This window comes from Camelus ferus, chromosome X, assembly GCF_009834535.1.
Source record: "Camelus ferus isolate YT-003-E chromosome X, BCGSAC_Cfer_1.0, whole genome shotgun sequence".
NCBI lineage: Eukaryota > Metazoa > Chordata > Mammalia > Artiodactyla > Camelidae > Camelus > Camelus ferus.
Window position 1 is genome coordinate 62,287,320 of NC_045732.1, and position 72,089 is coordinate 62,359,408.

General features: G+C 38.2%; 1 long non-coding RNA gene and 1 pseudogene across 1 annotated transcript; one reads left to right on the forward strand and one right to left on the reverse strand.

Annotated features, from left to right (window-relative positions):
* Positions 1-22,756: 22,756 nt before the first annotated feature.
* Positions 22,757-23,597, reverse strand: LOC102514521 (annotated as a pseudogene).
* A 2,166-nt stretch (positions 23,598-25,763) lies between these two features.
* Positions 25,764-49,656, forward strand: LOC116662041. The gene is made up of 3 exons (XR_004318019.1): positions 25,764-25,869; positions 48,626-48,776; positions 49,424-49,656. It is a non-coding gene; the product is annotated as an uncharacterized LOC116662041 (long non-coding RNA).
* Positions 49,657-72,089: the final 22,433 nt, after the last annotated feature.

Below are 72,089 nucleotides of genomic sequence, written 5' to 3' on the forward strand. Positions count from 1 at the left end.
GCTAGCCCATCATGAACAAGAAACTGCTGGCTGTGCTGTGAGTTTTGTTTTCTCTATGGAAACAGCACTGGACTGATTTGTGATGGTGTTTCTACTGCTTCCGATTGACTCTGTAACCTTGAACAAGTCTTGGCTTTTTTCTCTCAGACTTAGTTTTCATATTTTTAAAACGAGGACATTCCTTGTACTTTGCTGGTCGCCCTGAAAAATCATTCGTGCGGATCGTGGCTGGAGGTAGAGAAATCGGTTTGAGCATGGGAATTGGCAATAAAGACGCGGCGGGGGAGGGTGGGGGACTTGCGTGACTAATTCTAAGAGTACAGGTTGGTATCTTGTAGAAATATGAGGTCACTTTTTGCTTGAGAGCTAAAACCAGGCAGTGGTTAAGAACGCTGAGATATCAAACAAACTTGTTACATTTTTTTCAGAGCGAATTTTAAATCCTGTGTCTACCACCTCTTGGTTCTGGGGTGGTAGGTAAAAATCATTTAAGCTTTCTCATTCTCAGCTTCATCATCATCAGAAAGACCTCTTTTGTAAAGTGGAGGTCTAAGGTTGCTGGATTTAAAGCAGTCGGACATGCATGCAGCATTCATTAGGAGCTTTATCTGTTTACTGAAACTACCCTAAAAAGCTACGCACCTCTGTGGCTCCAAGTGGTAAGATTTGTTTCAGCCCCTTGTCTGAACAGGGGCCCACAGACGGATACTATTATTTTTAGGTATCTCATATTTTTCTGGTACTGAGGATTGTGTCAGAACCTTTCTTACCCATTGGTGGAGTCATTTGGAAACAAAATGTTCCTGGATTTTATCAAATTATGTACAGTAAAAGCATAAATCCCGGTGAATGATGAGTTAATATATTTTCTCACATTTGTTATAAGAAGGCACGTTAAGGATTTTTTTTTTTAAGTTGCTGGGGTATACTCCACAAGCTGTCAAGGAAATTTTTTTTAGAAGAATGGTACATCAGGATCTATACTGAACATAAGAAATTATCTTCATAGATGCATGAGTGATAGTTTTCCCGTTACAGGATTCATTTGCATAGAATACTTCGGCACACAGACCAATTTCCCCCCTGAAGATACTGCATCTCTTAGCATTTCTAGCCAGTGAAAACGGATGGAAAAATTAAGAGCAAGACCATCTTTCTGACATAAAGAAGACCATTGTTTAACCCCCCCATGCTTACTTTCTAAATATTATTCTGCTGTGCTAGCTTATCTCTTGGCCTTAAATAGAATTTTGCAAGCACCATTTATATCCTATCCTCATGTCTGTCCTTTACTACAAAACAAGTGGAAATTAAACATGCAATCCTTGGGTTCAGCAACTTCAGGATATATTTCTAAGACCCAAAGCAGGATGATGGTTCATACTACCAGGTTCTCCACCCATCCCACACTTACATGCCCATCCTCACAGGCAAACTTCTCCCTATAATTGAAACGTATTTAAATAATGCAGCTGATTGTAGATCCTGAAGGTGCCAGGATAGAAATTAAGCTTCTTTGGCAATTGCATTAGCTTTTTCAGATCACACAGATTATTACTTAAGTGTCTGGTTCATCAAAGATAATATGATATATATAAGGAAAGGAATGGGAGGGAAAAGGTGGCAGAGACAGTATTTGAACCAATTTTCAAATGTATCTCCTTTGAATGACTAATGCAACGTTCCAAGGTTGAATTTTGCCATGTCTTAAATGCTTTGCTCTAACAACATATTTACAACCTATACTCAGAATGAAAAGTTGAGTATGTGGAGGATATGAGACAGCAACAAATTTTTATTTCAAAACTTTTATGCAGGCTTTTAAGAACCAGCCTTAAAGTTAAATGCTAGCTCTTGCATATTCTAAGCAGAATAATAAGTAGGTTTTCATGTTCTTTGCTAAAAAGGAGAAATTCTGTGATTTTAGTCATCAAAGAGGAATCCTATGGTGAGATATTTAACTATAAGAGTCTGGGTACGGGCTTTTGCTTTTCCAGTATCTATATTGGTCGACTGAATAATGTTTCTTTGTTTTTTAAAGAAAACATAATCATAGTAAACAATATGTCTTTTTTTCTTGGATGAAAGACACTGATACCTGTCCTCTTTTTTACAAGCATCTATAGTCATCAAAATGCTCTCACTTACATTTAACACATATGTGAGCCTCCTAATAGTCCCTGTGTGATAGGTAACAGAGGATTCTTCCCCTTTTATAGATGCTCTGAGCCTCAGAGACACTGCAAATGACTTGCCCAAGGTCATGTGGTATTTCTGTGTACTGTTATTTGATTATAAGCCAGATGAACCCCACTCAGGTTGACTTAAGGAATGAATAAGTTGTTCACTGGCTCATATAATTTCAGGTCTGAGGGAGTCGAGGATGAGGAAGTAAGGGGGTGAACTGCCTTCACCTATGGCTAGATCCAGAGGCTGAATGATCTCATGTCTCTTTATCGGATCTCGGTCACTCAGCTCTGTTCTCTGCATTGTCTATGTTCTTAGACAGGCTTGATCCTGGCTGAAGAGAGGTGACAGCCATCAGTTTCACTCTTACATCCCATTCTCTCAACCAACAGGGGATTTCATTTTTCCCAGCTGAGTCTCATCAGCCTGGCATTAGCCAGAGATATGGAATATAGTGATTGGCCAGATCCTTGGAACTGCAGGGGAGGATGGGGGGAGTAGCCCCACCTCAAGCCCCCTGGGTGAATAACATGAAAGAATTAATTCTCTAAAAGGAAATTACCAAAAGAAGAGGGAATAAATGTTGGGCAGGCAACAGAATTACACATAGCTATTAAGCAGGACAGCAAGCAGCCAAAGTTAGTTCTACTGAAATGCAAAGCGTTTCCTCTTTACAGTCTATTTTGCTACCTCCACATCTGTGGCAGATATACTCAGCACATTGTTCGATATACTTCTAACTCAAAAATGATCATAATATCTATTAGTGCTACAATAGGAAATTGCGACACTGGATGGATATAAATAGTGATAATGAAAAGTACCAGCACGTGTAAAAAATTAACCTTAAGGATTTGGTGATTCCATATTTCATAGAGACCGCCAAGACGAAGGCTGAGATATCTCTTATTAGCAGCAACTTTCATTGATGCCCCTTCAGCTACATCAACCCCTCACCTCATTCTAATTCTGCATCAGTCCATGTCAAGAACTGTTTATGCTACGTTCTGAAGGTGATTAAAATAATGATCAGTATCCAGATCCTGTCACCAAGTAATTTGAAATTCAGTAGGGGTTAGAAGATGAGATTGGGGGTTAGGAAACCTTACAAATACCCACAATATGAGGTACATTATAAAAACAGACTTACCATATGACCCAGCAATCCCACTCCTGGGCATATATCCAGAAGGAACCCTAACTCAAAAAGACACCTGTACCCCAATGTTCATAGCAGCACTGTTTACAATAGCCAAGACATGGAAACAGCCTAAATGTCCATCAACAGATGACTGGATAAAGAAGATGTGGTATATTTATACAATGGAATACTATTCAGCCATAAAAATGACAACATAATGCCATTTGCAGCAACATGGATGTCCCTGGAGAATGTCATTCTAAGTGAAGTAAGCCAGAAAGAGAGAAAAATACCATATGAGATCACTCATACGTGAAATCAAAAAAAAAAAAAAAAAAAGAAGACAAATGAACTTAAATATAAAACAAAAACAGATTCACAGAAATAGAATACAAACTGGTCATTGCCAGTGGGGAGGGGGGTGGGAAGGGACAGACTGGGAATTTGAAATTGGCAGATACTGACAGGTATATATATAGAATAGATAAACAAGTTTATACTGTATAGCACAGGGAAATATATTCAAATCTTGTAGTAGCTCACGGTGAAAAAGAATATGAAAATGAATATATGTATATTCATGTATGACTGAAAAATTGTGCTGTACACCAGAAATTGACACAACACTGTAAACTGACTATAACTCAATTAAAAAAAAAAAGATCCGTGGTTGCCAAGGGTGCGTGGGGAGGGGCAAAGAATAAATAGGCAGAGCACAGAGCATTTTTGAGGCATTGAGGATATTCTGCATGGTATTACAATGAGGGATACACATCATTATACATTTATCCAAACCCATAACATGTACAATACCAAGAGTGAACCCTAAGGTAAACTGTGGATTCTGGGTGATTATGATGTGTCAATGCAGGGTCACCACTGGTAACAAATGTACCATTCTGGTGAATGATGCTAATAATGGGAGAAATTGTGCATGTGGGAGGGCAGGATGATATGGGAAATGTCTGTATCTCCCTCTCAATTTTGTTGTGAACCTAAAACCGCTCTAAAAAATAGTCTTCTAAAAAAAAATTTATATGAGTTTCCAAATGTTATGGAAATTAATAGAAAAGAGAGAAAAATCCCCCTTGTGGGAAGGGGCAGGAAAGACTTTAGGGAGGAGGTGCTGGCATTGGAAATAGGTCTTTAAAAAGGGGGTAAGCTTTTGATACAGATCAGAGTAGAGATGGAGTTAATGTCATGAGCAGAGGAATAAAGCTTAGAAAACACATAGAGAGGGGAGGGTATAGCTCAGTGGTAGAGTGCATGCTTAGCATGCATAAGGTCCTGAGTTCAATTCCCAGGACCTCCATTTAAAAAAATGTTTTTAAAAATTTTTTAGAAAGAAAGAAGCACATACCATGTTCAGGAAACAGTTCCTAGTGGAATTGGCAAGAGTGTGTGGCATGTGTATGGTATATTTGGAAACAAGCCTGGAAATGTTTGGAAACATTGTGAATTCCTTTCAGTGCTAGGCCACTGAGTCTATAGATTAATTCTGTAGGCACTAGGGAACCATTGAGTATTTCTGAGCAGGGGAGTAACATAATTGTATCTTGACTTTAGAAAGATGAATCTGGAAATGACTACAGAGTGGTATTTCCTGGCTTTCATTCCAAATTAGACTGAAATGCCCAGTTTCACATTTAATTTGGGAAGATGTTGTCCAAAATAAAAGACTCCTAAACCCCCAGTCGCCTGACACAAGGCTCCAGTTTTCTCACTTGGATCCTTCTTTTTCTGAATCTCAGCAACTTCTTGAATAACCTCCTGCTGATTTTCTACCATATTTCCTAAAGTGGTCAGATTTTTTCCAACTCACCGTAAGGTCACTATCCAAGCCTTGATATAGAAAATGTCCACTTCTAGTTGACTGCAAAATACAAATTGCAAATCCTAGGCAATTGTTAAGGTCCAGATAATGACTCAGCTCCTCTATGAAGCATTCCCACATCAGCTCAATCTACAGGTACACTTCTTTTTAAATCCTGCAACATTTATTAGCAGCATTTCTCTTTCGGAAATTACCATATACTGCATATGTAATTTGGTTGTTCTCAGTTGTAAATTCCTTGAAAATAGAGATATCAGACAAGGAGCTTCTGTTTTGGGGATTTTTTTTTTAATTGAAGTATTGCTGATTTACAATGTTGTGTTAGTTTCAAGTGTACAGCAGAGTGGTTCAGTTATACATATATATGTATGTATATGTATTCTTTTTCAGATGCTTTTCCATTATAGGTTATTACAAGATATTGAATGTAGTTCCCTGTGCTGTACTATAGGTCCTTGTTGTTTACCTATTTGATATACAGTTGTGTGTATCTGTTAATCCCAAACTCCTAATTTATCCCTCTTCTCCACCCCATTCTCCATTGGTAACCATAATTTGTTTTTGTGTCTGTGAGTCTATTTCTGGTTTGTGGATAAGTTCATTTGCATAACTTTTTTTAGATTCCACATGTAAGTGATATCATATGAATAACCAGCCTCTGTTAAATGAGCACTGACCATGTACAAGATGCCATTAGATACTGTGGGGACTATCAAAAACAGAACAAAGCAAACAACATAGTGCAAGCTTCCTTCCCTTAAAGAAGCTTTATTTTATTGAGACTATATATTACATTAGTGTGTGTTGTTAATTTTGACGGACTGAAAAATCAATGTCAACTGCCATGAACCCCCTAAATTTCTGCAACTTCACTTCACTTCACAGTTGCTCTGTCACTGTATCTCTGCTCCCACCCTTCTCCCCAGTCTCAGAGGAAAGAGAGTCTTCTTCCTTTAAAATCACTAGCACTTGTGATCTTGGCCACATTTCTTTCAAATATGCTCCAGGTTCTTGGCCTCTAAATTATCCCCTAATATTTCAAGCCTTTTTCAAACATTTTCAGTTGCCTCCTTTCACCTCTCCCACCACCCCTCCACTTCTCTTAGCTCACACCGAAATCCAACCTTCCACAGATCTCCACTAGTCTGAAAAGAACTTTGCTTGAACTTGCTACTTCTTCCACCCACCATTCTACTTTCTTAGGATTTTTTGTTGTTGTTGAAGTAGAGCTGATTTGCAATATTGTATTAGTTTTACAGGTACAGCACAGTGATTCAGTGTTTTTAGAGATTACACTCCATTTAAAGTTATTTAAATAATAATGTTATTTTAATAATAAAATAATGGCTATAACTCCCTGTGCTGTACAATCGATCCTAGTTGGTTGTCTATTTAATACATAGTAGTTTATGTCTCTTAACCTCATACCCTTAACGTGTCCCTCCCCCTCTCCCCTCTCCCTACTGGTAACCTCTAGTTTGTTTTCTGTATCTGTTGAGTCTGTTTCTGTTTTGCTATATACATTCATTTGTATCATTTTTTTAGATCCCACATTAAAGTGATATCATGTGATATTTGTCTTTCGCTATCTGACTTATTTCACTAGGCATAATATTCTCTAGGTCCATCCACATTGCTGCAAATGGCAGAATTTCATTCTTTTTTATGGCTGAGTATATTCCATTGTGTGTGTGTAAGTATACACATCCTCTTTATCCATTTATCTGTTGATGGCCACTGCATATCTTGGCTATCGTAAATAGAGTTGCTATGAACATTGGGAAGCATGTATCTTCTCAAATTAGTGTTTTCACTTTTTCTGGAGTGGAATTGCTGGATGCTACGGTAGTTCTAGTTTTAGTTTTTCAGGAACCTTCATACTGTTTTCCATAGTGACTGCATCAATTTACATTCCCACCAACAGTGTACAAGAGTTCCCTTTTCTCCACGTTCTCTCCAACGTTTGTTATTTGTAGACTTTTTGATGATAGCCATTCAGACAGGTGTGAGGTGATATCTCCTGGTTGTTTTGATTTGCATTTCTCTAATAATTAGCAGTGTTGAGCATCTTTTCAAGTGCCTGTTAGCCATCTGTATGTCTTCTTTGAAAAAAAGTCCACTCAGGTCTTCTGCCCATTTTTTAAACCCATCATTCTACTTTATCCTTCCAGTGACTAATAAATTTTCAGAAGTGTGGTTTCTGTTCACTCCCTATAGACTCATTTTTCTCAATGGAAGGTACATTTTCAAAGTGGCTTCCTACTCCCAAATATGTAGTCCTTTTTCTCCAACTTCATTTCTCCCTACAATCTTTTCAGCTTTTAACAGTGTTGGCCAGACTCTCTTGGGTGAAACATTCTTTTCCATGGACTTCCCTGACACCTTTCCTACTTCTCTGAGCACTCCTGTTTCTCTTGGCTGGCTCCTCTTTCTCCCATCATATCCTACTGGTGATGTGAATGAAAAACACTGCCTGCCATATCAGTAAACAAAAGATGCTGCAGGCATCAATCATCAGCCACTACCGCTGCCTGGTGAGCCGGAGGATAACGCAAGATGGAGACGAGCAGGCTGACTGCTGCCAAGCCCTCAGCCACTGCTGCCACCCCCAGTGGTGCCCCCTGAGGAGACTCAGGATGGGAAAGTACAGGATACTGCCCCTAGATAGTTCAGGTGCATATCAAAGGAGTGAGTTCAATTAGCCCAGACTCTTGCATCTTCCCACACATAGAAAAGCACTAAATTCCTTAACTTGAGACGTCTGATTTTCTTTCATAAATATATTTTGATGTTCTGACTACCTGGTCTTTGTTGCAAAAAGTCCTCTATATCCTGGCTCTTCCCCTACCTCTTCAGAGTAGTCCTTGAGAGTGATCTGAGAGGCTGCATCCCAGGCTTAAGTCCACCAAATAAAACATAACTCTCCAGTTTTAGGTTGTGTGGTCAATCAGCATTCCCTACGACTCAGCCCTCACTTTCTGTGTTGATACCCTCTTTTGAGAATTCATCTGTTTTGGGGCCTTGATTGTTTTCAACTCGAAATAATCCACATGTCAAAGAGACATTTTGGGGTGGTAAATTTTGCTCCCTTACACACTTATCATGATTTATAATTGTATGCAGTTTCCTTGTTTATTGTCTGTCTCTCCCTGTTAACTATAAGATAAGCATCTTGAGGGTGGTGTCATATCTCTTTTTCCCACTCCAGTCCCAGTGTATAGCTTGCTGCCAGGCACAAAACAGATGCCCATAAATGTCTGATGAACCAATAATGAGAATGGTTCTCAATTTTCAACTCCAACCCTGATTTCTTCCAGAGTTCCCATCTCTTATCTCCAGTTCCCTATTGGTCATTTACATGTGGATGTCCCTTCTCTTAATTTGTTATATATTCAAAATTACCTTATCTCAAAAAATTGCCCTCCTCTCCTCATGATGACCTTATATGTCAATGTTATCATAACTTCACCCAGGTTTGAAATCTAGAAGTCATCTTTAACTCTTTCTTCTCCACTGGCCTTTTAATCCTTCTGCTGGGATATCACTTGAAGATACCCCCTTCTTCATATTCCATAGTCACCACCCTGGTTCAGAATGTTATTACCTGTAGTCTAGTGCACTAAGTGATGTCCAGTTTTTTTTACCTTGTATCCTACCTAGCTTATTAATACAAGAGCACTCATCTTCAATATATGTATTTATATATTAGTACATGTAATCCAGTAATAATAATGCTATTCCTTGTAGCCAAGCAGGACCCTATGGGGTCTTCCTGGGACAGACCCATCCCCCATATCCTCTGCTGCAAGAACCCAGATAATAGTATCTGATGCATATTTCCTGAGTTTTTCAGATGCTAAAAACCCTCACCAAATGGAAGAAATTAACCACTTGATGATCATAAGCATGGAGACCCTAAGCCTTCTGGCACCTAAGGCTTGATAATGTTAACAGCCCTGTGACCTCACCATCAACCAACCAGAGAATTGTGCATGAGCTGATCACATACCCTGCAACTCCTCTCCCTTACCTTCTCTGTGAAACTTGCTGACCTCCTTCTCCCACACACATATACATCAGTACCACCACCACCACCACCACCTCCTCAACAAAATCAGGAAGTATTAGCCATTCCCTTATCTTTCTTCCTGAAGTATTTGGCATAGACATCTATTAGCAGGTAGAACACTGAATTATAGATATCTGCTTATGTTTATTTCTCCCTCTGGACCACAGGCCTCCAAGCACAACTAGCAGGAAAAAATGTCTAGGCACCCACCCACCCACACACACATATACTTATGTATGTATATGATTGTTTTACTGTGTATATTAGATTACTGTCCACATTATTGTATGTTATTATATATTACTGTATTATGTATTATACCACATATAACTGTAATAATACATACATTGTAAAATATGAAAACCAATATTGAAAAAGGATGAGCTAAAACAAAAAAAGTGATTAGAAGTTCTAACATGTTGTTTCCCCCTCCCAATGTATGATTTTGAACACACCCCAAAGGTGTATGCACTCCTTTTTGGACGTCTGTAGTTTACACTCTTGTAGTAGCCTCCAACCTATGGTAATCTCTCCCACTGATCAACCCCTACAGCACCCATTTGGCACTTTTAGGACTTCCTGTACAACTGTCTAATTTGAAATTAACAAAACCCCTTTCATGATTACTCTCATGCAATAATATTTAATGAGTGGCCAGAATATATCAGGAACTTTTCTGGGCCCTGAGGTCACAGCAGTAAACAAAGACAAGGTCCCTGTTCTTAGAGCAACACTAACATACTGGGATTGGGGGAGAGAGAGAAATCAACAAGCTAATTGTATCATACAATTGTAAGCAGCTGGAAGATCAGCTGTCTATCCTATGTGGCGAGAAAGATGCTAAAATTAGGCAGACCTGGATTCAAATCCACGGTTTACCACATAGGAGATCCGTGATTTCGACAAAGAACTCTATCATTCTGAGTTTGTTTCCCCATCTGTAAAGTAAGATTAATAATTCTCCTCTCAAAAGGGTGCTTGTGAGAATGAATAATGTAAGAAGTTTCTAGCATAAATGCCTGACCAGTGACATTTTTAAAATACATTTTGCAAAATCTTGCAAGCTAAAACAGCACATATGTTACAACATGGTTCTATTTAAAGACATTTACAGTCATTCTCAAAATAGGATATGGGAATTCTTTTCTCAGTTCACCTTAATTGGATAGATCTGAGGGCAGATTTGAATGTGAGAGGAATATACTTTGGAAAATGTTAAGAAAGGGGTGTTCACAGCTAATTATCTACTTAAAGATAAGAAAAATCATTGCTGTTGACAGTTTACTTACCTGACAACTTTCCCAGAAGGTGAAGAATTGGCAATTCATCTTGACTGAATATTCGGTGCCCTTGAGGCAGCCTTGAGCTCCACAAATTGGGATGAAATGGATAGAAGCAAACATAAAAGAAGAACAAAAGGAGCCCCAAATTGTCTTTCATGTTCAATGCCCTACCTTCCTGTAGAAAGTGGTCTCAGCATACAAAGTTAGGATATTCACCATTTGCTTCCTGTGAGTTTTCCATTTGAAAGGTGTACTGGATACAGCAAAGCCTAACAGCCTCTGTCCCCAAATTGTGAAGCGGAAAACCACAGAGAGAAAACCTAAATACCAGTAGCTGGGACATTAAAAGGCTATAATACCTCAGTTCATTTAAGCAAGAAGTGGTGACATAAGGAGGGGTTGTAAGTTACAATGTGACTTCTGAGAATATATTAGTGCTTGATTCCGATTGTGAATATACACGTTTAGGTGATAGATAGAAACACATTGAAGGGGCATATGTCACTATTTGTTTAAAATCTTGCTCAGAGGCCATGTTTCATTTGATGACAGTTACGTGATTTTTATTAAAACATTTCATTTTCTAATAGCAATCAAATCCGAACTGATATGTCCATCTTATTACCTTAGCAATTAATGTCTCTTGGATGTTGTACAAAATACCTAGACAGCAAATCCACTGGGTCTTTTTTTTCCCTCTCATTACACTTTTTAATTGTTTTTCCCAAAACCTGAAACTCGAAAAATAAAATCAAATAAAAATGACAATTGCAGCAGTGAGCTAGCCAGGATTTTTCTGAGTCCTAGCTGTCTTTTCCTGATGATCTGTGTATTTTAAATTCTGGCTGTTTTTCACTCATCTGTAAGGAAATAACTTATAAAAATTCACACCTGTCAAAGAACTCCTTAAGGTTTTAATATTCATAAGCCTTAACCTTTCTGCCTAATGTCTTGTCGCCTAGGTAACTGTACATTTAAACTTCATAAACATTAGATCAGTCCTTTGAAGTTGACCACTCTAGGTCTATCATGAGTGATCAACACCAGAAAACAGAAAGGAGTAATTAAAAACTGCCCTTGCATACTCCAAGAATGATGATTTATCTAATAACTCATATAATGTTGGAAGAAAATTACCAATACAGTCAGCAATTCATTCCCATTGGTAGGGTAACCAGGTTCATCCAAACCATAAAACAACAAATGGGAGGTCTGCTTTTACTTTTATTCATGAAGGCAAGAGAATAGCCTTCAGTTAAAACATAGCAAAGGAAGACTTTAGTTAACAGTACAGAGCTGAGAGTGCAACGCATGCTCAGTCATTTCATTAGAAGTCTCCATTGATGTATTTTGACTACATCTCAACAGCATATTTAAACAACTCATGGTTTTATGTGATAGGAAATGATAATATAGAAAAGTAATTAGTTGACCAGGAATTAAAGGAGAGGAAGTAAACCATTAGCAATTTTATTTTCAGTCTCACCATGGAAGTGAGTTTTGACTCTGCACGTACTAATGTAAAACTTGATTAGTCATCTGAATATAAGTCATTAGATATTCCTACTTAAATTAAATATTCGGTACATATTAATTAGATTTATTAACATGATACTTTCCTACTTTTCCTTTCCACTGCCCTACTCCAGCCTCTCACTTTAACTCTTATGGACAATCACAGCCCCCTCCTAACAGATCACCATGCTTCTAATTACTCACAGGTCCCACTCAGCGTTATTATCCCCATCAGAGTATTAATAATAATAACTGCTATCTTTGAATGAGTACACATGATGGGCCAGCTATGTACTGTGGAGTTTTCACTTCATCCTCACAACAACTATATCAAGTCAGTACCATTTTTATCCCCTTTTTACAGATGACGACATTGAGGCTGAGGTGAGGTGAGGTGAAATAATTTGTTCAAGGTCAAATAAGTAGAAAACAGTAGACCTTGAACAAGTTTTGCCTGCTCTCCCTTTAAAACATATCCTGAGTCGTCCAATTCTATCTACACCCCCTAAAACCTTTTTTTGAAAATATAAATCATGTCATATCAAACCCTGCTTAAAACCTCCTCTCATGCCTTCCCATTATAATCGGAATAAAAGACAAAATTCTTACCCTGGTCTGCCAAGATGAATGTAATCAGACCCCTGCCTCCTTCTAGAACCTCCTCTCATGCTGGTGTCCCCTTTATTTACTTCAGTCCCGCCACTCAGGCCTTTTGTCTGTTTCTGGAACACATCAAGCTCATTCCCATAAGGACTTTTACATCTGCTATTCGCTTTGATTAGAAGACTCTGCCTCAAATATTTACATAGCTCATCCCAGCATTTAATTCGAGTCTCAACTCAAATTTCACCTCATCAGTGAGGCCTTCTCTGACCAACCAAATCTAACGTAGTTTCCCTGCCCCCGACCAGTCATTATCATATTGCCTTATTTTATTTTCTTCATCACACTTATCATTATCTAAAATTATCTGGAAAATGTCCTTTTTTGTGTTATTGTCATTTGCCTCTCCTGTCCAGAGCTAAAAAGGAAGTCCCATGGGAGCAGAGGTCTTGCCAATATTTGTCACTACGATGGCCCCAATTACTAGAATGGTCTCTGGTATGTAGGAGTTCAATAGATGTTCATTGATTGCATCCAGTTCTGTCTGACTTCAGAACACCAGCTTTTAACCGTATGCTAAACCACTTCTTAAAGGATAGATTTCTTCACCTTACTTCTTTCTTCAAAAATCCTCAGTATTACCATTGCCTACAAAATTAAGCTCCAGCTGTTCAGTTTTGCTCTCGAGGACCTTCCCATCCAGCTTGTTTTTCTGTCTGACCCCCTCCTGCAGCCTACCTTACGCTGTTACGATTGAAATACAACAGGGGAATCGGAGTACACCCTACACTTCCCCCATACCCTGCACTCCCCTCCAATGCCACCTCCACCCCCACCAGTTCTACCTATAAAATATCAGATACATCCTTCACAGCCCAGCTCAAATCATACCTTTTATACAAAACTTTCCTAACCCCCGCCCTGCAATATTGTGATTTATAAGAAATACATATTTAATCATTCAGATGATCAAAATATCTTTCTCATGTATATTTGGTCTTTGTCCAAGGTTCCTGGCTCACAGCTCCCAAATCCATGGAATTTCCTGAGTGATAAAGGCAATGGGAACATCTTTTGTCATACTGTTTGGCCTCTTGTCCTGAGTTCCTGAAATCCCTTCAGAGCCATAAAGATGAAATGGGTGTCTTCTCTTTAATAACCAGCCCCCTTTCCACTGCAACTGAGTTATTAATGAGGTGACTTTTGGAAAGCACCTGGAGATGGGGGCTGGTTGCCAGGGTAACCAATCATGAATAGAGGTTTAGAATTTAGTCCCATCCCCTGAATTCCTGGGAGGAGAGAGGGGTTGGAGGTTGAGTCAATCGCCAATGAGTCAATCATGACCAAGTCATGAAGCCTCCCTCCATAAACACCCAAAGGGAGGAGGGTTCAGAGACCTTCTGGGTTGGTGAAGCTGTGGAGGTGCTGGGAGGGAGTGTGGCACCTCTCAGAGAGAGCCTGGAAACTCCACACCCTTTCCCCATGCCTAGCCCTATGCAGCTCTTCCATCTGGCTGTTCCGGAGTTATAGCCTTTGATAAGAAACTGGTAATAATCTAGTAAGCAAAATGTTTCTCTGAGCTCTGTGAGCTGCTCTAGCAAATTAATCAAAGCTGAGGAGGGGGTTGTTGGCAACCCAGAGTCGACCATCAAAAGCACAGGTGGTAACCTGGAATTGTGATTGGCGTCTGGTGGAGGCTTGGGAGTTGGTGGGGGAGAGTACAGTCTTGTAGGACTAAACCCTTACCCTGGGGAATCTGACGCTATCTCTGGGGAGACAGTGTTAGAACTGAACTGAATTGTAGGGCACCTGTCCTGTGTCAGAGAATTGCTTGTTGGTGTGAGACCACCCCCCTCATTAGAATTGACTGCAGAATCCTTACCCCTCACTCAAAATTTTTCCCTTCACAGTTTCCCCCGTAGTACTTTGTAGATCTTAAAACACTCAGCACAGTGTACCTCATAATAAAGTTATCTACAGCAGTGTCTGCCTCCAGGTTGTTACCTCTTATTTTCCATCACGTTTTTGATACAGGTTCCAGTACATGTCTACTCAAATGGTGAACTGAATTAACCAGTTGTGGGTTCTCCTATCCTGTTAGCACTTATATGTACTGTGTACATTATATTATATTATTATTATTTTTTTTTTTTTTGCCTGATGCATTTCAATTGCTTTAACTTATTTGACTAGGGTATTAATTTTCCCCCAGGTAGACTTTAAGGAAGGGAAGGCTTCTGTTTCTTTAAAATTCCTTATACTTTGCCCTTTCTCTTATCAACACTACCTCCCCTCCCGCCATGACTACCCCTTTACACCTAGCACTTTGCTGAATATATAGCAGGTATACTCTGTTTATACAGTGAGTTAAAGCTAAACAAGAATAAGAAGACCTCCACTAGATTTAGTCTGAGAAGTTAAGTAAAATAGCACAAAAGCAGTCCAACTAGTCTTTCCCTTTCTCTGTTTCAAGTGGAACAGTGGCCTGTTGGGGAGGAGCGGGTATGGTGGTAGCCCTGGGCTGCTGGCCAGAGGCAGGAACAGGGAATTCAAATCGCTTGGGTGATCATTTCTGGCAGATATACACAGACATTTAAGAGCAAAGAAAGGACCAAACAGACAAAGCGGGGTCAGGCTACTACTCGCTCGCCTTCTCTTCCCTCCATAACCCCCACGTGCCCCAGTACAGAGACATGCTCGGCTCTGCTAGGAGTGAATGCACAATTTGATTTTTCCTTAGCATTGTTCTTTCAAGTTACTACAGAAGGCTTGAAAATGGCTCCTTGTCAAGAGTAACCATTTGTTCGGCTAATAACAAAAAACAATTGTGTTTAAGAACTTTATTCATATCCCTGGAAGGAAAAATGACTAACAAAATATTACTGGACTGATAAACATTTATCGGTCAATTAAGAGGCTGCAGTGGCCACACTTACTTGGTTTTTAAACGTAAAATTTCATCTGGACGGGTATCAATATGTAACACATCTCTTTTTTGCCCAAGATGGCTTATGACATATTCTAGATGAGTCAGTCCAAACAAATGTCTCCTGTGTTTTTCCAGAATAAACATTTCCCAGAGGCAGAACTCTGCCTTCAGCCCTGCCTATTAAAGCACAAAGCTGGTGAGCTTTTCTTATAAACATAAGGACGAGGGAGAGATGGAGGAAGAGGGAGAGAAACACAATGCAAAGCTTCTTAATGAATAAACGAAAACATCGACTCTTCTGAGAAAAACCAGCAGGTTTGATCGATGGTTTTCGTGTTTGGTGAGTTGTATGTTTTAGAAAGACCTCTCCAGCCATAGACAAAAACAAACAAACAAAAGTAACAACAACAAAAACTGGAGAAGTGACTCAGCCGCTGAAGACTAGTTAGAACAATCATAAACTGATGAAGTTCTACTTAGATGACGCTCTGGCAAGTAAGAAACACAAGAACATGAAACAATGCCAAAAAAAATTGCCATCATCAAGACGTCCAAGCATGTGATGAATAATAAACAATGAAGCATGTCAATTCCATGGTAGCTAAAGAAAGGAACTGCAGCCTGGGAGGCAAGAATCATCTCTTGATAACTTGGTATAATTATCCCATCAGCCAGCAACCATACAAAGTACTTTTGATTGGAGCAGATCTTTAATACACCAGAAAAACCTTCATAGAAGAACTGTTTAAGGCACAGTAAATAACAGCAGCTTTCCAAAGTCTGTCTTTTGGTTTTAAAAATAAAACTCCCCTTAATGATGCAATTACTTTATGCAAGTGGGCTGCGATCTATTCCTTTTTTCACACAATGACTAAATTGAGATTTCTTTTAAACATTTTTCTGACATATTTTACTTCAACTCTAGGTATATAATAGTTTAACATAATAGACTCCTAAAATCTGTAACTGGCAACTAAATACACAATCCAATACCCCACTCCTTGAGGTATCTTTGTCATGCTACAAATACTGCCTTATTTACATAGAATATCCTCCACGTGGTAGAAAAGTTCCTTTTTGTATATAACTCACAAAGTCCTCTTTAAAGCAAATACACTGAAATTGTGGCTGATCAGAAAATATGAAGCCCAGTTAACTGTAAGAAGTCAGGAATGGTATAAGCCACTTGAACAAAGTGATGTCAAGGTCATTCGGAGAGAGAAGAGACACAAACACTCCCTCAGAGAGATTTTGTGGAAGAACGGGTTACACTGGTATGTTACAAAGTAAATGACATTTAATAAGAAGATTGAAATCCATCAGAATCAAAAGCTTCCTTAGAACTGTGAGAAATAATGTATTTAGAGATCTGAAGGTTGTACATGAAACCCATTTGGTTCTCAAAATTTCTGAATTCTAATAAGGAAAGGCACTCGCTTGCTGTCAGACCAAGAAAGTAGAAGTTAGAGCCTGTCAGTAAGTGGACTGTGTGCACCAGAATCACCCAGAGAATTCAGTACAAAGATTAATATCATCAACATCTGAGAAACACTGATCTAGATACTTATTCTGAGTTATCCCTCTGATGCTCAAACAAGTCTTTCTAACCTGTGTGAAAAAGTCACTAAATATGCTAAATTGAGGTGTTGCCTTGGTCTCAAATGATAGCAACAAATAAGGTCTTTATGGGATTTTAAAAATATTAGGTTTTTGTACTTTGCAAACCCCAATATCCATTGCCCACATTTATTTATGTAAAGGTTAAGTCAAGGTCTTTGGGGAACTTCAATCGAAAAAGTTTGTTGACAGGTAAAAGTGGTGAAGTACCGATACTATTTTAAGCTATAATTCCCTAGAGGGCAGAGATGGTTTAATTGAACCAGGGACAAATGGGAAAGTTTTTAAAAAGACAAACAAACTTTTTGATGATGATGACTATTAGCAAAAATAGAAAAGTGCAGTTTAATATTTACTCAGTGGAATACGAGAAACACTCAGTTAATGTTTATTTATACCACATACACACAAAAGCCAGTTAACAGTTTTTGCTGAGCATGTGAAAAAAACTGCTACATCTTCTGATTTAGACACTGCAGTCAATGAAATCTGCAGAAAGTTCACAGAGTAGTGGTTTAGAATAAACTCTAAAACTTTACATGTCTTTCTGGTGAACTTAATTATCACAGTGTCTTTTAAACCCCATATGGGCAATTTCTATTGATTATAATGCTACCTACTGCTGAGAGCAAAACCGATCTATGGCACACCCCAGAGTGGGTAATCCTTGCCAGCAGGTCACTTATGACTCTCAAGGTTTCCTTTTAACACAATTAATGATGATGACAATGGTGGGGATAATAATAATAATAATAATAGTTATTATTATTATTATTCGTAATGCTTACTCAACACATTCTATTAAGATAACTGGGAAATTCAACAGGGTTCACAGAGTGTCATTTCCTTGACAGGGAAAACATAGGGTAGCATATTCCAAAGGCCCAATTACATTTTGATGGTAATTTGAGATTGTTTTCAGAAACTAGATGCTAAAGACTTCCTTGAATTAAAGAGAGACTCAGAAAGCATAATGAACAGCTCTAAGACAACTGTAGATTTACTGCAAAGTTATGTCCTCTACTGTGTAAGATTCTGCTTTCTATTTCCCATAACTCATATCAAAAGAATTCCCAAGGCATATGTATGTGGCAGGTGGCTGCTGTTTAGTAAAGGAGGAAAACAACCTCATAGTTCCTGTGAGTTTTGCAAAATATACCCCCTTACTAGTTTAAAGAAATAAGACCATATCAAAAAAAAAAAAAAACCCACAAAACAGCTCCACCAATGATCATATTTGCTAATGCATCATTGTACCCTTAGCTGGTTCAAGAGTGAAGACAGTTACTTTCATTTCAAAGATAAGATGAGGCCAGACATGTTTTCTGAACTCTAATCATAGATGGGTCCAAAGTTGAATAAAATTTCTCTTTAAGAAGATAAATATAAAACCTAAAGCTATCTAGTAGTCTCTATACACTTTTTGTCTTTCTATGTTTCCTTTATTTTTTTTCTCCCAGTCCCCTACCTCCTGTATTTTTTAAAGATCCACTTGTATCACCATTTTAAAAAATGTCATTTGGTAATAAAGCTGTAGTTATTCTTTCATTCATCCTTTCTTCCTTGGAGAAGTAACATGAAAGGACTGAACAATCTTACCTTTATGATCCCTTCTATAAGTTTTTGATTTTGGCCTGGCCATTCATGAACTACTTAGTTGCCGCTTTGATTAGAAGGAAAATACAGGCTTGGAGGAAGTACTTCCCATTGGAATGCAAATATCCCAAACGCACTGGCACTAAACTATAAAGCTGTTTCTTCTGAAGCGAAATTGATGATAAGGTACTTTTAATTGTTTGGAACCCATCCAGCGACAGTTTTTCTCTAACAACAAGGCAGGATCATTACAAGAGAAGGAACTCACCAAAAGCAGTAAGAGCCTTTATACCATCATTCAAAAACAATAGGTACTTAGAATTACCATAGTCTTAGTAAGCTCAGGCTGCTATAACAAAATACCCTAGGCTCAGTGGCTTAAACAACAGAAATTTATTTCTCACAGTTCTGGAAGCTGCAAAGTGCTAGAGCAATGTACTAGCGAGGGAGGTTTCATTCCGAGGCCTCCTGTCTTGGCTTGCAGATGGCCGCTAGCTCGCTGTGAGGTCACATGACCTCTTCTTTGTGTGTGCACAGGAAAAGAGAGGCAAGCTCTCTCATATCTCTTATAAGGGCACCAATCCCATCACAAGGGTCCTACCCTCATGACCACATCTAATCCTAATTACCTCCCCAAAGCCCTATCTCCAAATACTACCACATTGGAGTTCAGGGCTTCAATATAGGAATTGGTGTGGGGGAGGGGGACACCAGTATTTGGTCCATAATGATCAGGTCACCGCCACCACAAACTTTTGTCACCTCTGCTGACAGACCCAGATTTAAAGGACTAAGATTCAATACATTTAATGCAATACAAAGTAACAGTTGGACAGTACAGCATCTAATCTGAATAATTCCTTTTCGCTGTGAAAAAAAATTACCACCTCATCTCCACCCCTGCGCATAACCTTGTTTTTTGCCCAGATTGGCTATTTAAATGCCCTAATTCTTTACTCCACCTTGTCTATTTCTGCACTAGCATTGCAATCATTTCTGTGGTGAAACTGACTGAGAAAGTCTTTTTTCCAAGCTGGCTTTACGGTATAAAGACCTTCCTTGAAAAAATGAAAAAAGGAATGTTCAGGGGGCCTGTTTCATCACTAGATAGGAATTACTCCACCCAGTTGGGAGTGGGACTTCCTCACATTAACTAAAGGTCCAGATTCATCAGTACATTGTGTAAACAGTAAACTAAGGCACAAATTTTGGCCCTGTTCAGCATCATAATGCATCTGTTTTCCTGCTTTCAGAAGCAACCAACTCTTAGGACCTGCAAGGGCAACTGCTATGGTCTGAATGTCTGTGTCCCCCGAGATTCATATGTTGAAATCTGAACTCCCAAGGTGACAGTATGAGTGGATGAACCACTGAACCACTACTGACTCGGTGGTTTGGGCTCAAAAATCTTCTTTATGTTCTAAAATGGTCAGTTCAATAATCTCTGCCTCCAGTGGTACCCCAAAACTTCTGTAATAAAACAGGATGGATTCATTTCTTCTCTTTGCAGTTATTTCAGTCCCTGAAATGGTCACCGTGGCTCCTTTTGTTAATCATACAATATTATAAATTCACATATATTTGAACAGTGGAGCTGCTTTGAGGTAAGCAGAATTCAAATTAATTTATGCCTACTAATTTTGAGATTTGAGCTGAAGTTTCTTAGTTCTGTATTGCTTCATGGATATGACAATCATAATCAGTTTCTACACACAAGGTATGAGCAATTTAGAGACCTAAAATTAGTGTGAGCAAATTATTTAAATCAGTGCTGTGTAAGAGATTAATCAGGTCACAGGAACGGTCCCAAATCTAAGTTCTCACTTATTTTCTTCTCCACTGATTGTCTAACCAAAGGTAGGACAAACTTCATTTAGTGAACTTATAGATAGTACTGTGTTTTTTATCTTTAAACCCACAATGATCTAACATCCATAGCTGAATTTAAATATTTCTGGCCATTTTCTGACTGAAGATTTTTTTCAAAAGCAATGTCCAGTAAAGTTCAGCACACAGTGGAGAATTAATAAATATTGTTGATCAATAGGAACACAAATGAGACAACTTTGTCTTCCTAATCATGTATTTAACCACTTGGTTTATGGCTTCTACATACAAACTCTTACTATGTCCTTGTAGTCAAGCAAAATCAGGGCAATTTTGAAGCTTACAATTTAGTTTCAGCTATTTTTACAAAATAGAAAACTTATGAAACTGTTTACCTGTCCTAAAAACATAAGGAAGAAAGTCTAAACATAACCCCATAAGCATCCATGTCATTTATATATAATTTCTATTTTCATTCTTTTTAATACTGTTATTATGAAACAGAATTGCCTTTATTGACAAAGTTGACTAACTGAATTTTGAGAGGATTTTGGTTTCTGGCTTTCTAATATTTCTAACATTATAACTTTTAAAAGTGTTTTCTTATACCTGTAATTACCAAAAAACATTCTAAAATGCATTTTGGAGTTGTAAACCCATATCATGATGATATTCTGAATACTCACTTGATGAATTAATCAAGGAGTTTTCCTCTCCCACATTCCAAGGAATATTGCCAGGACTTAGTGGGGAAAATGGTTAGAGCTCATATTCTCTACTGTTACATCAATTTCTAAGACTATATAAGGTTATAGCTACATCTCAGGCAAGAAATATAGATCTTTCCATAGTGTCCATAAAAAGAAAGGCAAGATCCAACGAGGCAGACAGCAAATTGTATCCCAGAAAACTTACAGTTGGACCATGAAAGAATTTCCAGGTCAGATTGAGCAGATTACCTAGTCAGTGTTGGGAGACGCACTTTCAATCCTAGCTTGGGTCAGAGAACCTGTTCTTAGGTAGCAAATATTTCCAAGCCACAGCACCTTCCACCTCCCTTTTAAAAAACATTTGCCATGAGTAAAGCCAACCAGACACTCAGAATCCAGGCATATATGTTACATTACTTATGCATCTGGCATTGTTATACACGTTTGGGAGAAAAAAAGTGAGCCAGAATTTAATACAGGGTGTTGATATAACACAGCTGTTCATGGCCAAGTATGTTACCACCACATTCTACATTTAGCTTTCTGGAGCCTAAGGCCGACTGAAGATCTATCATGGGCCTCATGGCTGGAAAGTCCTTTTCAAGATCTTTTCTCTTAATCAAGCAGGATTACATCCACCTCCATCACGTGGCTTTAATGGGTGCTAGATAACACAGCGCCTACTCAAATAGGCTTCAGGTATTTGGAATCTAGCAAATGGGGCCTTAATTTCACTCTACTAACTTTGAGTGAATGTAAAGCATTCAGAACAACTCTTGCCTGTTTCATTTTTTGTGGTTTTCTTCTGTTTCTCCTTTCCATTCCTTGACCCCTGCCTTTCTTTTTATAGCAGGCAAGAGACTTACTTAAAGTGAGAGAAGAGTATTTCTGAACTTCTGGGTTCAGATGTACTACCCTATGACCCACACTTTAGCACTCATTTATGCTTTAACAGCTTAGTGAATAGCCAATTTGTATCTCATCAAAATACTCTCCTCCTCCAAGACATCAACTGTACTCTGATATTCTCACCTACCAGTGGTTTAGAGGAGAGGCTGCATCCCCACCCCACCGCCCAAATAGGCTCTTGCATACTCAAAAATTAACAGCATACAAATATCTTGTGTTGGGTTCCTAATATTTGCAGAGTACTTTGTCCTTTTTTTTGTTGTTGTTATAGATACACGTGTTTGGTGAGTGGTGGGGAGGGGGGCGACGGAAGGCGGAGATGGTGCTGTACGTACCTGGTATAGGCTTGGAAGCTGAACGCCACACAGCAAGACAGCCCACCTAACAGAGCAGGCCGGGCAGCATTCTGGGGCCTGTAACACTGGGATGGTGAGCGAGCCAGCAGGAGTCTTGTCCGGGGCTGGCAGGATCCAGACATACTGGAGGCTCCCTGGACAGAGGTCCCAGGCGGGCGGCGTGGGCAGCCGCACCTGGGCTCAGCACAAGTCACTCAGGGCCTTGCGGGCGAACTCCGGCAGGACAAAGGCTGCCCAGTGTACATAAGAGTTGTAGTATTTCAGCTGCATCTGTTCTACCAGCTTCTGCATCAGCTGCTGCATGGGCTCCAGGAATTTGGTGCTGGGATTTTTGCTGCACAGCACGAAGCCAATTTGGCCACTAGGGTAGGTGGGGATGGTGCAGTAAGCGTAGCCCACCTCCGGGAAGAGCGATTTACAGAACTGCCGCATTTCCTTGATGAGGTCCAGTTGCAACCAGCAGGGCCCAGGGGGTTGGAGTCAGTGATAACCACATCGAAAGCACTCCAGTTCTGTTTCATGAACTCAGAACCATCATCTACATAGAGGGTCAGCTTTGAGCTCGAGTAGCCAACAGCCGTGACGGGCAGGAACTTCTTAGAGACTTGAATGACATTCTCGTCGATCTCGCACTGGACCACGGACTCCACGGAGGAATGCTTCACTGCCTCCCGCAGGACACCCCCATCCCCGCCCCAGGCGATCAGCATCTTGCGTGGGTTGGGGTGGCTGCAGAGGGGCAAGTTGGCTATCATCTCCTGATAGGAGAACTAATCCCTCTCTGCACTGGATGACGCCATCCAACACCAGCACATCGCCGTAGCTTACTGCGGAAGACGAGGATATCTTGGTATCGCGAGAACTAATGGTGTAACAGCAGCGACAGGGACTAGCTCGGCCAGAGGCTGCACGTCTCGCGGAACCAGCCCTCGCGGATGGCGGCGGGGCCGTCAGGGCCGAGCTCCGTGGCCCGCAGGCGGGCGGGCATGAGAGGGACTCGGCCCGGGACTGCAGGCCGCATGGAGCCACAGCGCAGCGAGACCGGCTCCGCCCACCGCCCTCCGGGACGCTAGCCCCGCCCCCACCCAAACCCCGCCCGCAGGGCGGAGCCTGCTGGCTGGGGCGGAACCCAAAAACCTCCTGGCCCGGTACTTGGGCATCTTTTTATCTCCTAGAGCCATCTTATCATTAACGTTCTTCCCCACCGTCTCCAGATCACTTTGGGTCACTTCTGTATGGCATAATCCCCTCCCAGCACTTCTGGAAACATCCACCATAGAGCAGAAGATGTGCTGTGCCCAGTAACCCAACAAACACTCTTAATACAAAATTATAAAAATGCTATTGAATGATCAGAGAATATGCATGTCCAAGAATACAATTACAGTTTTAACTACGAAGATGGGAAGCTTTGTGAACCTCTATTCCCCACTGTGCATCTTGACAAACTCCTAGCCACTGTCCTGAGGACCAACTAGGGAGGCCCAGGTCCATTTTGATGCGGATTGAGAAGTTGGCCAGGATGTGGGACTCCCAGTGTGAAAACCGGGAAAGTCTTCAGCAAACGGGAGTCGGGGGGGGGGGGGGGGGGGCGGAGAGGGGAGCAAGGCTGATCGCCTGAAAATCAACTCAATGTAATGGATAGTGCTACTGTCAAGCAAATAAAAGCCTCTGGCCTGCTTTCTGCTGGAATATACCTTTATTATGAAGCTTAAAATCATTGATGATTTCCTCTCTTACTATAATATTTTTCCCACCCAATGCTACCATCTTCTCCACAAAGCAAACATTTTGTGTCCTCTAGTTTTCTTGTTATTGTGCTTGCTGTTTTGACCAAAAAGATTCTCATTTCTTTGGAAATTGCCATCTTAAAGACTCTGATTTTTTTTTAAAGAAATCATAGATATGTATTCCATGATCATTTCTGGCATAATGGTACCATAATTCCATTTCCCTCTTCTTGATCTCACCAATGAAAATAGCTGGGATTTTGCTATCTTGTGACATTTGCACATGTGTTACATTTATCTTGCCATCACATTAACAGATATTGTTCCCATTTTCCTGATAAGAAAATAGAGGCTAAGTGGAATCAGATGACTGGCATAGGCTGCAGAACTAGTCACAGGATAAGCCTACTGCCTATCATGGCCTGGCTGTCCATGTTAATAATGACTCTCCATTTTCTAGCCTATCTGTCAAATATATCTAACATCTATGAGCACAGAAGAAATGTGACCTAAAGTTTGTAGATTAAAAGATCTACTAGAAAACATTTCTCAGCCCTGTCTTGTGTGTAACTTAGATAGCTCCATGGTTGACTTTTCTAATTACTCTCATGAGACCATAAAATCCAACTCTCTGACAGAATGCTATTGAGTTGCTTTCCTTTATTTTTACCTTGGATATGCCATTTGTGTTTTAAATGTTCATGGTAAGCATTACTCAGAAAGGATATTCTCATAATATTTCAAAAGAAAACCACATTCAGGACCTGAAAAATGAGACAAGGGAGAAACAGCAGTCCTCAATTTTTTTTTTACTCAAAGTACCCATGATCGAAGATTGAATTTCAGGGCACCAGACCAAACAATTTTTCTTCAAAATTGAAGTTAAATTTTTCTTTATTTTTTTTCCTATTTGCCATGCAAGGAAAAAACATATGTGCCAGTGACCCATAATTCACTTTAGTAGAAGAAATTTCTTGGGAATTATATTCTAGATATGGCTGTAGTCTGGCCATTCTAGAATCTATAATAAAGAAGTCATTTCAAAGGAATTTTCCAAATAAAACCTTTTCACTTTGAAGAATGGCTCTGCTTTAGTCAAACTCACACAATGAAGCAAAAATAAAAGCCTAAAGTTATTTCTGTAAAAGTAGAGGAATATGTGCAAGCTTTGATACAAATGAATGACATGGAATCAAGACACAAACGTGAACAGTTTACTGGGCAGAGTATCTGCAAAGTTAAAATATACACAGAGGCAGTAGCTATGAATATGAAGAGAAACAGCAGAACAAAGATCACTGAATGACAGACTTACAGTTAAGCTTTGACTGCCTACAGGGAAGTTTTTATTTGAATTTGGTTCATCCTAGAAGATTCCAAAGTAGGAGTTCACTGAACCCTAACTTACAAAAAGAACTGACAGCGAGTCAGGTACATTTCACTCCAGTCAGTTAGAGCTGATGTTGTCTTCATGGATTTATGGTGCTCGCAGGGATGTGAATATCCAGGCTCACCTCAGCTGTAGGGAAACCAGCATAAACAATACAGACTTCCAATCTACAGGTAAAATGTATAAATAACTAACAACCTTAACCCCTAAATTTTATTTCTTGTATATGTCTGGCTCAGATTGGCGTAACAGAACTATTCAGTTTTTGTTGTAAGAAACATGCATGTTCCTAACAATTCTCATAATGTGCCTCTTTACTTAATACTGTGGCTTTAAGATTTACAAACTCTATATTGCTCAAACCGGTGTAGTATTAAACTGTAACTTTAGAAACACAACAAAACATAACTGACCGTCATTTATAAACCAATGATTACCATTTGTATGGACAGTGCTTGCTAAACTGAATAAGGTAAATAGGTATTTAAACATCTACTTTTACACCTGTGGTGTAGTTTATGATCAGCTTAGGAGGGAATGATACCACAATCGTTTGTGAAATAGTGTTTTCAGATCATTGAGGCCATTAGATTCTAACATCTCTAGAAACATAGCCTTTTAAAAATAGATTGATGAGCTACATTGTATAATGAACCTGGATAGCCCCATCCCACATTTATTTAACACATCCAAAAATATCATAGAGCTGAAAAGACATTCAAATGAAATAAATATATACTTTCCATTTGATTATTATAGTAATCTATCACATTGAAATCATAATGCAGTGTTTCTTATCAAAAGCATGGTTCCTGCTATACTTCAAAGACTACAGCTGAGACAGTAAAATACCCTTCGTGTTTCACATATATTTCCTGTCATCTACTAGGAACATCTATTTTTATAGGTTTACTTATATCTTTGGGGTAGAAGAGAGCAAAGTAATATTACTAAAGTTATAAGATGGTAAGAAAAGATTTGATGATTTTAGCCTTTTTTATCTCTTCAGCTGTTAATGGTGCATACTGAACTTTTTACAGATGAAATATGATGACTTTGCTTTAAAATATTCCAGGCCCCCCAAAAATGGGTGGGATAGATAAAACAAGATTGGAAAGGTTAATGTTAATGATTGTGGAAATTGAGTGACAGTTATGTGGAACTGATTATATTATTCTTTTATGTGTATGTGGAAATTTCAGTAATAAATTTTTTTAAATTGTTCTTATAATTCACCCTTTCTTAATGGGATGAACTCTAGTAAGTGTTGTTTAGTGATGTATATGAACTTCATGTAAAAGCACCATGTTTTATTCTTTTCTGAATCCAAGCATGAAAGAAAACTGACCTGTAAATGATATTCTATCACAAATACATAGCTGCTGAAAAATAGTGTAAAATCAGCAAGATTTTGTGAGACAGATTCCTGAAGTGATTTAACTGATGGCTTTCTGTCTCAAAAGTAGTGGGAGAATCAAAGGACCAAATTTAGGCATCGGTTTCCTGATATGAATCAATCAGCCGTTTAGCCAGAAACATTCTAGAGGCTGTAAAACATACAATAAAGTAGACAAGACATAGCCCCAGCTGTCAAAAAGTTTTCAGATCAGCAGAGGAGACAACATTAGCACACACCAAACAGCAGATAGTTGAAAGCCGAAATGCATGGTCTGGGGAGTCATAATAAAGGAATTTATCAAAAGGAAAGTTTTGTGAAAGTCTCACATAAGAGATCAGAATTGAAGTGGTGGTTTTAAAATGGATCCAGTTTGGGCAGGCGGGAAAAAGTATCATGTCACATGAAGAGAATTCATCACAAGCAAAAATATAAAACAAAAAGTCAGGATGGCATGTAGATATTAAAGAGAACATGAAACCTAAAGCAAGGGACACCTTTAAGGAATAATAATGATGACAACAGTAATAATAATAATAGCAGACACTGTGCAAGGCACTATTCTCAGTATTTTACATATGTTTACCCCTGTGAGTAATATATTATTAATAATAGGCCAATTTTGCAAATGAGGAAAATGAGGCACAAAGAGATTAAGTAATATGGCCAGGATTATAGAGTTTATATGATGATGGAGCAAGAATTTGAACCCAGACTCTCAGGATGCATGATGCGCTGACTCTCATGCCAAATTGCCCAGTGGGAAATAGGACTTGCTAGGTAGTTTGGGAGTGGATAATGAAAGTCAGACAGAGGACTTTCCACTTGATGCTAGCCATGTTGGTTCCTGACGGGCAAATAACATGGGAAAGGAATGGTGGCTGCACCATGCATTCATAGAGCTCATTTCTGATCTGAAAGCTGACCTTTCTCCCATCTTCACTTCAAATAACCACTACTTTTATGGACTGCCAATATTGTTCAGCCTAGAGCTTGAGAGCTAACTTTCACTCTCTCAAATCAAAGAATCAGAAAACTGTGGCATTAAGTTTAAGCCACTTGACTGAAAGCACGTAACTTTGTGTTGGATCAAAGAACTAAAAGTCCAAACACTCTTGGTCTGTATCCTAGACTTCACATCCAAATGTACACTTCCGCTCTCAGAACTCAAATTCCATAGGCTGAAAACGGAAAGACATTTAACAGGATCCCAGCCTTCTGGCTCACATCTAATGACACAGTTCGGTGACTCTTACACAATCATTCACAGCCTGTTGTATTTCATTGCACACTCAGCAGATAAAAATAAATAGTGCAGACACCTTTAATAATCCTTTCCACTATCCTTCAGCTCAATATACAAACTCCACTCTTTAATTAACATTTAGACTAGATCCTGAGACCCAGGATAAGGGTATAGAATCTAAGATTATGATTATTGAGTCTCCTCTCCTCATACTTTTCCTGTTAACTCTGACCTTGACACCTGACCAGTTCTAAGACCTGTTGACTGAATTGATGATTTTCACTCCCTTATTATCCGTGAGATGTATTAAGTTATCTTCCCAAACCTCCCTTCTTTAAGTCTGGAATTAACTCTTGTGGAGTATAAAGCTTTTGCATTGTCATAGGAACAACTTTCCTGAACTCAGGTCCCCAACCATCTCTGTTGGCCTGAGACTCTTGGTTTGGGCACCAAAAGTGCTGCATTCAAGGAAAAGCCCTCAGTACCAGGCAAACCAGGACAGTTTGTCACCCTACCTAGTCACTATTTACTATAGTTTACGCATTGCTTGATGAAAGAAAATGAATGCATACAGGTGAAAAAAAACCAAATAGACTAAAAAGTGAAGGGGGGAGGGGTTAGCTCAGTGGTAGAGCCCCTGCTTAGCATGCACAAGGTCCTGGGTTCAGTCCCCAGTACTGCCATTAAAAAATAAATAAAATAAAAATCAAAAGTGAAACTCTCCCTCAGCCTTCTGGAGAAACACGTAATCCTAGCATGGGAACTGCCACTCGGAAGAGAAGTCAGCCTTTTCACTAAACCTGATGTGATCTGTGGTTAACCAGCTATAATAAAGGTAAAAACACTTTCTAATAATATCTCAACTTGCAGGAATGCTGCTAACTCGCCCTGCCAGGGAAGTCGGATACTAATTTACCTGAAAATTTAACTAGCTCTTAATTGAAACTAATTGTACAACACAGAATTTTTATATTGTGGTACACGGGCCTGTGCACCCGTTTTCAGGAACTAGAACAGTTTAGAAATGTTTTCTTTTATTGCAGCAGAAAACCCAGTATTAGCATGAAAGCAAAATGACTCACATTGATTATTAAGGTATGCGTTGCAAAAGTCATAATTTTACTGAAAGCAAAGCAGGGAAAAAAAGAGGAGACTGGTATTTGAGTAAAATACCTTCTCCTCAGGTCCTTACTAAGACCATGGGTATTACTTCTCAGCACACACTCGAGTCTCAAAAATACTTGAGAAAGGGTTTGCAAGTCAGAGTTTGCCTTCAGAAAACATTGAGGGCACAGTCTTCACTCTCATAGACACTGTGTTTGTGAGAGAGCCAAGGATGGAATTAATTTTATGTTAAAAACCTCCAAAATTTTTTTTGAAGATACTTCTCTTTTCTTCAAATAGAAGTTGTTTGGTGGGCCTGATAATAAGTGGGAAATGTGTTTTAAAATTACATGTAATTTACAAAATATGATATATCATTACAATCTCCTATTAATTCTCTAAGAGACCCCCCCAAACTAGCTTAAATGAGTCCAACGAAAATAAAAATCATGCCAATCAGAACTGGATTTTACATTGGAATTAATAATTTATCCACTCACTATAATAAAAGTAAGATTACAAGAGAAGTTAGTATATTTATAAAGAAACTCAAGCTGATGCAGTACATTTTATCATTACAGAACTTTCCTATAGAGCAAACACATTTGAGATTAAAAACTTAAATTATACATCACGCTTTTGTAAATGCAGAGCAGAAGGTAAAGACAGAAAACTTCCACGTTTAATATTTCAAAATGGAGAGTCGATGTTTAATATTGTTGAGGATTTGTGATAAGGCCTTAAGCTTAGAGAGCCGGGCTGATGAATAATTTTCTTAAGGGTACACAGAAAACCAACTTCTCTAGATCCCCTGGCAAAATTTCACCACAGATATAATGAGAAGACAAGTTAAAAACAAAACCAAGCAAACAAACAACCAGACAAGATAGGAAATAGAAACGAACCCGGAGTGAAAAGCGACTTGGTTTTTGATGCGTTGTTGTTTTTGTGTATTTGACAATGAAAGGTGTTACAAATAGAACTTAATGTTCCCATCTTGCACCCTGTGTGCAGAGAGGGCAGTATTGCTAGACAGAGCAGTATCCTCCCTGGGGGACCTTGTCCTATGGCCCTTCAAGGACACCAGAATCAGGAAAAGAACTCACTGTGCTTACAATAGCAAGATAAAGAAATGTACACACGTGAGCTGCTGGATACCTGGCCTAGCTTTGTTGTTTTCAGTATGTCGCCAGTTTTGTTTTCATTGGACACGTCTTAACACTGAGTTGAAAGTTAGTGACCTGGGCTTTGTCCTGGCTCTGAGACTAACCGGCTATATCATCTTAGGTGAGCTGTTTTCACCTCTCTGAGCCTTGGACAAGAATAGTCACCAGATGACCCCTCTGGGCATCATTCAGTGACTTAAAGTCAAAGTCAAAAGTGAAGGCAATTCTTTGAACAATGTTATCTTAGATCAAATCACCCCAGCCGTTCCCAAGTATACCGAGAGGCCATCTAAAAAAGTATTTATTCATGCGGTGCTGGAACCGAATGGCTCACACTTACACCCTTCTTCTTATGCCCTGTGTGACCTGGGTAAGTTTCTTTTCTGTGCCCTTAGTTCCTAATCTATAAAATGGGGATGATACCAGTACCTATCCTGCAGTGTTATTATAAGGATTAGCTGAAATAAGTCATGTACAGTCCTGAGAGCACTGCCTGTTTACTCCTAAAACAGTCAGGAAGAATTACTAAATGAATTAAGCTAGGTCCTTTCCAGTAGAAGATGAGTTCAAGGGCACACGTGAAGGAAAGAGGATTTGAAATGAGAGAAGATACTTTTTGCCAGTCGAGAGGGACACTCTTTTACCCGACACCCACACTCCCAGTTATTTTCTTTTTTTTTAAATTGAAGTATAGTCGGTTTACAATGTTGTATTAATTTCTGGTGTACAGCATAGTGATCCATATATATACATACACACATTTTCATGTTCTTTTTCATTGTAGGGTATTACAAGGTATTGAATACTAGTTATTTTCTAGCACAGTGATTCTCTAATTCTGTCTGGCATCAGAATTGCATGGACAGCTTATTCCAACCCAGGCTGTTGGAACCCCAGACCCAGAGTTTCTGATTCTGTAGGTCTGGGCTGGGGTTGAGAATCTGCATTTCTAACAAATGTCCAGGTGATACTGATGTCACTGGGCCAGGAAAGATATTTTGAGAATCACTGCACTACATCACATCTCCCTGATTTTTCATAATCTGAGAATCATCGGGACACCTGCATAAATTGAACACCTGAGGACACCATCTCTTACCCAGCAAACTTAACTGTACAGCTTGCTAGTCAATGTGTGTGTGTGTGTGTGAGTACTGAGTTACCTGTTCACACTTTGAGAAGCGCTGGTTTATGAAATCACATGAATTGTCTGTCCCCTTGTTCACCTACGGTCCAGCCACACTGGCCTTTTTTTCTACTCTTAACACAGCCAAAGGGTTCTTGTAATTCCTAGGGTTTCCACTTGGAAGTTTACCCTTCTAGACTTCTGCCCTTGGAAGTCTAGATCTTCATATAGCTGCCTCCTCCTTGGTTCGGTTATCACCTCCTCTTTACACACTCTAGTTTTAAAGAAAAGGAGAGGCTAACGTTTTGTTACTACAGAATTTCATTATCGGGCAAGCATATTTGTGATTAGCAACTTAAATTGTAAATTGCACTTTTGAATATATGGATGTATCTGGATGACTGAAACATTATGCTGTACATCAGAAATTGATACAACATTGTAAGCTGACTCTAATTCAATAAAAAAAATTTACATGAATTTACTTTAACTGTTACATATTTATTTTTCATATGTAACTTTCATGATAAGAAAAATTTTGAAATAAATGCTTATTAAGAGGGGAAAAAAAGAAATTGCACTTTGGTTTTTTTGGGGGGGGAGTAACTAGGTTTATTTATTTACTTATTTAATGATAAAACTGGGGATTGAACCCAGGACCTCATGCATGCTAAGCATGAGCTCTACCACTTGTGCTATACCCTCCCCCAAAATTGCATTTTTTTAACATAAAGAATTCCTCACTCCCCTGAGTCATTCTCCAGTTTCTCACTTCATTTTAGTTCCTTCATATCAATTATCCAATCTGTAAGTGGATCATTTATTCACTAACATATTTCCCTGCCAATCTTCTCCCATAAAATGTAAGCTGCATGAGTTTGGAGATTTTGGTTAACAACTCTATCCCAAACACCTAAAAGGGTGCTAGGACTTTTGTAAGCAGTCAATACATACTTATCAAATGAATAAATAAACCAGAAAGAAGAAGTCATTTGCATCAGACCCAATATTACCACTCCAACCAGAGTAAAAAGTTAATTATAATGCCTACCAAGTTAGTGGAGACCTGGGGTTCCTCCCAGAAATTATATCATTTCAGTTCTCCTGAATCCTAGTTGTGTGAAGACTCAAAAAGGAAACTCAAGAAAAGAATGTTCTGGAAGGGCAAGGTTGTTCTGTACTGTTTTTCTAAATATAAGTAAACTAGCTTCTAAGAGTGACCTAAAACAAAAAATATGCAGGACTATGCTAATTGCACTGTTACTTAAGCCAAGAACAGAATGTTACAATGAGCACAGAGAGTTTGATCCACGAAAGAAAACAAAAAACGAGTTCACTCTGCGAACTGTTCTTCAATAGGGCTGCTGCTGACAGAGGCTGTTGTTACCAAGGATTTGGTCTTACATCTACATTCATCAAAGGACTGAGCCCTGGTCCCACTGGGTGAGCCTGAGAAATGGCTCTCATGGTCAGACTCAGTAGGGAAACGCTGCATACACTGGCTTCCTCTTAGTCACAAAGCACATGGGGACAGAATAAAGGTTTCGAGAAGTCCTACTTTCAAAAGCCTTTGAATCTGTTTCATCCATGTTTCCCACATTTTGACTGATTCATGTGTGCAGAACACACTGGGGGAAAAGCAACTTGGTGGTCCCCAGTATTGACGTGTTTGCTTGTTTTGTTTGTGCTGAGTGACAGACTCCTAGTGGGACAGCTAAACAGTACATGAGCTCATTAAGATGGTTCCAGGATCCGGACCTTCACTGAATGAACAGCGGGTGCTTCATTTTATAAGATACTTATTATTCAGGTTTCTAGAATAATCTTCCTGCTCTTTCGTCCCTAAATGTGGTTGAATTCCTTCATACCTAGTTTGCAGCTCTTCCATCAAAGCCATCAGAGATAAGAAGTTGTTTTCAAAATATCAGAGAACTTGGCAGAGCTTTAGGGGAGAGAGACATGGAGCAGAGAAAAAGGAAGGCAACCGGCCACCAGTCAGCCTAATCAGCTATGTCACTCCTGAGGTCAGGAGGTGACAGATATTGCTGTCAGACCACCCACACAAACAGATAACTGGCAGCTCTCCCCCTCCCTCCACCCAGAGAGGGACTTGTAAGGAACCCACAAATGACTAACCTCATGGAGTTTTCTGTGTAGAGAGGAACATGGTTTTCCTGTGAAGAATGCCAAAAGAATTAGTCTTTTGTCACTTGTGTTTATTTCTCAAGAGGCTTTTAAGCCCTGGCTGGTCTATAGCTCAGTGTGACAATAGTACAGGATACATTTACTTTTTTTTTTTTTTTTTTTTTTTTTTTTTTGCAAGGGGAAGTCAGCCTTCAAAACAGTGACATCCTGGACATTTTCCAGAAAGAGAGGTTGTGAAGCTCACACCTGTGGTACTAACAGACATCAATTTCCCTCTGGTGGTGGCCTGCCAACTTAACTCACCAAATAAACAAGGAGGAGAACTCTTAAGCCTTTATTCTAGTGGCCAGGACATTTGCTTTTAAATGATGAGTCAAGAAATGTGAAATAACACCTTTTATCAGTGAGAGATAGCTAAACCCTTAGATAGCTGTGAAGATTATTTTGAGTATTGTTGGCCCCTGAGGCTTGAGTTCTGGGCTTTATGCAAATTCTACTTGAAGCTAAAGAAACTGTTATCTTGGGTCTGCCGCATGGTTATATTGATGTATCTAAGACTTTGTTTCATGCAGACTCCCACATCCTATGGGCTATATTGATGGTTTGGTCATTCTTTCAAATGTCTGAGACGACTAGATCCTGCTGTGTTATGTCAATTTTATTGATTCAGAGACTTCACTCCTTGTTCTGAACTATTGTTTTCCATTAATAAACCTGATGTTTAATAAACAGACACAGAAAACAAACTTATTATTACCAAAAGGGAAAGAGGGGGTGGGATAAATTAGGAGTTTGGGATTAATAGATACACACTACTACATATAAAATAGGTAGACCATAAGAACCTACTGTGTAGCAGAGGGAACTATATTCAATACCTTGTAATAACCTATAATGGGAAAGAATCTAAAAAAGAAGAGATATATATGTATATGTATAACTGAATCACTATGCTGAATAACTGAAACATTGTAGATCAACTGTACTTCAATAAACAAAAACAAAAACAAAAAAACCCTCATTATATCTCTGATGATAAACAGCGCTGTCATCTATAAGTCACCTGGTCCCTCTAGTTTATGGAAAGAAAGGTTGCTACAACATGAACTCCCTTAACCAGAAGAGTAGGAATATCTAAATGTAATTAAGACAAGAAAAGTCAGAGGTCCAGTGATGGATATTAGAGTTCATTCTCATCATTCCACAAGTATTATTGGCAATCAGCCTGTACAAGGAAGGCTGCTACAGTGCTACAGGATTATAAGGTAGATTTCTGCAATTAAGGAGCTATTGTGAGGGAAAATAATAGTGAGGGGAAGTAAGATATAAAAACTATAATAAACGGGGGATGTAAGACTTGTGAAACATGGAGCATTTAAATGGGGCCTCAAAATATTGGTAGAAATGAAGTGTGAAAGGAAAATCAAAATGGAGTCAGTATTACTAAAAGAGCTCTCTAAAATGAAGATGGGAGGTCATGGAGGAAGTGTGACATATGCATGTCTCAGCCCAGATAGAATCTGAACTTTCACCACTTCTTGTCTTGACATAGGCATCCAGAAACCCAAGATACTTCTCAGACCCTTTACATAAAAAAACTGGGGATGGACTGTCCCTTAAGGACAAATTGTTCCTTTCTGGCATCAGTGTCCATCATAATTCTTGAACAACCTTGTGATTTTGTGTTTATAAGCCCCGACTCTCTCTTCCCTGGAACAGTCTTTTGGTTTTACCCCTATCTACGTCTCCTGATTTGCAATTCTTAAGACCTCCAAGTAAAGTTCTTTGTTCTCTGCAACCTCGATGCTGATTATTGCTCCACGGAGGGATTGGATGGTCTAGGTAGAGAGTATTCTAAGAGCACAAGCAGTGGTTTGGGAAAGGACAGATAGGACGGTGCGTGTGTGTGTGTGTGTGTGTGTGTGTGATGTATAGAGTGTGTGAGTTTGCTTGAAACCTGAATCCACCCAAGGGAGTCGTTAGTGATAGGAAAAGCTAGAAAGATGAACTGGAGCCAACTCCTGGAGGGTCTTGAATGCCAAGACCAAAGAGATTCAGCAAACAATGAAGGTTTTTTTTAGGAGGAAAGTGTTATTATCCATTTGAAGAAAATGAAGATGTATCTGGTTGTGATGTGGAGGGGAACCGAGGTGTAATGAAACACCAAAGCAGGAAGACTACCTCGGTGGTTATTGTGGGGAAAACTGTAGGGAAAGAATTGAAATGTAATCCCATAGCAATTGAAATATAACCTGAATACCTACATGCACCATGTCACGATTGCATCTTCTGGCTTAGCAACCTCTATGTAGATGACTTATGAAGACCTAAAGCAAAAACATAATGCTTTGCATAGTTATTCTTTAGAATTCAGAAGTGATCAATCACATGCATTAAAAGCAGCATTTTATTTCCTAAATTTTACTGCTTGGAACATTAATAATGGAGGGCATATAAGGAATCAAGCACCTTTTCTACATTATGTTAAAGATGAATGTGGTATTTTCTAAATGTTAAAAAAAAATAAAGAAGTCTATTTTTTTTCAGGCTTCAAAGCTAGCATTTTTCTGTGACCCAGGTCATGAATAAAAACAGTAAAATAGTCCTAAGTACTGCTGTCCCACTTTATTTGATGGGGAAATTTTAGTTAAACTCTAAAGCTTGCTCTTGAAACAAAAAAGAAAAGAAAAAAGAAAGGCAGGAAGTGTGTTTCTGTTCTTTGCAGCAAAGCAGCTACACAATGCTGAAGGAAAAAAAAGAATGACTTTAATATAAAAGTCTTGGATTCTGGCAAGCTCTGGATTATTCATACTGTTTGGTTTTGAGGGTCGTAGAGTGAATGGTGTGTCAGGAGCAGCCTGCTGAAGGCCAATTTTTTTCAAGCCTAAACAAAAATCTCCAAAATAACTTTCAAGTCTTCTTTGTTCCTTTTCCTTTTGCTCCTCAGCTTTTTTTTTTTTTTTTTGCCTTTTTTAAACCAATTAGGTAAATATGAAGTATATGATGAGTCTAGTCAACAGAAAGCATTTTCAGAATGTTGTTCTTATAAGCAATAATGAACAAGGTCACATGTTTCTACTGAAAGAAAAAGGCACAATGTTAAAAGTTGTGAACTCAGTTTTCTTTGGGGACCTTACTGAGGACTACAGCCTGGGAGACAGCCTCTCAGAGAGCTCTGAGGAACTGCTCCAAAGAGGTAAGGGAGGAGCCAGGCTATATATGAATTTTTTGCTGGGGAGAAAAATATGTAGTTGAATATCAAAAGATTACTGCTAATCACAAAGACCAGATATCTTGAGTTAATGATCTTAGTGCTTTTCTATGTATGGGAAGATGCCAGAATCTGGGTGGTCATGGAAATTATTCCTTAGATATGCATCTTAATTATCTAGGGGCCAGTATATCCAAAGCACAGAATGCTTCCTGGTTTTCTCCACCCTGAATTTCCCTCAGGGTGCACTGTCGGTGGGTGACTGCAGTGGCTAAAGGCTTGATCTTTGTAGAACTGGAATGGTGGGCAATCTTTTCTTTACACGTAGTATATAAAAAAAAAAAAAAAAAGAAGACGAAGAAGAGGAAAATAAGCATCGTTTTTAAACTCCTGGCATCTTTGTATATTTATTTAACAGCATCCACTTTAAGAATCAAGTATTATCATTGTCTTTTGCTTTCCTGTTATGCTTTTCAGCTCAACAAATTCCTGCTTCCTGATTTTGTCATACTAGGAATTCTGCTGCACTCAATCATCAGGTCTAATTTTGGCAGCTGTATCCTGTCTCCATCTCTAAGGGCATGTTATCAAATTCTTTAAAATGACAGAGTGTCTGGTGACTCCACAGATAGTCTGGGCAACTCAATGGGACATTTAACCATTCCAAGAATTATACTATAGGAGAACAAATAAATTGTATCCTTATCGTCTGCCTGGAGGTTAGCATTACCATGTTATTGTGTCTATATTTCTCCTGTGGATGTTTAACTGTATTTTCAATATTCATTAGATCCTTTCATCCCTGATTATTCAATCCTCAGGGACTAACGTTCCTTTTCAATGAAAAAGAGGCAAGATATCCTTAAAGGAGCTAGTGCTACTCTCACCCTGTGACAGCAGGACCTACTCTTTTTGTTGGGTTTTCCAGTAGTGGGAATGAGTTGTACTAGGTGGCCCCATATGTCTCTGCACATATATCCAGATGCTAAAACATGAGCTCTCCCACCCAAACAGAAATACAGTTGCATTTATTATTTTTTAAATTGAATTATGGTTGACTTACAATGTTGTGTAGTTTCTGGTGTACAGCATAGTGATTCAGTCATATATATATATATAATACATATATAATATATATTCTTCTTCAGGTTCTTTTTCATCATAGGTTATTACAAGCCACTGAATATAATTCCCTGTGCTATACAGTATGACCTTGTTGTTTATCTATTTTATATATAGTAGTTTGTATCTCCTAATCCCAAACTCCTAATTTATCCCTACTCCTCTTTCCTCTTTGGTAACCATAAGTTTGTTTTCTATGTCTGTGAGTCTATTTTTGTTTTATAAATAAGTTCATTTATGTCATTTTTTTAGATTCCACATATGTGATATAATATGATATTTGTCTTTCTCTGTCTGACTTACTCCATTTAGAATGACGATCTCCAGGTCCATCCATGTTGCTGCAAATGGTATTATTTCATTTTTATAGCTGAGTAGTATTCTATTGTATGTATGTATGTATGTATGTGTGTGTATATATATATACACATACATATATATATATACCACAACTTCTTTATCCAATCATCTGTCAATGGACATTGAGGTTGCTTCCATGTGTTTATTACTTTTATTCATACAAATTTGTTCAACAAACATTTGTTGAGCAACCACGGTATACAGCAGACTGATCTACATTCTGTAGACAGGATACAATGAGAAATGGGCCACAGCCCCTTGCCCTTAAGAAGCTTCTAGTCTTTCAGGGCATGAAGGGAGGGGTGGTATAAGCTAAGTGCACAAATAACTGTAATACAAGGTAGAATATGAAAAGGGCAGTAAAGGAAATGTTCTAGAGAAGGGCAGATTATAAATGGTTGCTGGATCAGAGAAGGACTCAGGAAGAAGTAGCAGTGGAGGTATGGAATTTACTAGAGAGGATCTCACCCAGCAGAGATAAGAGAGGAAATAATCCTGGTAGAGGTAACAGCATGTGCAAAGGCGTGGAGGCAGGGAAACATAGGGCAAGTTTGGAGAAAGGGAAATGATCTAGTCTGATGAAACCTAAGAGTGGACGTCCTTGGAAAGTGGACAATAAAACTGAAAAAGTAGGTTGAGGCCACACCAAGGAGTATGTCTGCTAGACTGAGAAGTTCACAGTTTATTTAGTGCACAAGAGAGGCAATGCCACCCTTTAAGGAGAATGACTTATGGTAACTACTTATGCATCTATTTGTACCTTTTCACATTCCAAAAAGAATTGGCGGCAACCAACAAGAAAAACAATGTAATAGGATAAAAATATGTAAAGAGACGAAGATGAAGGGCTAAAATACTAAAATAGTAAAATAACACCAGGAGTGGTTAGTGCACAAAAAATGTGTTAAGGAGATTCTTCACAATTACTAAGAATAGGGCTCACAGTCTGCCTTGAATTTCTAATTCGCTAGAGCAATGGCAGCAAGGTAACATGTGGACCAAGGACACGATCAAAGCTTCATAAAGGTCAGTCTAGCAGTGTCGCAAACGATAGATTGGCATGTGGATGATGTTGGGGGATGGTAGACTGGCTAGGAAGTTATTACAATATCAAGGATCTCCACAAGGTGATAAAAAGAGACTTTCTTATGGAATTTGGCTTTCTTGAATACAGTCTGGTAAAGAGGATAAACTCTGGTATCTCTATGGCCCGAAACAGATTGCAAATGACAAACCCCAAAGATGTATAAAACTAATTTGGTGCTATTGGCTGTTCACTAGAGGTTTTCACCTTAGGGTGTGTATGTGGTACAATTCATTTTTTTCAAGAGATTCTTCCCTAAGTGTCCCGAGGCATTTGGCAGGCTAAAGTCCTCCGTGTCTTCTGTGTGCTACAGTGGTATCTTTAACTGTTAGACTAAGTGGTACCTTTCAGAGTGGACTTCCCTTTTGCAGTCTGAACACTAGTAAGCCCTTTAAGAGTAAATGTTCAGTTAATAATGGAGTTCTTTCAAAATAAATAAAGACTATGCTTTTATCTCCTTTGTGTGAGTGTTCACTTTCAATATGATGACACGCAATGCTAACAGCAGGGAAAAGAGGGAGCTTGTGAAGGCAACTGCAGTTCCAGAATAAAAAAAAAAAAGGGGGGAGTCAAAGTTGTAATGATACAGATTCATTTCATTTTAGAATGCCTGGCCGAGGCAGCAAGATCTATTTGAATAACAGCAGTTGTGTCCTGTGGTGAGAGTAAGTTATTCCCTGCTGGGTCTAAATTATTCAGCAGCAGAGGTAAGTAGAGAGGGGGAGTCATTATCTCTACCAATGGGGCATGCTAACCTTACCAAGCAAGGTGTCATTCTAAGTGCACACACACACACACACATAAGTATATGCACACACAAATATATACGTACACTTCAAAATATACTCTGTATTTTCAGTTGCTCTCTTACGGTAATATACTACAAAAAGGATCTTCTCTTATCTCGCCTGCACCTTCATTCTGAATCATTCCGTGGTTCCACTCTTCTTCTTTCCTTTCTTTTTTTAATTAAAAAACAATTATTTTAAGGGGGAGGTAATTAGGTTTGTATTTATTTATGTATTTAAGGGAGGTTCTGAAGATTGAACCCAGGACCGCCACTGAGCTATCCCCTCCCTACCCTCCTCTTTTCTTTCTTCCCCCCATTTGCCCACCTGACTAGCCTGCAAAAAGAATTGCTCTCAAATAGCTCTAATATCTCCCCAGCTCTTTATGCCTGGCAGGTCACTGATGAGATTTTTTTTTTCTTTTGTATTATATCATATGAGACAAAGAGACAGAGAATGAGAAAGAGAAGCGTATGTGTTAGTTACAAAGCATAACACTACGGTAGTGGCACTCAAACACCAGCATACCTCAGACTCACCTAGAGAGATTGGTACAGCCCAATTGCTGGGCGCACCCCTAAGTTTCTGATTCAAGACGACTGGGTAGAAAATGTGAATTTCTAACAAGATCTCAGGTGATGCTGATGCTGGCAGCCTTGAGATCACACTCAGAGAACCATTGCAACGAAATATTATTAACAATGATAAAGCTGTCCTGGGACTTCTAGTTCCCTACCCCTGTCTTTCCTTAAGAGGTCATTACTACACTGATTTTTTAAAAAATCATTTTCCTTACTTTTTAAAAAATACTCTAATTGTGTCACATATACATGTACCCCTAAATGACAATAAATAAATAGTGGTACGGTCAGGCCATGGAATATTACACAGCAGTGAAAGGAATGAACAACAAGTACACACAATAACATGATGAATCTTAGAAATATAATTCCAGGTAGGAAAAAAACAAGCTACTGAAGATTACATGTAGTAATTTAGTGTTTTAAAATATTCCAGTGCTTTTCATTCCCAGTTCTGGTTGATGATGTCCCCAGAAAAGCCTTTATATTTTTCACAAGTGATATACTGAATGTACAATGCAACTTCCTTCCAAGGATCTCTAAGCATGTCACACTTTCTTATTTAAACTAAAAGTTGTGAGGTAGGTAGAAAAAGACATTTCCTTTCACCTTTATTTGATTGAAGTACAGTTGATTTACAATGTTGTGTTAGTTGTGGGGTACAGCATAGTGATTCAGTTATACACCCATATTCTTTTTCAGATTCTTTTTCATTATAGGGTATTACAAGGTATTGAAGACAGCTCCCTGTGCTATACAGTAGGTCCTTGTTGTTCATCTATCTTATATATAGTGGTGTGTATCTGCTAATCCCAAACTCCTAATTTATCCCTTCCTACCTTTCCCCTTTGGTAACCATAGGTTTGCTTTCTATGTCTGTGACTCTGTTTCTGTTTTGTAAATAAGTTCATTTCTATCATTTTTTTAGATTCTTCCTGTCATCTTTTAACAAATAAGTGTGAAGTACAGAAAGGAATAATTTAAGGGTGAATGTTGTCAGGAAAATAAAGCTTAAAATTCCATTTTCTTGGAGACGTTTATTGAGGGCCATTGATTTTAGTTCTGCAAGCAGTGGGACAGCATAATACAGTTTTAAAATGTTCTGGCTAGGCATTAGATTCTAGTCCTGATTCTACTCCAGACAAGTCAATTCATTCCTCTGTGTTTGATGCCTCATCACAAAATGATGAAGTTGATGGTCTTGAAACCATACTCAAAGGGGCCCTAGGGATGCCTCAGAGATGCTTCTGGAACTGCATTGGGCAATAAGGAGGATGTGCAGGCGGAGGGAGCAAGGACACCTAGTGTTTGCAGCTCAGGACCTTCTCTCCACCTCTTCCATCTGAGCCATTGAACTATCTGATTTGCATATGGCAGATTTCTACCAAGAGTTCATTTGCAGCAATGGTTCTGATGAGTGAAAAAGAAAAGTTTGAAGACCACAGAACTAAGACATTTGTAAAGGCCCTTCCAGCTTTAATGGATCCTTCTATTCCAAACCTTTGCCAACTTTCACAAAGTGATCTAAACCACCATCACCACCACCATCACCAAAACTCTCTTTTCTCTCAGTCTTGCTTTTTTCTTTAAAGAGAATAAAATATCAACTCCCTCAACTTTCCATCTCAACACCCAAAAACCTATTTATTACTCTACCGTCCTACCTTCTGAAGAAAAGGTCTCACTTCTCAGCTTCAAGACAATCTTTCCACCCACAGTCATGACCCCATTCCCTACAATTCTTAAGACCTTGCCTATTTGTTATTCTCATGTGTGTTTTCTCTCTCTCTCCCCTCCTTTATCTTCTCTCTTGCTCATTTTCAAGATATTTCTCATAGGCTGCACACATACTCAAGAATCTCTCTTCTTAAAAATACACAAAGCAAAAATCCTCCTTAGAGCACACATCTTCCTCTTGAAAGGAGAGCCTAGAATTCTTTTTTTTATTATTCTATCAACTTCTCAATCTACTATAGTTTGCCTTTTGCTCCCACCACTGCAATAGAAATGCTCTGGCAAAATCCTCCACCAATGTTCACCTGACTTCTCTCTCTCTGCATCATTTTGTAGTTGTTCTATGTTGGCTCAGTACCCTTAGCACCTTCCTTCTCCCCCTCCACCTTAGCTGCAGGTGTCCAGTGAAAGGCCCTGGTGGCTCTGCCCCAGCACTCAGGGAACTTCCCCATGCAATGTCATCTATATTACTATGCTCTGATCTGCTGCCTTTGGTTTGTCGTAATCATTGCCTGGATTCTCTCTGCCTTGCACCTTCAAGTTGAACTTTTAGTTGGGATTATCTGAGTCTCTGGCTATTTCAGTTTCATCCTTTGACACTGCTTCTCAGATCACATGCTCTGCACTCTGTGGAACACTCCACCCCAAACCCACACACTCGAGGTGGGCATTTTGGGACATGGCATGCTGGCTCCTGGTTTGTTCAGAGGTGATGACAGGAGTAGATCCAAGGAGCCTGTATTTCTTCTCATGCTGCAAGTTATCCCTAGGTGAACTCTCTAGGTGATAGTATCCTCTCTTGTGATTTCAACTACTGTGTGCTGATAATTTTCAGTTTTCTTACTTCAGATTCAGACTTAGGTATCCCAACTGCAGAAAGATATTGCCACTTGGGTATCCAATAGTTACTTCAGACTCCATGTATCCACACTATAGTCATCATCTTCCCTCTAATACTTGAGCCTTCTCCTGATTTCCCTATTTCAGTGAATAATAGATACCCTCTTCAAACCCATCATCCACACTGGTGTCAGGGTGGTCTTGTAACAAAGCAGAATGAAAGAAGTAAAGGGACACACCTGACACAGTTGAGATCGTAGCCATCACTTTGTCCCTTATTTACGCTGTTCACCCCCATGAATCCCTGTGAATCAATCTGGAAGTTAAAGCTAGGTAATCCATAATATCATTAAAACTTTTTTGCTTATCTTGTGTAAGAATAAAGTAATTCCTAGCTATCTTCCAGTGCCTTTTACTCTGAGAAACACAACTGACAAGTTACCAAAATTTCTTATTGGAAAATTTCTCCCAGAATCATTGAATATTAAGATCTAATGCATAAATTACAACCTAAGTGGTTACTAGATTGAGATGAAAGGCACTGACTGTCATCCCTTCTGGGGCTATCTGTGAATTTCTCCAAACATAGGCCTTGGACAGCTACCCTTCCCCCCAAATAAGATCTGAGAGCCTATATGATAATATCCTGGATGAATGCCACAGTTCCTTTGCTCCCAGCCTGCCACTACCATTGACCATTTTATTTAACAAATCTTTATTGAGTACCTACAGTGTGCTGTTCTGGGCATAAAAGACACAGCAGTGAGCCAAACAATACACCTGTGCTATTTATTCTGTTGCCCTCGTGGGATTCATTTCTCCACCCTTCTCTGGCCCACTCTGTTCCCCAAGGGGCTGATCGCTAAGGACTTGGGCTCCTCGCTAGCTGGTTCCTGCTCAGGTTTTAACAACAGGCACACTGGCAGGAGACTGAAGTATGGGAAGAGAGGAGACTTGATAATTTCTTCTCTTGCTCTTTCTGACTTCCAGAGTTGTCTCTCTCTGTGTTAGTAGTTGAGTTCCTCCAAAACTACAGCTTTTTCTTTAAATTTTTTGGGGGGATAATTAGGTTTATTTATTTACTTATTTTTAATAGCAGTGCTTGGGATTGAACCCAGGACCTCATGCATGCTAAGCATGCACTCTACCACTAAGCTATACCCTCCCTGCAAGACTACATCTTCTTCAAGGCAAACCTCCTTCTCAGATCCAGCTCTCACTGAGCTTTACTAGATCTTTCTTCCACTTGCCCTTTCAAGCCTAGTTTCAGTATACCTTGTTTATTCCCATAAACCTGTCCATACTGCCGGGAAGTAATCCTTCTTTAAAGTCTCTTGATTTGAACCATCTGTAAGGATTTCTGTTTCCCAATGAGATCCTGGAGTGATACACTCCCCAGACTTATGGACCTCACATTCTGTACTATGTGGCAGTGGATCAGGGGGAGGAAAGAGACAAAACATCAAACACAAAATGATATAATAAAATGTCATAGCAATATGTGCTATGAAGAAAAAGCAAATGGGGTGGTGTAGTTGGAGGCAGACTGTTTTAATAGACTGTAGAGGGAAAATTTTCCTTAAGACATAACATTTTAACATAGATCTAAATAAAATGATGAAATTAATCTATGGATATCTAGAGCATTCAGAACAGAGGAAACAGCAAGTGCAAAGGCCCTGGGGTATGAAATAAATTAGCAAGTTTGAGGACAGCTAGAAGGTCCATGTGGCTCCTTGATCATACTATCTTCATTTGCATTCATTCCTTCTAGAAATACTCATTGATGATCTATTATGTTAGCACTGTCCTGGAGACTGGAAGTGAAAGCCATAGTCTCTGCCTTCCTGGAGCTAACAGAAACAGTAACAAAGTCCCTTGTTCTACTTACTTTAGAAAAGAGGAAAAAGTACAATGTAACATTTGGATTCCTGTAAGGTAAAAGGTCAGCCAGATATTTCCATGCACCTTGTTTGAATGTGCAGAAGTCAAATTCAAGATCCACTCATTCATTCACTTACACATTCAACCTACTCACAGGCTACTAAAAAATTTAAAGATGGCTGCCAAAAAGAAAATATAAATAAATACCTAATGCTATTTTAAAATAAAATTGCTACCTTATGATAGCAAATTATGCATATTGGTAACCAAGTTTGGAAAGGATAAGAAGTTGGTAGACGTCTTTTGGAGACCTCCAATTTTTAATTTTATGATGAAGTACAAACATAATAAAAGAGATGGAAAAGAAGTTCCAGAACAAAAAGAATAAGATAAAATGGTATTGGAATTAAGATATTGGAAGAGCCCCTTCATATTGAGAGTGACAAATATTAGAGTTGACCATGGAAGCCTGGGTCTCCTGGTTTCCTTAATAAAAGGAAACTATCATGAATGAAATAAATACTGATGTGCAGGAAGAAAGTATAGCTTTACCAGGTTATTCATTCATGCAAACAGCATTTAACAAGTACGTAGTAAGTATAAGCCACTCTGCACAGCCTGTGGCAGCTACGCTCTCAGTCCTTAAAGTGCTTGTGAGGAGACAAGACAAATACAGATGTAGGGAAAAAAAATCAGTCCAAGAAGGCACTGTTCTCAGTCATCTAGCTCTTAACAAATTTTTAGTCAGCTAAGGTCCATAATCTAAAGATATTCCATTAATGATGCACTTCATAAAAAAATGAATAAAGGTATTGGGAACTACTATATACAAAATAGATAAACAACAAGGTTCTACTGTATAGCACAGGGAAATATATTCAATAGCTTGTAATAACCTATAATGAAAAGAATCTGAAAAAGAATATATATGTATAACTGAATCACTATGCTGTATACCAGAAACTAACACTTTATAAATCAACTATATTCCAATTACCTAAATAAATAAATAAAGGTATTGGGCAGGGGGTTACAGTCAGCATCACTCCTCTCACTTATTCCACATCTAGTCCTCATGAGGTTATCTTTCTCTTTAATCTGAGTGGAATACAGAGTCCAGAACAGAGATGCCACCAACACACAGTTTCAGGAATTTTCAACCTGTCAGTATTGCTATGTTCATTCTGAAGACTTTTTTTTTTTTTCTACATGTTGTCCAGCAACTGAAGAAATAGGTTAAAATACATATAATGTCTCATGGGGTCTAAATTATGTCTAGCCAATATGTATAGTGAGAATAAATGGCATTCAATATGCTTCACAAAGAATTCCAATTAGTTCCCCCAGTTGAGTACTACAGACTGATGCAAATAAGGTTGTTAAATAAGCTATATTGTGAGAGGAGCTTTCACAAAGCATAGCTATTCCACATGAGCCCAGAAGCACATTCACCCACGACCTGGAATCTACTATAGCTATGTGTCTTGTTTTTCATTCCATGCAGTTATTTCCTCCAGAAATTTACCTTGCTGGTTATATTTTGTTGAATCTAGACACCTACTTAAGTGGACGTTTCTAAAGACCACAAAACCGATAGAGGGAAAAGGTAAGGCTGAGTAACAAGGGAAAGCTAGCCAGTGATGAAACTGACAACACATCATGGGGTGTAAATTACCTATACTTAGATAATCAGAAACTGACTGTGTCTCCCCAAATCCCTTTCATCCCTGGGCTTCCTCAGCAGCTGTATATTTCTGTATCCTCTACTCTGTACGACCAACCACAATTAATCAAAGTAATTTTTATAGCCTTTCATTTACATCCACAGATACCATTAGACTAATTATCCCCCAAATCTGGTGCTAGTTTGAACACAGCCTCTTCAGTTACAGATTGATTATTTTCCACATTTTAGATATGATCCTTTTAAGATAATATGATATTCCTAAGGTTTGAAGCCTTCATTGATGCATTTTCAAAGTTATTTAAAAAGGAATTACTGTCTCTGGTGTATCAACCTACCAATTCCAACCTATGATTTACATAATAAATAATATCAAAGTATACAAGTCACAGACCTCCTATACAATGTTTCTACCCAGGAAAAATAACTTCCACACTTTTTATTAGATGCTAAATAGTTTTTCAAGTGCCCTTTGCCAATAGACAGGCTACCCGAGGACATTTATGAACATGTTCTATAGATCATTTCTATTAAGCACCTATAGTACACACAGTCATTTTCTAGACACTAGAGAAAATGCAAAAGTGAGACAATTCCTGCCCTTCATAAACATGTTATTTAGAATGAGATCTCAGATAGACACATGCTAAAGAAAGGAATAAAAATAAGTCTGATAATGCATAGAAAACAAACTTACCGTTATGGGAGGGGGAAGTGGGGTGGAGAGGGATAAATTGGGAGTTTGGGATTGGCAGATACAAATTACTATGTACAGAATAGATAAATAACAAGGACCTACTGTATAGCACAGGGAACTATATTCAATATCCTGTAATAACCCATAATGAAAAAGAATATTAAAAAGAAGATATATATGTATAATTGAATCACTTTGCTCTACACCAGAAACTAATACAACATTGTAAATCAAAAATATAAGTCTGATACTGCATTCAAATTGTATGTAAGATGCTACAGAATGCAAACAAAGGGAGAAATCAACTGGGATCATGATAATTAGGGAAAACTCCTTGAAGTAGATGACTGTTGGGCTGGCTTTTGCTTTTTTTTGAGAAAATCTGGCCAACTGTTTTTGAAAAAGTAAAATTTCAGCTTGATGTGATTTGGGAACTGGATGAAAACAACTGAATCTGTTCTTTTATAAGAAAAAAGAGGGGGCAGAAGAGCTCCATCGCCTCTACAGGGGGAAGAAAAACTATGCTTCATCTTTAGGACCCCTCTCCTCTGGAATATGATTCATGTCGTCCACCACGGAATAGTCTGTTTTGCCTTCCATTGTTCTCCTAAATGATGGAGTTAGATGATAAAGCATTTCATCTGAGGATGCAAAACAGTGACAGGTTAGATTATACATTGAGGTTATTGGGATACAAATGTGATTGCTCGGGGCACCTTTTTCAAGAAAAGAAAACTGATGATCTTTTGTATTTCTTGCAGGAGGCAGCAATTTTGAACCTATACGTCTTCGCTGGCCCTAGTCAAAAGATACAGCGTCCCATTATAAAAAAAAGTTTCTTGCCCAGGTCTTCTGGGGCCTATTAACAAAGAAGATACATCTCTGGCCTCAGCACACTCCTCCACTTTGAAGGTCTTTGACAAATGATTCTACGTGATATTTTTGACTTTTCAGAGAGAAAAAAGTCACATAGCTGATTCAACTGTTTAATAATTAGAGCTGACCTGTTAGTCACTGTAAGATATGATTATGTCCACAGGAATAATTACCTCTGACAAACAGTGACAATCTGCATTTATTTAAAATCAGAGACATCGCTCTGCTGTCCTTGGTATTACAGCATGATTTTTCTTTGCTCCATCTTTATCCAGAGCCAGATTTCCCAAATTTAGAGAGAAGCTTAGACTCTGAGCCAAAATACGATTTTTGAATTGCCAGAAGCTGCCTGTTAATTTTTCCCATGTTCTTATAAATTCAATTAAAAGCTGGAGCTTAGATCAAATTAAAATGACTGGCTTCGTTATCAAACATCCAGCCATCCAGCTGTTCTCCATATTAACGATGAGACATTTCATGTACAATAGTATTTCCTAACGTCCTCTGTAGGTTCCCTCATGTCTGTAGTCAATTAATTACTTGTTATGTGTGTGCTTATGGCAGCCTGGCTTCCTGTTTCCACTACCTCTTCCGCTCCCACAAAGCCCTAAAACACTTAAACCCTGACATTCATGAATCATAACTAAATGCAATATCCTTTCTTTTCTTTTCTCCGGAAACAGGTCTCATGCTAGAAAGGAGTGAAGTCTAACATCTCTGAAAAACTGAAATAGAAGTCTTCTCCAGTATCAGACATTATGACCGCCATCCACCTACTGATATCTGTCTATCACGGCAGATATTTGGCATCTTGACAAAAAATTGTAGCACCAAATGTGAATAGGGGAGATGGCAAGATATGATGCTCCCTTTAGCTGAAGATTGAAAAGAAGTAGTGATGATTGCAGGGAACTATATTCAATACCTTGCAATGGCTGTAATGGCTTATAATGAAAAAGAATATGAAAAGGAATATATACATACATACAACTGAATCACTATGCTGCACACCAGAAATTAATACAACATTGTAAACCAACTATACTTCAATAAAAAAGTAGTGATGATTGAAGTAATTGAGAAGCATCATATTTTTATTTTCAGAATGATTAAAAGTAAGTGCTTTGACCAAAATCCGAAGATGTGTGCCTGCCCAGTAGAAAGAGCCACTCCATTCAGTCAGTAACCAGTAATCAATATTAACGCACAGTAAAGTACCATTGCTGAGACAGACTCATGCAGGTATGAAAATTAATCAAAAATGAATGAAGTTATTACCAACAAACAAGCAAAGCAGATTCAATGATCAGCAAAATTCAATGAGGTGAAAAAAAGAGTATCTTGGAAACAGCACAATTTCAACTGCTTCTCTTTCTCCTACTAATCCCTTCTTGAATTGCTATACATTTGTAGCTTCCTGGATCGCCTGAGTCCTTCTGAACCTGCCTTGGAATTTTAAGCTATCTTTAGTACCTGTTTCAGACTAACACACTATTCCTGTCCTGACAATGACACATTCGTGTGTATTTTACTAGCCTCAATCATCACCCCTTTAACTACATAAATAAGTTACGCCCATTCCAAACGATCCATACAAATTCATGCTCAACAGAGAACAAGTTAGCAGGGGAAGAAACATGGAAAAAGACATTTCAGACAAGGGGAACAGCATGAGTAGAGGCATAAAGCACAAAATACCATGCTCTGTGCAGAGAACTGTAATCATTGCTGGAAGGGAAAGTGCAAGTTGAAATTTATCAAGGGAAGGGCACTCTTCACTGCTTTCAGTTATGTGCCATGTGATCAAAGTGCAGATTACACAAATGTTTTAAGGCAAATGTAAGTCAGTGAGTCCATGCTTGTCATATGAGTATTAAACTGACCGCTATATAAGTCAGGTGGATGTAGCGTCTTTACCCATACTTCATTGCCCTTTTGTCACTAAACTTTCACAATGTCCTAGTGTTCCAGTCTCAACATGTGATATCAGTGTCATTGAACTTTCAGTTTCAAAATTATATAATTAAATAACAAGGTTCTGTATAGCACAGGGAACTATACTCAATACCTTGTAATAGCCTATAATGAAAAAGAATATGAAAAGGCATATATATATATATATATGCATATAATGAATCACCATTCTGTACACCAGAAATTAATACAACATTGTAAACCAACTATACTTCAATTAAAAAGCACCAAATTATGCAGCCACTGTGGAAAACAGTATGGAGATTCCTCAAAAGACTAGGAATAGACTTACCGTATGAACCAGGAATCCCACTCCTGGGCATATATCCAGAAGGAACCCTACTTCAGGATGACACCTGCACCTCAATGTTCATAGGAGCATTATTTACAATATCCAAGACATGGAAACAGCCTAAATGTCCATCAACAGATGACTGGATAAAGAAGTGGTGGTATATTTATACAATGGAATACTACTCAGCCATAAAAACCAACAACATAACGCCATTTGCAGCAACATGGATGCTCCTGGAGAATGTCATTCTAAGTGAAGTAAGCCAGAAAGAGAAAGAGAAAAATACCATATGAGATCGCTCATATGTGGAATCTAAAAAACAAAAACAAAAACAAAAAAACAAAGCATAAATATGAAACAGAAACAGACTCATAGACATAGAATACAAACTTGTGGTTGCGAACGGGGCAGAGGGTGGGAAGGAATAGACGGGATTTCAAAATTGTAGAATAGATGAACAAGATTATACTGTATAGCACAGGGAAATATACACAAGATCTTGTGGTAGCTCACAGAGAAAAAAATGTGACAATGAATATGTATATGTTCATGTATAACTGAAAAATTGTGCTCTACACTGGAATTTGACACAACATTGTAAAATGATTATAAATCAATAAAAAATATTAAAAAAATTTTTTAAAAGCACCAAATTATATAATTAATTACATTTATCTTTTCTTTTTTATTAATTGACCCCAGCTTTCTAATAGAGTATCTGTCAAAGTATAAATTTTAGACACCTAAATCAGGAACCTAACTTGATGCTTGTTAACATGTAGATTCCTAGAACTCAGGCCAGATTGGCTGAATCAAAGTACAGCCTAGGAATCTGAATTTTGACAAACATCCCCACCTGATTCGGATGCACAATGAAATCTAACCATGTCACAGCATGACATCTATCTGTGGTGACTTAGTCAAGAGTAATTGGTAACAGAAGGTTGGTACATACTGGCTTTTGTCTGCTGAACATGTTGTCACTGTTTGCCAAGGCATATTCCTCAGAGCCTGGCTCACTGGAGATGCTCTAAGAACAAAATTTCTGTGTTGGAATACATTTCTGATACCAGCAAATTATATCTTTTAATTAGAGAGTCCCAGCAAATATTAACATCTTAAAGGTTCTGAGAAGTCCTGCATTAAAAGAAAAACTTTAACCCAGTGTTTCCCAAACTTATTTGACTATGAAACTTTTCATTAACATAAACTTAATATACTATACAATGAGTATGCTAATATTAGTATATTTATAAAAGAATGCTCTAATATTTCACTGTTAAATCTGGTATTGGTGTTTATCACATTATTGAATTATTTTCCATTTCCAGGTTATTAAGATGTTTAAAAATCAGGGTTTTATTGGACAGAATTAAAAATCAGGGATCTCACTGACTGTGGTGAAGGGTAAATGCACTGATGAAAACAAAAATACATTGAAATTCCATGTGATTTTTAAAAGAATATTGTTCAGTTTATTACTGTGTTATTTATGATCTAATTATAATAAGAAATCCACCAACAAAACTTATTTGACAGATGATGAGTCATAAAACAGAGGAAAATATAGCTCAGTTCTCTTGTTGGAATGTTAGAAAAATTTTGTTAGGTAACAAAGTGAGAAATAATTGAGGGACATAAGCAGATTGAATATAACTTGAAGAGCGACCTTTAACAGTTATAATTCAAATTGTTTTCAATAATTGCCTCATTAAAAGTGGCATCCTCCTTCTTGTCACACACATGATACACTCTCTGTTATCTGGCAGTGGATTTATTTGTGAGATTCCGAGCACATCTTTGTCACCTCACACCAGATTACGCACGGCCCCCTAACCTCAGGACACTGGAAACACACTAAGAACAGCTGAATCTCTCTGTTCAAATTTACCCGAGCAGCCTTCCTTCTACGTATTTAAAAATAAGAGCCAAGAGAACAAATTTTTGCCTTTATAATGTTTCCAGGGAACAGCATGAGCAGAGGCATGAAGTTTACTGTATTTATATACCAATTTACTTGACCCTACTGATATCGCTCTTCCCTGTTTCTCCATCCTCACTTCTTTATTCCCTTGGGAACCTCTAGCCTCTCTCTAGAATTTTTTTTCATTTTTTTATTGAGTTATAGTCATTTTACAATGTTGTGTCAAATTTCAGTGTAGAGCACAATTTTTCAGTTATACATGAACATACATATATTCATTGTCACATTTTTTTTTTCGCTGTGAGCTACCACGAGATCTTGTATATATTTCCCTTTGCTATACAGTATAATCTTGTTTATCTGTTCTGCATATGCCTGTCAGTATCTGCAAATTCTACGGCCATACCACCCTGAACGTGCCTGATCTCATCTATAGAGTTTTAAATAAAATCAAGCCCATTTAGGAAAGTACAGACATGGAATCTTTTTAAAGCTGGGAATGAGTATGATACAAGCAGTAAGAATATAAGGTGGAAATCATTTCCTTTAAAGACTGTATCAAATATTATAGAATGTCCCATTGTGAAAAGCAGTTTAGCACAGAATTAGCAATCAAGGCTTTTTGCCAGCCTCCTTAAGCAGCTGTTAAAACTTGTTTGGAACCTGAGCATGAGAAAAGCGGCAGCAACTGTAAACCACAGTGGTTCATCTGAAATACATTGATGGTTATGAAAAGCACAGCGAAACATCTGCAAAAGGAAAGCAAGCACTAGGAGGTTAGAAGGGCAAGTTAGTCAAGCTTCCCAGAATTATCTCAGGGCCTGTCAGGGAAGGTTGAAAAAGAGGCCTCCCCAGCCGCTGCCAAAGACAGAACTGAAGCTGCCAAGAGTTTAAGGAAGCAAACAAAGGGTGGAGGGACCCAAGAGATTTCTATCTTGTAAGCTCAGAGTGAGGAAATGTAACCTCCAAAGTAGAGGAAGAATATATGAAGAAATAGGATGGCTTGAGCCTTGGATGATCAACACTGTCTGTACACAAACAAGATGATCTATTTTGTAATGTGCAAAATACTCATCACAGTCATTCCCAAAGAGTAGCTTCTCAGCTGCTTCTTTAGATGGGATAAAACTGCATTTCCACATGTGCTAATAAATTGGAGAAGCTTGATCAGGAAGATGCAAAAATGCATTCACGAAAGAAAATAGAATATGTCAGTGGAAAGTCAGAGAAAGCGGCCTGGAGAATTCCAAGTAATTAATAATCTTAAAGATTGACAAGCATTTGAGTCAAGTTCACAATAAATTCTGAAAAGCACATTCAGGAATTTAAGAAGACACCGACTATTATCAATGGGTTATTTTCACCTCAATTTATGCTGGGAAAGTAAATTACCCTCTCTCATTCCTCTTTCTCATAATCTTCTAAGTCATTCATAGGTCAAATATATGTTAAATGGAAATTTGCAGAGATTTATGTTTAAAACTTTCACAATAAAACGTAAATCTTTGTTGATTATCTTTCCATCATTAAGGGTTTAGTAGTAACCTTAGACATGCTGCAGAAACAGTGTATAGAATGTTCAATGCATTTATTCTCTGAAGAGTTATAAATCTAAGATTGCACCGGATAGCTGTCAAGGTCTTCTAATGTATTATAAGACAGTGTTGGTGACTGCTATGCATGTAAAAGATTGTTTTGCTATCAGAAAAAGCTGGATAATAGAATATTATAGAGCCTACTTAAAGCTACACTCCCATTTTGAAGGGAAATATTTGTAAGTTGCAGTATAGTTCATATTACTTTTTACATCTTAATGATAGATTAAGTAGACTTCTAACTAAAGAATTAAGTTGAATGATAATAGGGTGATGATAATATGTTAATGTTAGAATAATGATTCAAGAAGTCAGAACAAAGTAAAAACTTTTGTGTTATACATTTCTATTGTGTGTTTCTAGAGAACATTTCTTAGGGAGGTTCATCCTGTATTGATATAATGGTTTTCCTTAACATTAGGACCTCCACACTCCAAATTCCTCCATACCGGGTCAATCTACACCATCAACTAAACTCATAGTCAGTGCTTTCTCTGCACCTTCATTCATGAGGTTCCCCTGCTTTAAATATCCTCACTGTGTCTCCCCAGTCAATCCCCAAATCCTCCAATCTCTTTATACTTTAGCTCAATTTTCCTGTACTTTCTAAAGACTTCTGATGAGTCCCAATCTACACTTAACTTTCCATAACTTCAGATTCCTCTGGTACTTACTAATAGTTTATATGACAAGATCATAATCTTGCTCAGATGTAGGAATGATTCTCTGGGAATGATGTAAAAAAATTAGGCTTGTTCTTACAACTAGAGCTCAGATTCCTTCTGGAGAGGGCTCAAACAGTGCATTGGATCTTCTATAATATCTACTCAGTGCTAGAATTCATCCAAAAGGACCTCATTGGCATTTTTTTGTGTGTTCTTAGCACTGTACAATGCATTATGGGTATAGAAGTGGGGAAAGATTATCATCAATGCGTAGAATAGCCTGTGAATAAATGTTTCTTGCACAAATGAGTGCATGCAGTAATGGACTGTGTCTACTCACACTGTGGATCTTTCTTGGATTTGGGTATCTTTCTCCTGGGCTCTAGAATTTCTGTGGAAGGGCCACCTCTCCAAGCATACTCTATTCAATACATCTTCCAATGCAAACTGAAATTGGCAACTAAGTTCAGTGATTATAAGCACTTTAAATGTGTGGGTGACTTGTAAGCCAAATAATACGTGAACTCTGATCTTCAGAGTAATGTGGAGGAATAGAAGGGGCCCTGGGTTAAGAGTCAGGAGTATCAGTTCTATCATTAGTTTGTTGTGTGATATTAGTCCTATTTGTCACATATTCACCCTCTAAACTCTTGTATCTCAAAGTGTGGTCCACCAGCGTGGGCCTCACCTAAAACCTTGTTAGAAATGCAGACTCTCAGGCCCCACTCTAGACTGACTGGATTATGGAATAAGGTCTGCATTTTAACAGCATTTCCCAGCTGATCTGTATACATATTAAAGTCTCAGAGGCACTTCCCCGGATTATGAGATTTTTGAGGACCAAGACTATCCATTAAATTATCCCCTAACATCTATTAATGAGCCTAGCACATAGTAGGCATTTAATAATTTGTCCAAAGGATGAATGAAAATATAAAAAGAAAGGGTTAAGATTGATTGTTTCTCTGGTCCCTTATAAATCCAAAACTCTGTAATTATAGGTTATGTTTACATTGGTTGATTTTAACATAGGCAAAATGGGACTTAGACTAAATCCTGCTTGGGGGCTAATTTTTCCATCGATTAAATGATAAATTATATGCACAGTATTCTCAATTAAATGAGATTAAAAAAAAAACCTCTGGAGACTAAGAGTGTATGTGGGTGTATGTGATGTCTATGATCAATATTTGTATATATAGTCGCCGAGATCCTGGATCTTGCCATTAAAAATGTTCAGAAAGCTTTAGAAGTGAAAAAAACAGTTGTCCGGGCCAGCTGTTTTTATAGCACCTGTCTACTAGCTGGCTTTAAATAATAACAACAGAAAGAGCATGTATACCATTATTTACAGATACTGTCAAAGTGTGGGCACTGAATTTCTTGCCCCTCTTCCACTACTTGTCTCTTGCTTTCAGAGAGTTTAAATAATCTCATACCCATTCCTGGGCTTCTGACTGTCCCAACTCACTTGGCTTTCACTTTTCTCTAGGTATAAATCACATCAGCTCATATCTTTTCTAACAAGACTGTGATTATAGTCACATTCTAAGTAAAAATAAAAAAATACAGAAATGTTCATATTGCAATAACTTCTTCTAATATGATTCTGTCATTGCAGTTTGAAAATATAGGTTTTGTTATCCAATTATCAGTAATGCTGAATGGAAAATATCTGTATCTGGGAACACTGGGTGTCAGATTTGCAAGCTTCTGAAATATATAAAGGTTCTAATTTCTTTCTGCAAAATCCTAATAAATATCTAGTTTAATTCCTAGTTGTATTTATTGCATAAACTGATTCCCTACAAAAGTGAATGTAAATGTGCTACTTGCATGATTTCTAAGACTAATTAGGGTGCCTTTCTGAAAATCTCTAGCAAATTCTTATCCCCTGACTTTCTGAAAATTCTAACTCCGTGTCATTTCTGAATGAGTGAACTGCCCACCTGTGTGGATCTGTGGGAACACCTGGTGTTATGAGCAGTGATGGCCAGAAAAGCAAAGTAATGGAAATGGCAAAAAAAAAAAAAAAAAAGGCCCATATGTGTCCTATACCAAAACACTGCCACTGTTTCAAAGCATAAGGTGCTGAAAGTCAGAATATGACAAAGAAAGAATACTTCTGTAGGATGAGGCTTTACATTTCTGTCTTTTTGTGTCTGCCAAAAAAATGAAAAATGAAATTATGGGATTAACCACCATGTTCTTGACTACTATCTTAAGAGGTCTTAACATTGGTAATACAAGTGAGACAGGAGGGAAGAGGGCAGGACACAACCATTAAAAGAATGACATAGCAATTGAGGATACAACATAAACTGGTTAGAACCAACTCAGCCTAAGATGGCAAAAGATTCAACTTCCAGTAGACCTTGAGCCTCATTAGTGGCTCACTGTAATACATTAGCAGGCTAAAAAGCACTCTTTCAGGTGCCATGACAGTTCCCAGGCTGACCATAAAAGGCCAAAAAGTGGGCAGTGGCCAAATTTGTGGAAATCCATGCCCCTTCTGCAATATAGTTGGGATAATCCTCCCACTCTTTAGCATATGAAATTACCCAGCCCATAAAAACTAACCACCCCCACACCTCATGGCTGATCTCACTTTCCTAGATGACCCTGTACTCTGAGGCTGCCTCTCAAGATGGCCCACATTCTGTCTATGGAATGCGTATCTCCTAAGCCTCTCTCTCTTTTCTCTCTCTCACCTTTGGAGATGGCTTGCACCCTGTCTATGGAGTGTACATCTCTCTGAGTAAATCTACCTTCACTCTACTATAGCTCACTCTTGAATTCTTTCCTGCATGAAATGAAGGACCTGCACTTGATGGGGGCACATCCCAGGGACTCAGCTGAGACTGGAACCTGGCCATCCTTTCATGCCCCATTTTCCTGCAACACAAGGACCTCAACTGTTCATTTCTAATGTTACTATGAACACTCCCATAACAGACCTTTCTAAAGAAATGGTGAGAATCGACTGATCACTGATACCAATCTGCTAATAAATCTATCACGGATTAAAACAATAATGATTTTTTATTTTCTAAGATTTTAGCAGAATCTGTGCTAGAATCTATAATAGCTGGTAGCTAAAAACCTTACTGGGTGAAATATATAGCCCAGATTGCCACTCATGGATTTGAAACTTGCACAAAAGCTAACCAGCTAATTCCATACACAGCATTATTCCCACATTTTGAATCAGTTAATATCAAACATAACCAGAGTGGTTGAAAAGGCTGACTCTCCCCTTTTGATGCTTTAAATATTTCTGAGATATACATAAACAAGAAATTAAAAACAAAAACAATATATGTATAAGTATAACTGAATCACTTTGCTGTACCCCTAAAACTAACACAACATGGCAAATACTTCAAGAAAAATAAATAAACAAAAAATGAAAAAAAAAATACAAAAATAAAAAGACAGCAGTTCCCCAAACCCAGTCATTCACCCAAGAAACTCTGTTAGGTTCCCTGAGTTATTCAAGTACAATTTTCCTGAATTTAATTTTATGTGGTAGCTGAAGTCTCTGTGGCATCCCCACTCGAAGAAGCCAAACCTCAAAACTCACCAGTAGCCCAAAATCTTAAAAACTGCTTGGCAGATACAAACTACTATGTACAGAATGGATTACAAAAACAAGGTCCTACTGTATAGCACAGGGAACTATATTCAATGCCTTGTAGTAGGCTGTAATGAAAAAGAATCTGAAAAAGAAAATGTGTATATATATGTATGTATATCTGAATCACTATGCTGTATACCAGAAACTAATACAACATTATAAATCAGCTATACTTCAATTTAAAAATAGGGGGGGGGAGATTAAAAATAATAATTTAAAAATATAAATAAAAAGAAAAAATAAAGTTTAAAAAACTGCCTGTCACGCTCTAAAATCTAACTGACCTTGTTTAAATACAATCCTGCACAGGGAACTATATTCAATATTTTGTAATAGCATATAGTGAAAAAGAATATATATCTATATAGAATATAGATATATATAAAACTGAATCACTATGCTGTACACCCACTAGCATTGTAAACCCACTATACCTCAATTTAAAAAAAAGAAAAATAAATAAATAAATACAATCCTGACCAGAGATGCAAAACAATGTATACACTTCCAAGGGCTGCTTGAAAAAAAGCACCCCTAACAAGGTGGCTTGAAACTAAAGAATCTTTTTCCCTCAAAGTCCTGGAGGCCAGAAGTCTGAAATCAAGGTGTAGGCAGGGCCATTCTCCCTCTGCAGCCTCTACAGGTGCATCCTTCCTTGCCTCCTCCGACTTCTGGTGGCCCCAGGCTTTCCTTGGCTTGTGGGAGCATAATTCCAATCTCTGCCTCTGTCTTCACATGGCCGTCTTCCTTGTGTCTGTGTGTGTCCAAATGTTCCTCTTATAAGTACCCTGGTCATCCATTATGACCTCATCTTAATTTGATGACATGTGCAAAGACCTTATTTCCAAATAACGTCACGTTGCAGGTACCAGGGATTGGGCTTCAACATATCTGAGGGGGAATGGGGGTGCGCAATTCAACCTGTAACACTGGGCAAAATGATGTCTGGATGCCCCCTTCGGGGTCTATCTTAACTCTTCTACTCAAATGTCGAATAAGAAGTCCAATTACATTCTCTATTACTAACTTTGATATATTATTTGTAAAACACTGACTAAAAGTGACACACAGTAAATGCGAGCACAGGGATGTAATTTACTTTTTTAAAAATATCACTTTTTAACTATCTCCCATGCTGGATAAATACACATCTCAGAACTAGAATCAAGTACACAGTCATTAAAGACCAAAACTCACAGATGTCACGGGCTCCATGTGGCCAATGCCTTTAAGCAGACAGTCTGCTACAATCTGTACCAACTGACACTTCCAGGTGGTGGACGAACGAAGCCCCAGGGAGGCTACATTGCTTCAATCTAGCCCCAGGGTAACATCTATCACAGAAATCAACTTCTATTATTTTTAAAATTTTCCGCCTTAGGTGATCTAGGTGGTTCTTAATTGCGTTCCTTCTTCTTAAATTTGTCCTGGGGAAAAGTGAGGAGCACAGACTTTCTGCTATTTAGTGAGACTTAAATCTTTATGTGAATGCTGATGATGGATGAAATCGCTGCCCCTACGGTGGGCTGACAACTGGTCACGGTAGCAGAACTATATAGGGCTGTCTTAAGGAAGTACAATTGCTAGGACAAGCTCTATCATAGGCCAGTGATATACTCTCGTAAAAGAAAATGATGAATCGATTCAACACTGTCAGAACAATACTTGTCTTATAGCATTTTAAAAACATTTTGCTGCTAGACCAGATTAACATAATGCAAAGACAAAATAAGCAGGTGGCAATGACATTTGTTATCCTATACGGAGAAATGGTGTACCATGTCCCTTGCACCTACAGCTTTCTGAGCCTTTTAACTCTCGAATCGAGGTTTAAAGCTACCTCAGTCTTTGACAGTGATTAGGCTCCTGGGCAGGAGGAAGAAAGGGAGCCCTAGGCCAGCCAATAGCTTATCTGCTCAAAATCAGGCCACTGTGCTGGTGTCCCCATGCCGACCTGTCTTCTGGTTCTCATCCAATTTTTTGTGTATCAGATTCTAATAGGTGGCCTCGTTCCTATAATTTGATCTCGATCCTCTGCCTGAGTATATAAGTCACTGCCTGGGTTTCTACATCACTCCTCCAAATCTAGAATTCCGACTGATCCCTGAGTCCTGGCAGAACCTCGGCTCTATATGAAAACCCAGGTCCTATTGCTGGCTTAGTAATGCCTACTGAAGGTCCACTTGAGGCTAATTTGCTGCTGTTTGTTTCTGTATTGTTTGTCAGAATTAAGTGGCAGACCTCCTAGGATCTCACCTTATATTCTCATATCCCAAATTCCTGTCTAGCCCTTCTAGTAATCAGTCAGATCTGGCTTCCAGTCAACCTTGGTCTGACCCATTCTAAACTCCAGTTATGAACGAAGATAATAGTTTGTTAAAAGTGATAACTCCAAATAAGCAATCAGTCAAAATATAAGCACCCTGTAGATATACACACTACTATATATAAAATAGATAAACAATAAGGACGTACTGGATAGCACAGGGAACTATATTCAATACCTTGTAATAGCCTATAATGAAAAAGAATATGAAAAGGAATATATATATATATATATATATATAACTAAATCACTGTTCTGTACACCAGAAAGTAACACAACATTGTAAATCAACTAGACTTCAATAAAAGAGAATTAAGCCCCCTGTAGAAGTAATAAGTCTAGTAACATATAAACTTGCTTCAGAGATTAACTGGGAAACTTCTGACGTTGTTTACTATAACTTTTGTTGTATATTTCAAAGGTTTGAGAATTCTGTTTTCCCCTAGGTAATCTAGGTGTTTCTAAATTCCTCCTTCCTTCTTGTTATTTCTAGCAACACGTATAGGATCAAGCCTGTGTTTATCTGTTTATCAGGATTCTTCATTTCAAAAAACTGTTTCAAACTTAAGGCTTTGTGAGATGTCTCTGATTTTATACAGGGTTTCATACGATGCTGGGACTTCTTAAATGTGATTATAGCTCTCAAATCCATCAGATGAAGGAGCATTTGCTTAATAAGAAACCCCATGTTGTGGACTGAATTAATTCCCTCCAAATTTCATATATTAAAGTCCTGACCTCCAGAACCTCAGAATGTGACTATATTGAGAAATAGGGCCTCTAAAGAGGATAATGAGGTCATAAGGATGGGGCCCAAATCCAATGGGATTGATGTCCTTTTAAGCAGAGGAAGAGACACCAGGAATGTGCACTCACAGAGAAAAGGCCATGTGAGGATGCAGCAAAAGACAGCTACCTGCAAGCCAAGGAGAGAGGCCTCAGGAAAATGAACCCTGCTGATGCCATGAACTTGGACTTATAGCCTGCAAAACTGGTAGAAAGTAAAAATCTGTTGTTTAAGTCACCCAGTCTGTGGACTTTTGCTATAACAGCCCTAGCGCACTAACACACATCCTTTAAATTCACAACCCTCAAGTCAAGAACAAAGAGGAAAGAAGATGATCTTTGACACTTTGTTAATATCTTGTTCTTGATAGTGGATGCTTTCCTGGAAAGAAAGCCATGAACCTCTACAATTTGTGTTCAGAAATGATAAATTCTAATAATTTTCAACCACTAGTTAACAGCTAGAACTTCTAGGAAGTTTATGAATGGTCAGGAAACCTGATTTTAACCTGTCTAGCCACTTTACCAGTCATGAGACCTTGTACAGGTCATTTAACCTCTCTAGAGTTGGGTTTATTTATTTAGATAACGGGGGTAACAAGCCATCCATGTCTTGATCACCACAAAAGGCATTCTGAGGATTAAAAGTGATAGGATGCGAAAGTATTTTGAAGTTGCAAAGCTCTATGAAAATATAAGGTCTTGGTTTTAGTTAAAGGGCAAGGACTGCTGAACACTTACAAAGAGGCTTTTTGGCCCACGATATTCACCAAATGTGGAAGAATAACTATAAGATAATGAATGCACTGTATATCCAACAAAAACTATAAGGGAGAAAAGATTGAAGAAGTCCATAGTCTTGATAAACTTTAAAAGTACCAGCCTTAGGGAGGAGGGTGTAGCTCAGTTATAAGAGTGTGTGCTTAGCATGCATGAGGTCCTGAGTTCAATCCCCAGTACCTCCATTAAAAAAAATATATATATATGAATAAAAATAAATAAACCTAATCACCTCCCCCTCAAAAAATTAAAAAGAAAAAGTACCAGTTTTGACCCAGAAAAACTTGAGTTTATGCTCTGTCACTTTTTCTCTGACTAATGCAAATCTTAAAAGTTTATAGTTTCTTCATCTATAAAAGGGAGAAAGTAATATTTACCTCACAGTCATTGAGATAATAATGAATGTAAAGGATGTAACACAGTATTGGTAAAATATATGATAAGCACTCAGTAAACGCTGGTCATCATTACTGTTGATATTATTATCATTACTAAAAGCCTTGACACTTTTCAGGAGACGGTAAGTGTTCTCACACTTTCTCAAACCACAACTGCACTGTATCTTAACACCTTCAACACTCACAGATGAGACTTGCAGAATAACCAGAAAAATAATGCAAAACCTAGAAAGTGATGATGGACAGGAGGCTGGTTCAAAAGGGAAAAATAAAACACACGTTGTTTTCATTTTCTGGAAAGAGAAGCCAAACTCTGAGTTTATAGCATCAGGCCACATTGAATGTCACAACCCAAATTTGGATTCAGCATTCGTGGGACCAGGTGGCCAGGCATAGATTGCAGTGAATCTGATCAGATGGTCACAGGTCAGCATTTAAGCGTTCAGGTTCAAACTGGGTTTAAATAAGGAAACAGCAGAATTGAAGCCAGGAGATGGGGACTAGAACAGATGGGGTGGGTCACACAATAGCCTAGCTGGGGTAGGACACAAAGGGCACCTGTCTGATAGCCTGCTCTCTGTGCTGATTCAGAGAGCACCAGCAGGAGAACTCAGTCTCAGTGAATGAGGCAGTGATCTCTAGGTACTGGTGACTACAGAAGAGGTTCTTGATCAACAGGGAGTCTGAAAAGTTCTACAAGTCCCCTTAGCTCTTTTTTGCATATGTACATGAGTCTGAAAAATTATCTTGCAGGTATCTAGGCAGTGTGATGATCAGGCATAGCAATAGGAACTAGCCTGAGGTTCTAGACTGCATGAGTTTTGATCTTGGTGTATGGTGTGTGTATGCTGACTGTACCCATCATGCCTGTTACAGGTATTCTTTTCTGTTTGTGTTTGGATTGGCTAGGGGAGAGGATACACTGGAAAGGAGAAGAGAGGCTTTGATGAAAACAATGAATAACAGGTAGAGTGTTGATCATGTGTTGTTCTAAATGCTTTACAAATGATTATCTCATTTAATCCTCTCAACATCCCTGGGAGGTATGTATTATTTATTATCCTTATTTGCTGGATGGTAACCTGGGGTACAGTGGGACTAAGCGACTAGTGAGTAGTGAGTCCAAGAAATAACTAGGCAGTTCACCCCCAATTTCCCTAGCACCAATATTGAGCATCTAGTAGTGCTTCAATCAGTGTTTCTCCAGTTGAAGAATAAATAAATGTTGAGTGTTAGAAAAGGTTGTAACTGTATGTGTACACCCTGATCCTCTTACTTTTCAAGTACACTGGCTATTAAGAAAATGTTTTCTATAGTTCTTGTACCTACCACTTCCTCCCCCACAGTCAGTGCTTGGAGCTCATTGGTACTGATGATGGAAATAAGATTTGATGTCTAAGTGGGGAGGGTAGAACTCAGTGGTAGAGTGCATGCCTAGCATGCACAAGGTCCTAGGTTCAATCCCCAGTACCTCCCTGAAAAATAAATAAATAAACCTAATTACCTTCCCTTCAAAACAAACAAACAAGCCCCCCAAAACACCCCAAAAATTTGATGTCTAACAATTACACTTACCATGCCCACAGCAGCACTCTATTTTATCCCTCTAACCAGCTCTACCTTCAGTCTTTCTGATCTCAGTTAATCGTGTTGACTTTATCTTCAAAATATTTCAAGATCTGACCTCTTCTGACTACTCTCCCTGCTGCCGCCAGTGACCTCCTGGGTCACTGCCACGACTGGTCACCCTGCTTCTGCCTTGGCCTCTTTTCAGCAGCCACTGTTATCCCATCGATAATCTAAGTCAGATCATGCCATTGCCCTGTTCACGTCAATGGCTCCCATCTCACTATGAGTAAAAGACAAGGACCCTACAAAATGGCCTCCAAGGATCTACAGGACTATCTCTGTGACCACATCCTCTAAATCTCTATCCCTCCCATGCTCGCTCCACTCCAGCCACACTGGACTCTGCCACGCTCCTCTAACTCATGAGGAATGCTCCCCACATAAGACCTGCTTCTCTGTCTGAAATTTTCCTTCCCCCATACTTGTATGGCTCACTCCTCACCTTCTCTGGGGCTTTTCTTGCATGTCAGCTCAGTTTGGTGTATCCTGACCACTCTATTTAAAATTTCACCCTCTGTGTATCTAGAAAAAACAAAAACACTAATTCAAAAAGATACATGCACCCCAATGTTCATAGAAATATTATTTACAATAGCCAAGACATGGAAGCAACCTCAGTCTCCATTGACAGATGAAAGGATACAGAAGATGTGATATATTTATACAATGGAGTATTACTCATCCAGAAAAAAGCATGAAGTGTTGTCATTTGCAGCAACAAGGATAGACTTGGAGGGCATTATGCTAAGTGAAATAAGTCAGACAGAGAAAGATAAATACTATATGAGATTGCTTATATGTGGAATCTAAAAGATACAACAAACTAGTGAATATAACATAAAAGAAGCGGATCCACAAATATAGAGAACAAACTGGTGGTCACCAGTGGGGAGGGTAGAGGGACAATATAGTGATGGGGGAATGGAAGGCACAGACTACTGGGTTAAGACAGGCTCAAGGATGTATTGTACAGCACAGGGAATATAGCCAATATTTTGTAATAAATCTAAAAGGAAAGTAACCTTTAAAAATTATATGCAAATTTTTAAAATTAAAGTAAAAAATAAATAAAATAAAATAAAATAAAATAAAATAAAATAAAATAAAATATCACCCTCATCCCTGTGCTTCAGATCCCCTCACCCTGCTTTGTTGTTTCCTAAAGCCCTTAGCTTTAGGACATATAATAAAATGTACTGAGGCATTCTGTTTACTGTCTGTCTCCCTCCACTAGAATGTTAACTCTGTAAGGGCAAGTATTTTGATCTGGTTTATACACTGATGCTTCCAAAGCACCTAGAAAGATCCAGGCACAGAGTTAGCAGTCAATTAATATATATTTATTGAATTAAATAAGGGATTCTTTTGTGGGATATTGATGAACAGGCTTCAAGTTAAAGAAAATCTATGTGGTTGCACTTAAAGCAATATTTCAAGATAATTCAAGTCAATGCTAAGCTGTTTAAGCAGGTAAAACCCACCCCCCAAGCCCCACCTTGTTTGTTCTAAGCTAGTGTAGGTATAGTCTAACTGTACTGGTATATTCTATTTATATTCAATAAGCACAAAGCAGACTCACCATTGAAAACAAAATGTAAGCCAGCAGACCAAAAAAGCCAAAATAAAAAAGCACTTCTAAAAGTCTTCTCTGCAAAGGAGCAAATGAAAATGGAACATTTCCTGTTCCAAATGTTAACAGGAAAACTGATACATTTACAAAAACCAACACGTTGGCTAAACTCGTAAAAACATTCTTTTAATTTGATATCCTGTGTTTATTTTTTCACTGTTGGTAAAAAACTAAATCATATCCTTCAGTAGGTGAAAGGATAAATAAACTGGTACATCCAGACAATAGAATATTTTTCAGAATTAAAAAAAAAATGAGCTATCGAACCATGAAAAGACATGGAGAAACGTAAATGCATGTTGTTAAGTGAAAGAAGCCAATCCGAAAAGGCTACATACTGTATGACTCCAACTCTATGACATTCTGGAAAAGGCAAAAAACTATGGAGACAGTAAAAAGATCAGTGGTTAGGGGGAAGTGAATAGGAGAAGTACAGAGGATTTTTAGGGTGATGAAAATACCCTGTGTGGTAAAATGGTAGATACATGTTATTATACATTTATCCAAGTCCATAGAACATACAACACCAAGAGTGAACCCTAATGTAAACAATGGACTTGGGGTGTTGGTGACACGTCAATGTAGGTTCATCATTTGTAACAAATATACCACTCTGGTAGGGAATGTGGATAACAGGGGAAGTTATGCATGTGTAGGGACAGGGGATATATGAGAAATGTCTGTACTTTCCTCTCGATTTTGCTATGAACCTAAAATTGCAATAAAAAAATCAAAGCCTGATTAAAAACAAAAACAAAAACCTAGCAGCTAAGAGGCATAATATGTTCCATATATTTCAGTTTGTAATCAGTTAAAAAATACCATTTATTATTACAGAAGTAGTATATGCATTCTTGAAAATTAGAAAAGGCAAATAAGCAAAACTTAAAAACTGTATTTTCACACTGCCACCTCCAGAGATCCCCTGTGTCAACTCTAGTGCATATGCTTAACTTCCTTTAAGCATGTATATATACACTATATGGGCTTACATGTTTTTGACCAAACTAACATTATATTGTTTAGCAACTGCTTTTCTTGAGTCAATGATCTTCATCTTTCCATTTCACCTAATACCTAAACTACATTGAAATTCCCTCCAAATGAAAGAAAAATGGCATTTCTAGTCAGTTTGTCAAGAACAGTATCCATTCCAGGACAAAATGCTGAAAAATCACTTTTAAAGTAATAGTAAAACAAACTTCTTTAATCATATTATTCTATCTTAAAAATATTTCCATACAATAGCCAAGACATGGAAACAAGCTAAATATCCATTGACAGATGAATGGATAAAGAAGGTGTCAGATATATATATATATATATTACTCAGCCATAAAAAAGAATAAAATAATGCCATTTGCAGCAACATGGATGGACCTGGAGATCGTCATTCTAAGTAAAATAAGCCAGAAAGAGAAAGAAAAATAACATATGCTATCACTCATATGTGGAATCTAAAAAAAAAATCAAAAGACACAAATGAACTCATTTATAAAACAGAAACAGACTCACAGACATAGAAAACAAACATGGTTACCAAAGGGAAAGGAGGGGAGGGATAAATTAGGGGTTTAGGATTAGGAGATATAAACTACTATATGTAAAATAGATAAACAAAGTCCTACTGTACAGCACAGGGAATTATATTCAATATCTTGTAAGAACCTATAATGAAAAAGAATATAAAACAGAATATATGTATGTACATGTATGACTGAAACATTATGCTGTGCACCAGAAGTTGATGCAACATTGTAAACTGACTCTACTTCAGTAAAAAAAAAAAAAAAAAAAAAAAAAAAAATTCCAACTGTGAAATCACTCTTATCTGAAAATATTTCTTGTGATTGCATTTATCTGAACGTGATTTAAACTCTGTTCAGTATAAATTCACCAGTGATTTCTTGAATAAAATTGTAGAAGAAATATTAAAATTATAAGATCTTCAAATATAAAAATGAGAGAAAACTCATTTAATTATAAGAAAAGCTTTAGATCATTGGAACTGTTAAAAAAATACACAATATCTTGGGACAATTCATTTTGGCTGAGCTTTTATTAGTGTGGTCATTACTCATCTGAAACTGATTTTTTAAATTGCTTTCTCTCTTTTTACTATATAAAACTGCTCATATTCTGTAGCATTTTATTAAGCTTTTTCAGAAATGAATCTTATTTCTGTTACTCTTAGTGACAACATAGGGTTATGTGATAAAATGACAAAGACCCTAGAATTGATCGAAAATATAAAACACTTATATTCAACAACTCTTTTTTGTCAGTATCCTTTAAACTTCAATATATATTTTCCTTAAAAACAATTAATGATGGGAGGGAGGGTATAACTCAGTGGTAGAGTGCATGCTTAGCATGCACGAGGTCCTGGGTTCAGTCCCCAGTACCTCCATTATGTTTGAGCCAGCATATACTTTAATATAGCTATTATTAAAAATACTTTGAGGAAAGAAAAAAGTTTTAATTAAAAAAACCCCAAAAAACCTAACTACCTCCTTCTGCAAAAAAACAAGCAAAAACAGAAAACAAACAAACAAACAAAACAATTAATGATAGACTTACCATGATGATTTTCTGAATGAATCCTCTTTCTAAATATAAAGTACATGCACATAACATTTATAAAATTAATAAATCCATCCATCTGTACAGGGTCCGTGTCCTTTTGTGTTTGAGATTTGAGCATGATGTGAAGAAAACTAAAAACTCTTATCCTGCATAACATTCTTTAAAATTCTGGAAATATGGTCTCAAAATCTTTCTCAAACTAGAGTTATCCCCAAAGATAAAACTAACATGCAGTCAGCTTAAAGTGTTATTTACTGGAAGAGTCTGGCAATTTCTTATAAAACTAAAAATAAACCTATCATACAACCCAACAATCACACACCTGGGCATTTATCCTACAAAACCGAAAACTTACTGTCACACACAAAGCCTGTACACAAATATCCATAGCTTAATTCATAATTGTCAAAAAAGAGGAGACCACCCAGATGTACTCCAGTGGGTGACTGCATAAACAAACTTTGGTTCCTCCATATACTGGAATATTACCAGCCATAACATGGAACAAACTATTGATACACAGAACAACCTGGATAAATCTCCAAAGAATTATACTGAGTGAAAATAGTCAATTCTAAAAGATTATGGGCTATATGATTCCTTTTATACAATGTTCTTGAAATGACAAAAATCATAGAGATGGAAAGCAGATTAGTGGTTGACAGGATTTAGGGCCAGCTCAAGGTATGGGCAAAGCAGAAATTGTTACAAACAGGAGAGATCCATGTGGTAATGGAACTGTTTTGTATCTTGTCTGTGATAGTGGATACAGGAACCTATCCATGGGACACAACTGTGTGCAAACACAGACACGAGAAAGAGTACAAGTGAAACTGAGGATATCTGAATAATTAACATCAGTGGATGGGATCATGCCAAAATCCTGACTGTGGTATTACACTATAGTTTTGTAAGATGTTACTATTCAAGGAAACTGAGTAAAGTATACATGAGCTCTCTCTGTATTACTTCTTACAACCACGTGTGAACCTACAATTATCTCAAAATATTCACAACTGAGTATTTACAACAAACTTTTTTCCACAACTGAAAAAAAAGTGTCATTTATTATCTCAGCAATTAGCTTTAAAGAAGCATTTTGGGGAGTAGAAGTCACCATTACATTCTGGATAAATAATTATATTCATTCTTTGAATCTCAAAGAATATTTGAAAGTGGAGAAAAAAATATTTTTAATGACAAGCATAAAGCCAGCCTTGTTTTTATTTTTTATTTTCTTTAGAGATATTGGGAAAAAGAAAGTTACTTGGCTTTAATTCTTTGAAATAAAATTATTCAACTTACTCTTTTCATACAAATATTGCTTAGATAGTCAGAGCTGGACCCACTTAGAGTCTGTGAACCAAGGGGAAACCAGAGTAAGGGTAATTGGTCTCAATTAATGCTGGTCGAGGGAGAAATAAAATATCCCCCACCCCTGGATGATCCTGCAAGGGTGAGGGAATGAAAAAAGAACATTCTGGAAGAAGAAGAGCTCAGATAGAGATGTCAGGAGGATAACTGAGCAGACCTCACCTCCTGGCCTTTACTTCCTCTGGAAAGTTCTGTCTTGCAACCTCTCTATATCAAGCATACCCAGCTTAGATCAGTTCTCCTTCAACCAGTCATGTTTGGATCTGTCTCCAGATTGTTCCTTTGCTCAGAGTTTCTGTCCTCATTCCCCTTGCCTCCACCCTCACAGAAACCCAAAGTGGAGACAGATTATTTCTTCTAGCAGGTTCTGTGCTCATACTCTCACTTTATCAGAAATACCCCAGGGGGGAGCAAGCTTAGCTCAGATGGCTTTCAACCAACAATGTTACAAACTGCTTCCAGACATTTACTTTTCCCAGAATGTTCTGTGCTCTTCCCAGCCCCAATACAGAAACTCTCTGTGAAGTGAGCTGTTTAATTCATTGTTATCTAATCAAGTTCTGAGCTGACCCAATGACCTTTACTTCTTCCAGATAACTTCATCTTTATCCCCTCATCCACAGAAATCTCAGTGGAGGGAACTTAGTTGGTTCAATCAACCACATTCTGTCTCCATCTCCTGACCTTAACATTTTCAGGAAACTTCTGTCCTCATACCCTTACTCTAACAGAAACATCCAGTATAGCGAGCTTAGTTTAGTTTTCCTTCAAATAATCATATTTGGATCTGCTCCCAGACTTTTACTTCTTCCAGAAAGATCTGTTTTACCTCCCTCTTCACAAACTCACCTTTAAAAACACCCCAGAGGAGGGATTTTAGTTCATTTTTCCTTCAACCAATCACCTGACTATACCTCCTGACCTCAGTTTCTTCCTGAAAGTTCTATTCTCATAACTTCACCATATCAGCAACCCCCAGGGGAAGTCACCTTAGTTCAGTTCTCCTTCAGCTAATCATGCTTTGACCCTCTCCTGTACTTTCATTTTCCCTAGAATGTTCCATCCTCATTCTCTCCACCCTAGACATTTCTGTGAGGATGGGTGGATGAAGATATAACAGTCTAGGAAATTTATAAGTCTGGGATGGTATATGAACACGATTGCTCAAAGGAAAACTGCAATAAGTTCCCACCTCTTTGGGTTTCTTTGAATATGTCTGGGGCAGGCAGGGATCGGAACGGAACTTTCTAGTAGGAGTAAAGGTCAGGAGGAAGTCTCAGAACATAACTGGATGAAGGAGAACTGAAAAAGTCCCCACCCCTGGGGTTTCTTCTAGATTGGATATATAAGGATTGCACATTCTAGGACAAGGACAGATCTGGGGAGCCGATGAGAGCATGACTGGTTGAGGGAAAACTGAACTAAGATTTCTAGCCAGGGTGTTACTGACATAGTGATGGTACGAGGATGAAACTTTATGGTGTCAGAATGTGAGTGATGGAAGAAGTACTGAACTATGTTTCCTCCCTTGAGATTTATGTTAGGTTCTTTATTGTGGTGAAGACTAAGGACAGAACTTTCTGGAAGAAACACTGGCTTAGAATGTGATTTGATGAGAAAGAACTGAATAAACCCACACCCCTGGGTATTTCTATGAAGGTAGGTTTGAGAACAGAATATTCTGGGGAAAGTGATTGTCTTGGGGTTGAAGAAAAATGGAACTAAGAACCTTCCTCTAGAGGTTCCAGCT